Here is a 67093-nt window from a genome sequence, read left to right as displayed (position 1 = left end):
GGGATAGGCTCCACGTTCCCCGTGACCCTGAAAAGGAGTAAGTGGTAGAAGATGGATGGATGGAACAACTTCTGTTTTTAGATTATATATAATTTTAGAAAATTGTTGTTGTCACAACTGCTCAATCAGTGAACCTCCAAATTTATCCTCTAACCATGCAAATTTCCTCCAATTAGGTAATTAATCAAATAAAGTGAACAAATAAGCAGCGGCTTCTGTTTCAATGTTATGCATTACTCACCTTGTTAATCCATAAAGTATGACTCATGCAATAACAAGACATTACAGTTATTGTATAACAGAACTCTGGATAATGTAATTCAATTTGGCATAAGTGACATTTTTAGAATTAGATTTATTTCGTTAAAATATCAAGTTTAGGCGACTGAGGCATTCAGTGCACTGAGATGCAGTCTCTTGTGAGATTTAACACCAAATTATAGTAAGCTTTATCTTGTGACTGGCAGAGACATTACTGTTGACGTTCATTAAGCCACATGGGGTTGACATAAATGTTACATTTAAACAAGCCATAGGCTAGCCACAATATCCTCACAGACAGCAAAATATTAGACAAGTTGTTCATGGGAATTAAAATCTAATATTATTGTATTTCATTATCCCCAATTTCCTCTCTCTCTCTCTCTCTCTCTCTCTCTCTCTCTCTCTCTCTCTCTCTCTCTCTCTCTCTCTTTCTCTGTAAAATTATGGTGCAAGGAAAAGTCAATAAACTTATCCCTTTAAAATGATATGAAAATGCCCAAAGAACTAGCTGTATGTTTTGGAGATATTGCACTTTCACCATGTAGGAAATGTGTTATGATTTCACAGGGATCATTACCAGATTGGCTGTACAGCTCAACGTAAGGCTACAGTCCCTGTAACTAGAGACAGACAGTTTTAAGTTTAAGATATAGTTTTAAGATATAAAAGCACTTTTAATATAGCAGCGAAATCTTGGACAAATATGATTGAGTTTATTCACATAAGGGAAAGTTTTTAAAAGTTTTTTTTTAGTATTTTAGTCTCTGGTCAAAAAAAAAATGGCCTAAAATCTACTACTGTGCTTGTGTGGCATTTTAGTTTTTGGTCCAAAGGCGAAATGGCTGTAAACATTCAGCCTCACTATAGCTGAGATTTAGATATTTTCTGTCAGTTAGTTTTGGGTGAGTTTATCGTTTCCATTCCATGGTGATATGTGGACCAGATGAAGTAGTAAGTGTGGACCATCACTCAGCCATTACTAAGTTGGATGGAAGCTGAAAGTTAATCTGTCTCTAAACGTTCGCCACAGTGCCATATGTAGTATTGAAAGTTTAGCAAAGCTCACGTTAACACAAATGAGTGTGGCTAGATTTTAGATTTTGCCAATCAGACGAGGTCTTGAGGGAAGACTTTAAATACATACAAATATCAGAGGAACATCCCTGCAGTTTCTTCCACGGCTTATTATAGCAAAGAAACAATGTATCTCTCAATTTATTGTTAGTGATTATAAAACATGACTAACCAGTGCACCATGTAAAGCACCTGATGCCTTGAGTCTTAACAACATATGCACTGCAAATGGCTCACTTATATCAGCCATTTTCCAAAAATCACTGAAAATTGCATTTTTTTTTAATTGGAAAAAATCTCCAAAAATCACAGCTGGAGAATTCTAGAAGTTAGTTGCATCTTGCGGTCAGAAAGTCTCCAAAATTACAATCCGAAGTCAGGATTTCAAGAAAAAAAGCTTCTACTGTAATCCAAAAACAAACCCAAGCGTCTTCAGTTTGCCAGACACTATGGGAACTTCAAATGGGATCGGGTTCTATGGTCAGATGAAACCAAAATACAGCTTTTTGGCAATAAACACTATAGAAAAGTTTCTTTGATCAGACTATGATTTAAATTTGTTTATTATGTAATCCATCAGGTCCAATCAGAAGTTAGAATAATCAGAGTGATAAGAAATGTTATAATCCATCAAAGATCTCATAATGACTTTGAAATGTATTTCAATCATGTAGAAAGTGATTTAAACCAGCAAAAAGTTATCCAATACCAACTGGGCCTGTGTGAAAATGTATTTGTGCCTGTAGTTACTAATTCACCAAACTGCATTCATAATGGGGTTCAGCTGGATTAGATGCAACCAGGTCTGATTACTGCAAACCCTGTTCAATCAAATCAACACTTAAATTGAACTTTTTCAACAGCATGAGTTGGATAAAAGGTCTTACTCAGTTACACACTTTGCCAAAATTGAAAGAAATTTGAGAAATGATGAGAAAGAAGGTTGAAATACATCAGTCGCTGTTCATGACTTAACTATCAAACAGACACTGGGCAAAAATGGGATCTGTGGAAGAGTGGTACGGCTAACCGATCAAGCAGTTTGTCAATGCAAGGCATTAGGTAAGTGGCGAATTTAGACACTGCGTTGACTTTTCTAAAGTCCACACAAACCGGGACCATCCCGTCGGTCTTGGGAACCAAAACCACCGGGCTGCTCCAGTCAAAGTCAGAGTTTGTCTCGAACTACATTTTTTGGGGGGTTCAGGCAGCCAATGGGGCGGCTCTATCCGTTTGCCTTACTTCAGAGTCGACATCCCCAGCTCGCCGTGTGACCTCAAAGGGCCCTTGCCACTTCACAAGTAATTTAGAGCTCGATGTGGTTAGCAAAATGAGCACTTTATCTCCCGGCGTGAACTCTCGTAGCAGAACACCCTTGTTATACAGCCGGGATTGACGTTCTTGAGCCTGTAGCAAATTCTCCTGTGTTATGTGGCTTAAGGTGTGGAGTTTTGCTCTCAGCTAAAGAACGTACTAAATTTCATTTTTACTGTTTGAAGTTCCCTCCTCCCAATTTTCCCGAATGATATCAAGCATGCCACATGGCTTGCGTCCATACAATAATTTGAATGGGAAAAACCCTGTGGAGGTTTGCGGGACCTCTCGTACTGCAAATAACATGGGTTCTAACTACATATCCCAATTTTGCGCATCATCGTGAACAAACTTACGTATCATGTTTTTAAGCATTTGATTAAAGCATTCAACCAGCCCATTCGTCTGCAGATGATAAACTCTGGTGCAAATTGGTTTAATCCCCAACAACTTGTTGTTACGAACCCGGTCTATGTCGGGCTGCAACATACAAGGAGAAAAAATAAATAAATAAAGAAAAAGGGTTGGCGAGACCAAGATTGCGTTTGTTTTTTTTATTCTCCAAACGGAGCACCTTTTATATACACAGTGGTTTAAATCTTCAGAAGCCGACCACGCCAAAATAACAAACAAAATTCCCTCTAACTTTACCAAATAAAACTAACTAAACTACAAGGAAAGAAAACAAAAATACACCGTCTTCCCTCACTCCCTGGCTAACCCAAAAACAGGAGAAAAGATGAATCAACACAAATGGTGCCGACTTCCTACTAACCACTCTTAACTGTGCACTATTTACAAAGGTGACTATTAGTGTGTTAAATAACAAAATATTATATATATATATATATATATATATATATATATATATATATATATATATATATATATATATATATATATATATATATATATATGTGTGTGTGTGTAATGGTATGACGTGAATCGTAATGTGACAGAGCATAAACAAAGTCAAAAACAGGCATAAGGTCATACACAGGTGAAATGCACTTGTCTCTACACACAACACAAATCGCAATGATCTGCCCTGGGATGAAGTCTGACTTGCATAGTGTTTGTGACATAAATGATGTGTCCTCATCAGTCAGGATCTCTTTTGGCCTCTGCAAAATTACAAATAACACTTGAACAAAATGGAATGTAGAGGCCTGCTAGACTTTGGATGGCAATGGATGTGAAAGCTGGGGAATGAACTGCACTGAGAGGAAAAAATGGCCTTGTGGAGAGAATAAGGAGATAGCAGAGGAAACTCAACTCCAACTCAAATATGGTTTGGCATTGACATGCAATGTGGTATGTGGGATCTTTCCTAGTTTGTAGGACAAATTTGGCTCCATGACCAAATTCCATTAAAGGTCAGGGAAATTGTTCAGAGGGTCTTCCACCGAGCCAAGGGAAATTGTCTTTGGCTGCCCATTTTAAGATCCTGTGCTACAGAATCATTGCGAAAAGGCTGGCATTGGGTCTAGAAGTGCCAGAGACTACCAACTGCTGCTCGGCTGCTTCAGTGTATGGCTGTTCTTTGCATTTGCCTTGGCCATGATTGCTTTGCTGTATTGGATATGATTTCTTTGCTGTGCTGTTGTTGTTTTGTTGTATTGGACCATGGTCTTGTTCACCATGCTTGCACCCAGTTGCATCCATCAGCGATTACATTTGTGTCATTAGACTTTGGCTTTGCTATTCTCCCATATTAGCCCTTTGGACTATATCAGGGGAAGGCGCATTACTAATGCACTGGTGGTGAGCTTGTGCCCATTATCTAACACAGAAGTGAGTTAATCCTTTGTCAGCATTACTAACACACTGTTGGTGAGCTGAGCTTGTGCCCATTATCTAACATACTAAGGTTTAGCAGCTTAGCAGTGTCTTTTCTTTGTCGAGACTCTTTTTTTCCTTCACATCCATAATATTTCTATTTCCTTTCTTTTTTTCTTTTCTTCTATTCCTTCTTCAATTACAATATTTTTGATCAAATTTTTATCTGACCCAGAAGAAAACAGAAAAAGGACCATTTGTTTTACTGTTCCGCCAGCTGTGGTTCTTTAATGTTAATTAATGTTCTGGTTATTTCAGAGATGATACCTGGTCAGTATCCTGGCTAACATAGAGTGATGCATTCTGCAGTGCCTATAAGGTCAGTAGTATTGTGTGATTTGCATGTCTTGCTGTAGTCAGTGATCCTTAGAGATTTGGAATTTGGCATTGCCATTCTCCAGAATGCATACGAGAATTCACTTTTCTGCTTGTCTTCTTTCATTTCATGGAAGACTTGGGACTGGGAAGCCATACAGCTGTTAACAATTTTTACCCTTCTGGGTCAATCCAATAAATCCCCTGGTTTCCTCAGTCAGCCATTTCACGACAGCTAGAAGCATGAAATATACTCACGGTATTCATGAAGTGATGAAGGAGATGAACTAAATGTGTAGTAAGTCTAAAGTTAGAATTACTATCACCAGCGGTTGCATAAACAAACTATATCCTCAAGTTCTCAACAATAAGATAGTGCGAAAGAGGATGATGATGCAGGGACCATTTATAGGCTACTCACGTGGTTTGAATCAAACCATGTGGAACTACTTTAGCCAGAATGTGAAAAGGTAGTCAAAACAAAGGGATGGAACAAGTAAAATGAGAGAGATCAGAATGGAGATGCCACAATTGGAGAGAGAAAAAGAGCCTGAGAGAGTGTGTGTCAAGCCAAAAGTGAAGCCATGAAAAGCCAAACCTTGTGTTGTTTTTGTTTTGGGGAACAGTAATTGAGTCAATCCAAATCTAACATAGTTTGTTAACCTACCATAACATATAACAGCATAATATTTAGAATTTTGGATTTAGAAAGAGATGTCATATACTGTACAAGCATACACACACGACACAAACATGTGCACACATGTGACTTAATGCTCTTTTTTGCATTCAGTCACAGAGGTATTTCTATTTCTTCATTGGTTGTGCATCATATAGTCTCAGTGGAGGCTAAGCCCTTCAAGGGTTAAACTCTAGAATTGTTCTGGTTGTTACTTCTCTCATTTCACATATATAAAACATCAGAGTCTCTGACTTCCAGCAAAAGCAAATTTATCACAGCAAATACAATGCCAAGTCTGATAGATATTGAGGTCAGGATATGTAAGGAATAATTGGTGATGGGCCTTTGAATTATTAGAAATAACGCACACCCCAAGGTGGTAATGTGTCCATGTCGTGGAGAGAGAAAGAGAGAGAGAGAGAGATCTCAGGTGTGTGGGGGTTTTTTTTCTTTCATTTTATGCCAATCATTTATCTTCCGATAGTTCAGTTAACTTGGCAAAATGATATAGAACTGTAATGAGTTCAAGACCTGATTGGAACTACTTTAGCTGTGCATTTACAGAAAATAATTGCTCACCTCAGAATGTCTGTCAGCCAGTCAGAATCGAGAATTTAACAGCGCTGGTACAAGTCCAAATAATTATACGTTCAAATAATTTAATTCTATCTGTGATCTGTAACTCAAACTGGCACCTTACATACAGAGTTGCTCTGAACCTGTAATTGGTTAATAAGCTAATTTGTGCAGAGACAACACTGTAACTCATTTGTCTTTGGTTTTACTTTATTTCAATCAGTGTATACAAGAGTCAAATTAGCCAAAAACCTGTAGCATAATTAGCAATCATTATTTGCTGTAACCGAAAGAAATTCTTTATTCAAAAGTATATGCAAATAGATTTCATAGCTATATTTCAGACCTCAATGTGTTTGTGAGCCTGAATCTGCATTGCTGAAGTTTATCCAGCTGTAGTTTATCCAGAAATAACTGTATAAATTAATCAGACTCATTTTTCATTCCGTATGATCCCAAACTTTAGGACAAACGTTGTCTACTTACTCCTGTCTACACTCCATAATTTATATGGCTGCTGTTTTTCTACATTCTATCCATCATCTTCAAAAGAAAAAATAGGGATTAAAATACTGCTGTTACATGTCTGTGGATTATGCCAGCTGCTCAAGTTTTGTATCGACTTGCTGAACTTGATATAACTTCTCCCTGCAGAGTTGCTAAAGTGAAGCCCATACATAGAGTGAAGTCATGTGAATTCACCTTATGCTTTCTGGCAGTCAGGTTTTCATTTAATATCTGTTGATACTTAATAGAGTCCCTGATGTCATGTATCCTAACAAAATGTCCAGGTCTTCTGGCAGAAAAACAGCCCCAAAACATTAAAGAGCCACCACTATATTTAACCGTGGGCATGAGGTACTTCTCCATATGGCTACCTCGCTGTGTGCGCCAAAACCACCTCTGGTGTTTATTGCCAAAAATGTCTGGGTTACACATGCAACCCTGTTCCCTGAGAAGGGAACGCAACGTTGCGTGAGCTTCACGCTGTGGAAACGAGTATACCCACTCCATCAAACTGAGGGTATGGCCTGTCACAGAGACTTCATCAATAGGGGCGTGGCTGGCCGAAATGGCAGCCACATAGACCATAATTGTAGAAGGAGCCAACCTTGCTGAGAAATGTTCCTGTAAGTACTCCAGGACTGTAGCCATTGTGCAGTTTACTGAGTCTCACTGACGGTGCTAGTGTGGAGAGACCGGAATACATGAGCTGATGCCCCTCAGGGGCCAGACTCACAGTTTCCATAGTTCTGGCTGAGGGTGCTAAATCAACCCTCTGGCTTGAGATAATAGATCCCTGCGAATGGGAATCCCCCAGGGAGTGCCGTCCAGCAGAGATATTATCACCAAGAACCATATACAAGCTGGCCAATAAGGACAAACTGTAATACCTAATGAATGTGTGTGGTGTAGACCACCATGCTGCAGCACACATATCCTGTAAAGGTACCCCATAGATAAAGCCTTTGAGGAGGTGGAATGAGCCCCTATGCACAGAGATGTAGCAAGACCACCATTCAGAGAACTTTTCCACGTCAGGAAAACTTAAGGGAACAGATATACCTCAGAGCATGGCAGGTAGAGTCTCCTACAGTGTTAATGCTTAAAAAAACATTAATCTTCAACCTTTTTAAATCAGTATGTTGTTAGAGTTAAGTGATGTGAGCGTCTGCCGTAAAAGTCCCAGTGAGTTAGTTGTTAATATACAACCCCAATCCCGAAAAAGTTGGGACAGTAAGGAAACTTAAAAAAAAAAAAAAAAAAAAAAAAAAAAAAAAAAAAAAAGCCCAAACAAAAAGTTATTAGAATTTTCAATTCACCCTGTACTAAACTGAACATACATTATTAACACATTATTTGATGGTTTACTTTTTGAAAATATACACTCATTTCAAATCTAATGACTGCAACACACAAAAAGGTCGGGACATTCGACTGTTTACCACTGTGTAACGTCACCTTTTCTTTTAATAACACTTACTAAGAGTTTGGACGCTGAAGACACCAGTTGGTTAAGTTTAGCAAGCGGAATTTTCCCCCATTCATCCATTATGCATTTCTTCAGCTGCGCAACTGTACGGAGCCTTTGCTGCTTTATTTTGCGCTTCATAATGCACCACACATTCTCACTGGGAGACAGGTCAGGACTGCAGGCAGGCCAGGCTAGCACCCGCACTCTCTGATTACGCAACCATGCGCTTGTAATCCGGGAAGAATGTGGTCTGGCGCTGTTCTGCTCTGGATGGCAGCATATGTTGTTCCAAATGTGTACATATATTTCTGCATTAATGGTTCCCTCACAGATGTGCAAGTTACCCATGCCATGGGCACTGACACACCTCCATACCATGACAGACACTGGCTTTTGGATCTGATGCTGATAACACCTTGGATGGTCCATTTCCTCTTTGTTTAAATGCAAGTCAAAGTATATTTACAAATCACTCCTCTTTGTTTTTATTAGCATTTTCCATACTATCCCAGCTTTTTTGGAATTGCAGTGTAGTTTGCCACTGTAAATTTACAGAATCACACTAGCTGAACAAGAGATCCTACATGAAATAATATTATGCTTGTATGATATGTCAGTGCTAATTAAATAAGTGCTAATTAAAGGAAGTAAGTAAGAGTATTTAATGGAATTGCCTGCAATGGTTTGCATCTTACAGTACCTGTGGCACCGCTTGTGTGCTGCATATCTCATTCACCCCACCCATAATCAATGCAAAATATAAAATGGAATCAATGTACACAGGCCATCTCTCTCAACTCTTCTCTGTGTTTGTTGATAAGCACATCACGGTCCCTGTTATCTACTGATTTATGCAAAGCTGTTGAATAAGCAATTTTACGAGGGTCATTTCCATTTAAAGTGACATTGTTAGAATGCAATAAATCAAACTCTAGAGTGGGAGAATGTCACTTAAAAGGATGATATAATAAAGCAGAATACTCAAGGAAGGCCCAGAGACCACAAACAAGTAGAGAGTCTTTGAATAATAAGTGAACCACAATGGAATTTGTTTGCATTTTCCAGTGTGTGTAGAATTAATGAGATTTTCAGTTGTGTTAGGGGTAATGATATAGCTGTGGGCCTCTCACTGTAGCATGACATATGGTTTCTTTAAGTGTATGTTAAAGACACATTGACCCTGGAGTGTCCTGTGGTGTATTCATAATGAAATGAAATGCTTATAAACTCAAAATACTTTGAAAGCACTCTTCTTCTGGGCACTGTGAAGACACACAGTAATCAGTAATGTAAAGAATTTTATTTTTTTTAGCTTTATAGGATTGATTTCACTGCAGTTCTCATGGCTGATGTAATCAAAGGTTATTTAATAATCCTTACATACACTACCAATTTTAAGAGTTTGCAGAAAACCATCACTGTCTACACCTTAAAGTGTTATAACTTTAATTAAATCATTCATTCTTCAGTAAAATTAATCTTAACTGTGGTGAAGTGTAAATTTCACTGAAATAGGGTTTGTTTTTATGAAGCATGTGATTATAGCAGGGGCTAAACACTAAAAATTCACTTATATTATACAAGATTGCCTATTTGGGGGCTGCACATCTTTCACGGTTTGATCGGTAGTGACATAAACAGATTATAATAGCTACAAGTCATATAGTTAGGGGTCAAAGATTGTTTTAGAGAAGGTTTTTACATGACAATTGGGGATGTTGAATTTGACAGTTAATGTAAAAAGTAAATAACTTGCATCCTGCTCATGTTAAGTCTTCAGTTTGAGTGTTTGCAAAGCTAATGGTGTATTTTTTCCATCAAGTATAAAATGAGTCCAAGGAGTCTCAGGAATGAAGTATTCCTTTTAAGAACAACTGCTTTTACAGGACCCTTTAAGTAAAAAGCATTTCAGTTCGCAATGACCCTACAAATCTCTGGTACCTTTAAATCACCCTGTGTAAGGAATATCACTCCAGTATAGTCAGAATGTTGCACCACTTAAAACTGGCTTAAGACCACCTCACCCAACATCACGGCCTGACATTACTAATGCTCTTGTGGCTGAATGAACACAAATCCCCACAGCCACACTCCAAAATCTAGTAGAAAGCCTTCCCAGAAGAGTGGAGGTTATTATAACAGCAAAGGGATGGATGTGATGATCAGGTGTCCGCAAACCTTTGCAGTATAGTGTTATGATGATAGCATTTTTTTTTACCCAAGAATCCATTTATATATATATATATATATATATATATATTTATATATATATATATATATATATATATATATATATATATATATATATATATATATATATATTTATATTATAACTTCAATAATAGACATTATCAAAATGCCATTGGAATGTTTGTCAAATGCTATAGATTACATTACTGCTACCTCATGCACTGGGACATGATTTTACTTTATCAAATATTTTCTTGTCTTATGTGTTACTTTACTGCTTTCTGTCATTCACTTTCTCACTGTGACTCCTTTGGCATGTAGCTCGGTTCCATGATGGTATTATTATTCATCATCTGGTGGCCAGATTATCTATAAAGCAAAGCAGAAAAAAAAAATCATCAAGAACTACGCTCAGATTTTAAAACAGATGTGTTATAAATAGCACATTATGTGTTCATTTTAACACAATCAGTGTGTTAGTACATTTTTACACATGCTGTGTGTTAGTACATTTACCACACACTGTGTGTTAGTACATTTACCACACAAAGATGTATTAAAAAATGAACGCAAAAATAACAGATGTGTTGTTTATGCTTTGTTCCCCTACAATTATCCTAAAACACTATTTGTTTGCATGCTAAAATTCTACTAAAAATGCTCATGAAATGCACAAACAATTGCATGAAATTCAGATGACTTTTATTGAAAACATTAAAACACTTGACAGATGTAATATTTGTAGTTGATGCATCTTGTTGCAAATCTCTCGGCCATTTGGGACGACAAGAGTCCCACTCCCTTCTATATAAAAAGCTGTAAAAGAGTGTTAGTTAGTTGTTATCTACAAAATATAAACAATTGCCTTTGGGCTTTAACTGAGAAACTACGTTACAGAATCCCAAATTGTGTAATTTTGGAAATGTGACCACTCTCCTGATTAACAAATGGTGCTGCAGACTCACCAGGAAAATCTAGCTAATTTGCGAATATTTATTTTCCTGCCTTTAGTACCTCACTGCCAATTTTTTTTTCACAACCTAATTAAGTCAACCAACATTACAGAGATAGTGGAAAGCATTACAACCTACTGTAACCCCATGCTCTCTTTTTGTCATGTTGTGAAGAACTTTTGGCCTCAAAATTACTGAGCTAGCTAAGTTCTGTTAGCCACTGACTGTCTGCACCTATTACCCAGCATTAACATTCACCGAATACATGAAGAAACCCATACTCCTAATGCTAATTACTACAGCTTGCCTTGTCCAAAACACTTGCTAAATGTAAGTAACGTTAACCCACTCTCTGTATTGCATCATGGTGAATAACTGTAATGCTAGGTTATTGTTAACTTTCAAAAAGGGAATGGGATTGTCTGACTTTACCGCAAGCTGTAAGCCAAAGTAATGTTCGTTACTCAAGTAAGCGTAAGCTCAATAAGCATCTAGGTTAGCATCACTCATCCCTACTGTGATTGGTGACAGCATCCAGCTAGCTTAATACAACTCAGACCCTCAGATAAGATGTAGACCCAGAGAATTATAGAATAACCTCGGTCTATATTTCACAGCCAACATAAACATTACACTAGTAGTATAACACCAGCACTGAGGAAGCAGTAAACGATATTCACTTTTGAAGCCGTAGCGATAGGTAAAGTTAATTATCACTTGCTGAGTTACTGTTTTCCATTGAGTACATTTTCGAGAGCTCCCTGCCTAAACATCACAAACTTGGCCAGGCATTTTCAGCAACATTAACGCTAAATAGTTCTGAATGCTAACTTACCTGTGGTCATTTGGTTTCCTCGCCTCAGGACTCCGACTCCGCTGTCACAATCAAACAGTCAAAGCAACAAACATTCACTTTGAGGCGAGTTTATATTTGAATGATGACATCAGCAGCGCAGTTCGCAAAGTGATGGGACAATAATTTAACACATGTTATGTTGGTCAATCATGTGAATTTTTTCCCATTTTTTAAACACATTTACTGAATAATTTAACACGTGTTGAAACAGTAATAACAAAAAGTGTGTAGGATATTAACACATCAGATATAAATATTCTGAAAAGTTTTTTAAGGTCATTTTCTGCCGATTTTCTTGCAGTGTTTTTGAATCTAGTCTTTTTGAAGGTGACTCTAAGAAAGTTCAGTGATTCTTCAATATCCCATGCTTCAGTGAGATGAGATCCTAAACTTGACCTTAATGCAAATGACCGTTAATGCTGTTCAATTATTGTGACGGAAAAGCAACTTGGATGCTGAAAAAGAGACATATTTTCTCAGGTGCACCAACAGCATAAATCAATCGACCCAACTTGATTTGTGTAAACATTCCAGGGTGGTGGAGGTGGTATAATGGTGTGGGGAATGTTTTCTTGGAACACTTTGGGCCTGTTAATACCAATCCAATCAATCATCACTTGAATTCCACAGCCTATTTGATAATTGTTGTTGACCATGTGCAGCCCTACATGGCTACAATTTACCTTCCAACGGCTAGTTCCAGCATGATAATGCACCATATCACAAAGCAAAAGTCATCTCAAACTGGCTTCATGAACATGACAATGAGTTCAGTGTTCTTCAGTGGCCTTCCCAGTCACCAGATTTGAATCAAATAGAACACCTTTGGGATGCGGTAGAACTGGAGAGTCACAGCATAAAAGTGCACCTGAAAAATCTTCAGGAATTGTGATGCAATCATATTAAGATGGACCAGAATCTCAAAGGAATGTTTCCAACATCTTGTGGAATTCATGCCACGAAGCTTTGAGACTGTTTTGGGAGCAAAGTGAAGTCCTACCCAGTATTGGTACAGTGTTCCTAATAAAGTGTTTAGTGAGTGTATAGCTCAAGAAGCCCTTTGAAATGGAAGTAGTGATATTGTTGCATAAAGGACTCCATTTGATGTTCTGCACATCTTCTACACACCTTCATGGGTAGATTAAAGATATCTGGAAATAATATTGTCCTAGGAGAAATGTAATCGTAGATAGCTTCTATTTGACATTTAACTAGTAAATACTGAATTGAAGATACAAGAAATTTATATTGTACTGGTTGTTTTTTCCATGGTGAGATTTTGGATAAAATGGTCATGCCTGGTTAAGATTTGATCTCTGCTTTGTATCTCAGGCAGTAATGAGATATTTGGCTGATACGTTATGATAAAATTTTTCCTTTTGTGTTCACATTATATTTTGGTTGAGTTTGTTTAATGATATAATTGATGTTTATATTTAGGTTTCAATAGTGCTGATCTGGGAATGTTCTGTGTTAGTATGTGTTACAGGGTCCAGCTCTTAGGTCTGCAGTGCTTCAAGTTAAATTAATACAGTATATCATCATCATCTATAGGGTTAAACCCTATATTAAAGGGTTATTAAAGTCCTAATCTTTGAATGGGCTTAATTTCATTATGTGTGGTAGCTGGTGCACACTACTGCAGAATCATTTGACTGAATTGAATTGCACAGAATTGCAATACTACCCAATTAACACACTAAATGGTTGAGTACAGTTTACTATGCTTTTCCTATGCTGCCCTCATGTGGATGTCAGTACAGACTCACTTACTTTACCAAAATCCTTTATCTGTTAGGAGTAAAACACTTAAGCACTCCATTATAAAATCAAAACAGAAACAAACAGGAGATAGCTCTAAGACTTCATTGTCATTCTTGCAAAAAGAATACTGCCACTTTTTAATACTCCCCCCCCACCCCACCCCCCGGAAAAAAAAATGTGTGTGTGGTTTAACAATTTAACAATTAAAACATTTATATGCCACGACTTCATTAAGGTTATGTGCTGTTTATGTCACAGACTTTTTAGTGGCAATATGTGTCAACATTGTCTCAACTTTTCTATTTCTTAGTAGCAGAGAGTTCTTTCTGTGTTGGTTCCTGATGTACTCATCAGTGTATGCTTTGGCAGACACTCTCTGTCTCTGTCTTGCTCTGTCTCTCCCTCATACTCTCTCTCTCTCTCTCTCTCTCTCTCTCTCTCTCTCTCTCTCTGTGTGTGTGTGTGTGTGTGTGTGTGTGTGTGTGTGTGTGTGTGTGTGCGCGCGTGTGTGTGTGCCAATGCATCTGTGCATAGACAGCCTCTGTGTGATCTGTCTGTCTATCTTTGCTGTCTGATTTCCCACAGCTTTCCACTATTCATCAAGAATTTTTGCTGTGTTGACTTTGTATTGATTTGGATACAAATGCAACACCAGTTAGTGGTGACTTCAGTTTTGGAGCTGGCAACTTAGTACAAAATCGAAGAATAAGCAATATCAGTGACAGCCATATAAATAACATTAATTTGAAAATCCTTTTAATGCACTTTCAAGAAAGAATATGAATACAAGTCATTACAACCCACTGCTAAAAATATGTAAATGATTGCATTATGTCACCAAATGTAATATGCACTTGTGTGGTGTAGTTCTGCAATACTTCACTGGGGTAGATTGACAAGCTTGGTTTTATAGTGTGCATGTGGTATTTTTGTCCATATGTTTTGGGGGGGTTTTTTTCCGAAAGGGCACAGCACTGCCAACACTCTGCCCTGTTTCTACACATGGCAAGCGAAGAGAGAACTGACGTGTGCTTGCGAACACTGGCGGCTCTAAATCTGCTAGCATCAGAAACTTTTTAATCTGGCAAGAGTGTCTAACTGCAGTCAAGTCCAGCTTGCCACCTGTTTGGCTCTATTGAGCAGTATAGAGCAGCACAATTTTCACTTCATTTGATTCAACTTAATGCAGCTTTTTTTCTCGCCTTTTTTAAATTAACACAACAACTGACGTATGTTATATTAATGCCACTGTGACGCCTTTAATATAATTTTTATTGTTGGGTTATGGACATTTATATCATTAAATCCCTGCTGTACTACTTCTACATACCTACCTTCCACCTATGATTCCTTACACAGACCCAATGAATGTATAAAATGTGTATCTGTGTGCATGTATATACTGTACGTACAGTCCCCTCTGAAACTATTGGAACATCAAGGCCAATTCATTTGTTTTTTGCTGTAGACTGAAGTATTTGTGAGATTTGTGTTTGAGATCAAAAGATGAATATGGAAAGAGAGTTTAGATTCAAGATTGTTATTTGTCACATACACTATTACATACAATGTACATATTGTATATATAAATGTGTAACTTGTAGTGAAATGAAAACCTGGCCTACTCCTCTTTAGACTGTGCATTAAATACAAAATTAAAATGAAAAAAGATCAGCATGAATTCAAATAATAATAATAAAAAAATAAGATAAGAGATAAGAAATATGCAATATTTGTACAGGAATGTGCAAAACGGGATGTACAAAATATGCAGTATGTTACATGTAGTAATGATGCAAAGTGCAGTGTGTGGAGTGTCAGTAGTCTTTATGGAGTCCTAAGGGATCTATGTGGTGGACATAGCGGTGTTGAGGAGTCTGATGGCCTGAGGGATTAAGCTCCTCCTGAGTCTCTCAGTTTTAGCCATCAGACTAAGGAAGTGCTTGCCTGATTGCAGCAGGCTGAACAGACAGTTACTGGGGTTGGTGGGGTCCTTGATGATTTTAGCAGCTCTTGTGTGTACTACATTGTCTGGTGTAGATGTCATGCAGAGAGGGGTGAGCAGACCCGGAGGTGCACACAGCTACAGATGTGGCTATTAAAAATGCGAGTCGAAGGAAAGATTTCATGTAGTATCACGCGGAATCACGCTAATGCTGCGGGCACAGGAAATACAGGACCAGTAGGGGGCAGTCATGTTTCATTTCAGTAAACACAGCTTGCTAGTAGATACAGTAGTTCTGCTTAGACATATACTGTATACACATGTATTCTTTTACCAACCAAATGGTGCTGTTTCTTGTACTGTAGTCCATGATCTGCTTGTGCTTGGCCCATAGATCTTTGAACCTCTATCAAACCGTTTTGCAACAAGCAGCAGAGCACATTAAAGATTGTCGAGCCTGAAAAATTGGAATGTGTGGTCGGTTAGATTAAAGAAAAAATATTACATATGGTTTACATAAAATATTAGGTTTCTCATCAACACACGATAAACCTAATTTAAATAAATTTCTAATTACAAGCGTGAGCGTGGTCGAGTCACGTAGCGTATAGGAAACTACACGTGTCATGCTGGTCTCCCATGTCCATGGAGATGTCAGGGAGATCCCTGTCACTGAGGTCCTGGTCTCTTACTCGGCTGGGCAATGGTCACTGCTCATCTGGCTAATCCCTGAGCTCCCAGTACCACTGCTGCTCAGGCAGGACTGGCCTGCGTCCCTCGCACCGCTAGCCATTGACAGCACAAGAAGAAGAGGCCAGACGCCACCACAGCCCGGGTCTGGCCAGCCTACAGGGCCCAAGATGAAGGGGATGCCACCGGACGACCCTCCACAGGTGAGACACACCCACCTTCCATCCCTGTCTCCTCTGTGTTCCACCAGGTTGCTCGGGAAGGGAACCTCAGGTGTGAGCAAAAGGAGGATGCATGACTGAGACACTGCTGGAGCCGGGTGCATCTGATTGCATCTCCTTGCAGCCTACTTCCTAGTGTCTAACAGGCTTCTATATTCAGGACATACTGTAGAGGCCAACCCTTTGATCTCCTGATCATGCCATGCCCCAGAACCTGGCCCCTGATCCACCTGGTCCACAGCCACCCCCTCCAGGGCCACCTCGGGGTCCACAACACCCTGGCAAAGCCCACACCCCTTATCCCACTTCCTATTGTTGGCGTACTCTTCAAGTCTGCCTGGGGTCATGAGTACATCTTAGTGATCCTTGATTATGCTATCAGGTAACCCGAGCCAGTCCAGCTGTGGAAAGCTTCCTAGGACATTGTAACAGACTAAGGTATGCCTTTCATCTCTAAATTAATGAGTGATCTCTGTTGGCTGTTGCAGGTGAAACACCTTCAGACCTCCATCTAACACCCCCAGACAGACAGCCTGATGGAGTGCTTCAATCAAACCCTCAAGCGGATGCTCCGACGAGTGGTGGAGGAAGAAGGCTGAAGCTGGGACTTCCTCCTTCCCTCCACTCTCTTTGCTGTCTGGGAGATGCCTCAAGTTTCTTCAGGATTCACACCCACTGAACTACTCTTTGGCTGGTGACTTCAAGGACTGTTTGATGTGGTATGCAAAGTTTGGGAGGAGCAACCCACTCTGTTCCGCTCCTTGTTGGAGTACGTGTAGGAGATGCAGGAATGGATCAGCCGGGTCATTTCAATCATCCATGAGCACATGGAGGCGTCGCTGCGAGAACAGTAGTGGGCCTATAACTGACTAGCCCAGCCCTGGGAATTCCAACCAGGTGACCAGGTGCTCCTGTTACTCCTGAACGCCTCGGCTGGTGCCTGCTAAAACCACAGAGGAAGAATTTGGAGGCGGTGAAAGGGTATCTCCAACCCACATCAAAAAAACAGGTACGTGAATTTTTGGGGATGGCAGGATACTGCCAGAAATTTTTCAGGGACCATGACTTCTGACTTCTCTTCATCATCCATAAGGACGTGTTTGAGACAGGGCTTGGAGCCGTCCTGTCACAGCCCTTTGGCAGGGAAGAGCATCCAGTCCTCTACGTCAGCAGAAAACTCACCCCTGTTGAAAAGAAATATGCCACCATGGAATAAGAAGCCCTTGCCATCAAGTGGGCCAATGAGGAGCTCCTGTATTACCTTGCTGGATGCCACTTCACCCTGGTCACCAATCCCACCCCTCTACAATGGATGGCCCGGGTGAAAGACATGAATGCCAGGGTAAACCGGTGGCTTCATTATCTGCAGGACTTCTCTTTCCAGGTCCAACACCGAGCGGGAGCCCAACACGGAAGTGCCGATGGCCTTTCCAGGAGACATGCCCTTTGGGCCCAACTCTCGCCGGCTGTGGGCACGGAGCTGAGTGGGGGGTACTGGGATGGCAGGCCTGCAACCCACACACATAAAGACTGTGCTCCTCACTCAACTGCCGGCCGTGTGCCTAACGGGCATTGCCATTTCAGCACCCTGTTTGTTTTGCACAGCAACAGAGCATGTGGTTGCGAGGTGGGTCATCAGAAACACACACGGTTGGCAGCCAATGAGTGGAGCACCTTCTTTTCACCAGACAGCCAACTATAGAAGGGAGCAGCAGGGACAGAGAGGAGGAGTTTGTTCTCTGAATGCATGAATATTGACGCCTGTCTCACTTTGCCCTCCAGATGGTGACGCCAACAGCAGAGAAGAAGCTTCCCGGCTGCGCTGCACCCCTCGCCGGCACACTTGGCCTGCTCCACGCCCCCTGGGTCCCGTCTCGCTGCTGCTCCAACCTACTCATCAGGGCCCCCACCGGGAAGACAGCGATCACCAATGCCGCTCCCCTCATCTCCACACCCTCACCCCTGCACTTGATCCTAAATAAAAGAGCACCTTATTTTCCACTTACGCCGCCTCCAGTGTGTCTGTGTTCAGCCTGTCACAGCCTAGAGTGGCCACAAAGGTTATGTAATGGCCTAGTCAAAGCCTGGATTTGAATCCCACTGAAATGTTGTGAAACGGGCAGAAAATGCAAGAAAATCTTCAAACATCTTGCAACTGAATGAATATTACATGGAGAAGAGGTAAAGAAAAATTCCATCAAGTTGATGTCAGAGCCTGATGGACAATTACACAAAACACCTACAAGAAGTTATTTCTGCTAAAGGGGCCAATACTATACATCTATTGATATTGAACTGATCAAAGATGATCATGTTTGCTTGTCCAAACGTGTCAAAAAAAAGCCAACAATTTCCATGGGGTGTATTAATTTTTTCACATGACTGTAGGTTGCAACTGAATATTCTTTGAATACAAGGAATATAATTGTACTTTGTCTAAGAAACTTCATACACACTTTCTAATGGACTTCTGAGCCTCCGGTGCCACTTAATGGGTCTTTCTTTGATATTAAGTCAAGCCTCGTGTGATAGCTAAAGTAAGTCTGGAAACAATTTTTAAGTTCTGAGTCACAGCTGTGGAATACACCAGTAAGGTCACTGCTTTTGGTGTGGTTACTTGACTGACTTTCCTCCTGATTCCAGGATATTTTGTTTTCCTAAGAGTGTAATTTTCAGCAGGTTGTCTCAGTCTAATAGGTTGTTTTTGATGGATCACTGGAGTAGAGATTTAAACAATAGAGTTTGCTTGCACAGATTTTAATTAGAAAAATAGGGTAAAGAAAATAACAACTTCACTTTTTGTATTTAAGGCAAAGTTTTATAAAACATAATGTATTACAATATTCGGTATGAACCACATATGATAAACATATGTGAACATGGTCAGTTTAAGTGATTTCCCATTCTTTTGATACTACTGAATGGAATTATTATTCAGTAGCTATTTTAATGATTGTGTTATTTCCATAATTGAACCAAATACAGTCATTTGTATGCACTACCAGGTATGCACAGCCACTGTGGATCTGTGGATGGTTTCTGGAATGTAGCCAGTGTGTTTACTGTAAGCTATGAAGCCTAAGGCGGTAGACTGGTTAACATACACTGGCTGAGCATCTAAAGTGTTTCCTCTTTCTTCACTGAGAGAGGGATTTTTGTAAACCTGCAGCAATTTCAAACAGAAAAAACAGTTCTTCATAAAAACAAACAAAAACAAACAAAAAAAAACCCACTTTAAATAGCATATGCCTCTGTCTTCATCAGCAACTCTATGGCTAAACTTTGAAAAGCTTTTTCACTTTACACACACTCCCCTCTCTCTCACACGCTCTCTCTCTCTCTCTCTCTCTCTCTCTCTCTCTCTCTCTCTCTCTCTCGCTTGCACGCTCACTCATTCATGGCATGTGTGTAGCAATATGTGTGTGTGTGTGTGTGTGTGTGTGTGTGTGTGTGTGTGTGTGTGTGTGTGTGTGTGTGTATGTGTGCCTCGTTGTCATTCTAGAGTATGCAGTTTCAGTGCATTTCCTTGCTAAGGACACTCCTCCTCAGATTTAGTCCTGCTGCAGCAGAGTAGTTGTGTCTAGTAAACCAATCACAGCAAGCTGTGTGGACCAGCACACACATGCACACACGCACTCACACTCCCCTATGCACGGCTGCACTTATGGAACATTATCCTATCATACTACTTTCCATCTGCATCCTGTTCCCAGGTAAGACAGAGCAAATATGTAGCTGTGTGTGACCTGGGATATGTCTGTGATTATAAACAAGTCTGAAGAGAGAATGTGTTATGATGGAGAGTTAATCAAAACAATTTGCATGTGAGATGGGGTTGGTAGGGTAATATGGTAATATGGGAATTTCTAATATGTGAACTATTGAAGCATATGGCTTGTCAGAAAAAATCTATCTAGTGTTGTCAAGAGGTTAAATTACAACGTTCCAACGAATTGATCCTCTACTGGGTGAAGTACACTTTTATCTGCTGATCGGTAGATGGCTTGTCATTTGGTGGCATGTTTACAATGTGAGTCAAAAGGTGACCAACACCTGAAGATTTTTGAGTTTTTTTTTCTTATTTAATTTTTATAACCAAAAGTTTACCAAAGACCTTACAGGTATTTGTATTTCTGGACTTACTAACTGGCCGCTCTCAGATCCTAATAGGATGCTTAATAAAGGGCAGGTGTACTGGGCGGGTAAACAAGTTAAGACTATAGATAAGTCTCAGACACTGCAAATATGCTGCATGCTCTATAAGTGCCTAATAAGACTTATCAAAATCTAGTCTTTTTTCATTAGATTCATACTGTTTCACTGAATTAGAAGTCAGACATTTCCCTTTCATTCTCTATTCTTCCCTTTTCCATATTTCCTAATTTTAGAGTATTAAAAATTAACCCATTCAATGTTTTAACCCATTCAACCCATTAAATGTTTTAAGAACATTTTACTAGTAGTGTAGTTTAAAAAGTGTTGCAAATACAGCAGAGGTTTCCTACACTTTCAGGTGCCTCATGGCCATATCTGATATTGTGTTAAAAAAAAAAAAAAATATTTGACCTATAGTAAATGAATCAAATTTGCTGTTAGAGAGGATGTGTTAGCTGTTATACTCTCATGGAGGAACATTCACAGTAAAGGTCAGTACTCCATATTCCAAAGATAGACAAACAGACAGTTGGGGCATCAAACATCAGAACTTTCTGTATGGATAAAGCTTGGTGGTATTTCTATTAGAAGTTTCCCAAAGTTCAGCACATAGTTTTAACACTTCTTAAAAGAGGCATATGGAGTCTTGGACAGACCCATGTCCAAAGAGCAGATGAAGCTAATGAAGACAAAGAAGAAAGAGAGGGAAACAGAGAGAGTGAAAAAAGACAGCATGATACCAGATGGGGAATCATCTTGACCAGTTTACCTTTTTTTTTTTTTGTCAGAATATGGGCTGGTCCATCTATATACAGAATTCACAGCTTCCTGTTGGGGAAATGAAATATAAAGAGCAGTTTGAAATAATTAGCATAATATGGTATTTCTGCCTCACTTGGCAGCAGTAGAGAAGTCTTCCTGTACTCATTTCACTGACCTCTGCAGATAAACTATTAAATTTAAACCAGATGTCATTGAATCGCTGAATCAGATACTGGGTAAGAGGACTATGGATATTAGGATATGAAAGATAAAATCCAATTGCAGTTCAGGATGTTTATACCTGCTACACTTCTGTTCAGAATAATATAGATACAAATTCCAAACTTTTTTTTTTTACAACCATTAAATTTTGAGCTATATGCCTGGATTCCTATTCTATGTAATATTTTGTTTGTTGAAGTATGAAAATTGTGGGAAGCATCTTTCTAATCCAAGTCCTTACAGTGAAGAAGATTATATTACTGAGCATATTATTTTGTCTCTTTTAAGGGAGCAGAAACTGCTTCAGTATTGACACAAAGAAAGCCCAGATCATCCAAGGACCAAAAGAAACACAGTTCGGCTACACAGTGCAGCAACACGAGGCACTTGGTCAGAAATGGTAAAACTTTTTTTTTCATTCAGTAATATGTCTAGCAAAATTATGTAGTGGTGAAAAATATTCAGTTTTCAAAAACAGTCAATTGTTGTACTAATATACTTTAACTAGACAGTAACATCTTTCAATTGTCCAGATTTGTGATAGATGTTGCAGGTTTCAATGGATACAGAAAGGACTGATATTTATATTAATGACATAAGATTTCTAAGTTAAACAACGAGAGGTGTCATTTGATTTGTTAAGAAAGCAGGGAAAGCAATATTGTGAATTTCAAGAACAAAATTTGTTTTATGGCAGAAACTTTATGGCGATTTTTGATATATTACATCTCATTCAGTAATGGTTTATTTATTGCAAAGCTCTCAGAAAGAAAAGCTCTACGAAAGCTCCATAGCACTGAACAGTTAAACACACATCCCAGTCATATATATCTCAGAGCAGATTTTGATTTGTATTTATTCCCAAATGCTGTCTCCTGGCAAAGAATCTGAGTTCTGCTTTGCCAGAGAGCTCTGAGCAAATAATCATGCCTGATAATTCATGCCTGATTTCATTCAAAGCATTTCACATCAGTAAAGTGAGTCATAGAGTCCAGGTAAGGTGAAATAAACAATAAAAACTCAAGACACTTTACATGTGGTGTATATACAAATATTTATTTCAGACTAGGAAAATCAGTTAAATCACGCTCAGGTAAAAAGAATGCAAAATGTAGTTTCTCATTCATTCCACATGGTGTTTTATTGGAGCCATCAATTTCAGTTCATCTGGATCCAAAATGAACATCTCAAACCAGGCCTCACAAATTGAGGGTCTAAAAGACAGGTATGGATTCATTTTAGATCGTGCAATAAAATGCTGCTCATGTTTTTGCTTTTTATGAAAATAAAAGTTCACTGGGAGCATGGTGGCTTAGTGGTTAGCACTTTTTCTTTGCACCTCCAGGGCTGGGGGTTCGAATCCTACCTCAACCCAAGCTTTCATGTTCTCCTTCTGCTCGTCCTAGTACTCTGGTTTCCTCCCCCAGTCCAAAAGACATGCATTGTAGACGCTGATTGTCATTTCCAAATTGTCTGTGATGACTGAATGTGTTTTATTTATTAGCTGAAGCCTTTAAACATAAATGGTTTGCCTCAAGCCCTGCGTCACAGCTTTGAGGTTGGGCGTTTGAATTCTACCTCCGCCCTGTGTGCATGGTGTTTGCATGTTCTCCCCGTGCTCTAGGGGAGCACATTTCCTTCAGGCACTCCGGTCCCCCCCCCGACCAAAGACATGTGTTGTAGGTTGATTGGCATTTCCAAATTGTCCGTGGTGTGTGAATGTGTGTGTGTGTGTGTGTGTGTGCGTGTGCGTGTGTGTGTGTGTGTGTGTGTGTGTGTGTGTGTGTGTGTGTGTGTGTGTGTGTGTGTGTGTGTGTGTGTGAAATTGTGCCAAGCAGTGGGTTGGCACCACATCCAGGGTGTCCCCTGCCCTGTGCCCCATGTTCCCTGGGATAGGCTCCAGGCTCCCCTGTGACCTTGTGTAGGATAAGCAGTATGAAAAATGGATGGATGAATTGATTACTTCAATTATCATGACTTAGCTTAGCTTATCTATGTATCAAAAACTAAATGTGTATTCTTAAATCTGTTCAGTTTACAGACACATATTAATATGTCTAATTATTATATAAACCCAAAAGTCACAAATAAGGTACATGTTAATATTTGTGGATTATTTCTACACATCGTATTGTATATGTATTTGTTTGTTTGTTTATTTCCAAGCCCTTTTTGTCTTTGACCCTTGTGCAAAATCATTTGTTTTAATCTTTTTGGGGGGTTTTTTGGTCAAAGGGCTCTAAGTTCTTCATTGTTTTGTTGCCATAGATTACCATTTAAAACTATTATCTTTGAGTCAGCTCCATATGTGCATCATAAAACCCTGCAGACAACACTTAGTGTGTAACTCAATTAAGGTAACTCCACACAACTCAAGCTGGCCACCTACTTCCTGTTTTCAAGTGTGAGCTTTTTCAGTCCTGATGGTTAACTTGCATTCCTTTTGGAATACAAAATGTTTTGTCCTTTGAAGTTTGCAGGTAAATAAATGGAAAGTATTTGCACTTGTCTAGCAACCTGTCTGCTTGGTTCATGGAGCACTAGTGGCTTCTGGAAAGTATGTGTTGTGGTTTGTTTTTCCCAAGAGTCCCACTGTGCATCCCATCATAGTTTAACTTAACACAGTGGCAGAAAGCAAACCTCCTGGCATGTGACGCTTCAGGAATGTAAGTGAATCCACAGCAGCACACCAGAGTCAGGAATTTTGTAGTATGTAAGAGTCTAAAAAATCTCAGTAGTCCAGTATCACCACATATGGTATTATGATTAGTGACGTTTTTGGTTCCCTATGATTCAGGGATAAAAAAAAAAGTTATGAGCAGTGATACATTTTCCAGGAAATAAGTCTCTGTTGAATGGTGCCAAGAAATTCATGATTTAATCATCATTTTTCCTAATTATGTATTATTATTTGGCACAAGATTGCTAACATACATGCTGGAAATCATTAGTTATTAGACTTTTTAGTTCCAGGTCTCCAGTTAAGAGAATTTAGGGAACGTTCATTGTAATCTGTGAGGAATAATTTAGTAAAGTTGAGGAGTCAATAAAACTTTACATTTAATTGGTTTAAAGTATTGAATTTTACATAAAGTTTGAATCACTACAGATACAGTTTTCATCAGAACTTAAGCAACTCTTTGAATAAATAAAACCATAATATGATATTCACTGTGTACAGTATTTTATAGTAAAGAAAACAAGTGAATAAATTTGTCATGGCATATGTGTTTTACTCTGTCTTGTTGTAGGCTCCTTGTGGGAGCGCCATTTGAGAAGAATGGTGAAAATGAGACCGGTGATGTGTACAAGTGCCCACTGTATAGCTCAACTAAGACAAACTGTTCACGCCTCAACTTGGGTATTATCTGGATTCCTGATGGAAGATTCATTTTACACCAATAAAAAAAAAAAAATGACTTCTTATTGAACAGCTCTGTTTTCATTGAAATTAAAGTTATTACCTATTTTTTCCCCCTTAAGGAGGCACAACTCTAAAAAATGTATTTGAACACAAGGACAAAATGAGACTAGGGATGTCCCTAACCTCCAACCCAAAAGATAACAGTTTTATGGTAAGTGTGATTTTCATAATAATACTTGTCAGAAGCCCTGTTCTTATGATCATAATGCAATCATAAAAATTGGGAACAAAATCACAGCATTGGAGTCTGTAGGTGTAGCAGATAGGCATGGTGAATGTTTGTTATTTTTGTGACCATCAGTGTAGGCATTACCCTAGTCAAAAGCAATTTCCTTGTAAAAAGGGGTTGGGTTGGAATGAATACATTAACAAGAGGTGTATTTACACTAGGTGATATCCAGTTATGATCAACTCCTTTCTTTTAAAAAGCTCAGTGATACACTTAAACACTAGGTGTGTGGCAGTGCACATTTAGTTGCCAAAATATATTAGTCGATTAGATTTTGCATCTGCCATAAGAAAGACAAGAAAGATGGATCAAATGGGTTGAAAAATCCCATTGTTCTGGCAAACTTTGGATGTCACACCCTCTGTTTTTACTATTTCTGGTCACAAAAATAGCAGCTAATCATAAATGGGAAAAAATTATGCATCTAACCACGTAAATGTAAACCAGTGTTAAAGCACGAAATTACACTTGCACCTGCATGTACATAGAGCTCTGAATCTTCTGACTTTTAGAACAATTTTTTGGACTGGCACAAAGGTCTGTACTTTTGTACTTCAGGCTTGCGGTCCATTATGGTCGTACGAATGTGGTACATCCTTATACAGTACAGGAATCTGCTCCAGTGTTGACAGCGCTTTTAACTTTTCACACAGCATTGCACCTGCCTTTCAGAGTAAGAGTTTGTTCATTATTCAGTCAAATATTCAATCACTGAAGGATAGAATTTGAATGTTCATTTTTTTTCCCTATCAGGATGTGAAACATATATGGATATAGTCATAGTGCTGGATGGATCAAATTCTATATACCCCTGGTTTGAGGTGCAGGACTTCCTAATCAACATCCTCCAGAAGTTTTCTATTGGTCCAGGACAGATTCAGGTATGTTTGAAACATAGTCATGTCTGTTGTGCAAACGTTTGTAGCTGGATATAAAGCTTTGTATGGATTGGGATTTGGATATCTAAAATAAAAAGATGTGGTATATAATATTTGTATGATGTATTTATTATTTGTATAATAATTAAAGACAGACAGACGGACAGATCGACAGCCCGATATCTCAGATAGATAGATAGATAGATAGATAGATAGATAGATAGATAGATAGACTAGTCCAGTAAGTCTAGTGAAATTGTCATTAGACTCAGGTCTGTAGACGTATAGGCCTTTCGGGGCTCTCTTTTCTTGTAATAAACCTCATTTTATGACAGACCTAGTTAATCAGTCCCAGTCCAGAGCCAGACCTTTTGTTTGCCTTTACTCTTCTACAACTGTATTCTGTAATGATTTATTATCTCACTATTGGGTGTCACCTAGAAGAGGATGGGTTCCCTTTTGAGTCTGCTTCCTCTCAAGGTTTCCTATGGTCTCAGGGAGTTTTTCCTTGCCACTGTTGAACTTGGCTTGCTTATTTGGAATCTAAATCTACATCCACATTTCTGTGTCTATTGTTAAAAAGCACTACACAAACAACACTGAATTGAATATTTGCTTTTGCTTTAATGATTTAGGATTTAGCCCATTTAATTCAAATTACCAGTCAAATAGATAACTATAAGAATTCAATAATAAGTGTAATTTATGCTGATATTGGATTTCCACTTTAACAATTTTTTTTTCTCAAAATCATGGACACCTAAGCTATTCTACATGGACACCTGGGGATCCACACTTTGAGAACCATGGCTCTAGGAATTTTATGCCTGGCCTTTCCTGCTCCACTTTCTCCCTCAACAGGTTGGAGTGGTGCAGTATGGAGAGAGAGTGGTTCATGAGTTCCACCTGGATGACTTCCACACAGTTGATGAAGTGGTGAGTGCAGCACAGAATATTAACCAACGTGGAGGAGAGGAGACTCGCACAGCACTTGGGATCAGCGTTGCACGGTATACCGAAAGCAGACCAGTTTTTTTTTTAATGTCTATTTTTTATTGAAAACATTATAAATGTCTTGTCTACAGTCATTCTGTGATATTCAGTTGTAGTTATTATTTCACTATTCAGAGTCTGGTTTTGAAATTCTTGAAATTACAAATGTAGGTTTGTTTAATTACAGAAATTGTGTATGGAACGTGGAATAAATTATTTTCTAATGTCAATTGTAGTTCCCAGGCATTTAAGCGTGGAGGGCGTCCAGATGCCAAGAAAGTGATGATTGTGATAACTGATGGAGAATCACATGATAGCCCTGACCTAAAAGAAGCTGTTGAAGACAGTGAAAAAGACAATATCACTCTGTATGGAATCGCTGTGAGTCTGCTTTACCTTTACCATCCATTTGCTACTCAATTAATATTAATTTCCCACCAAATATATCAAGGGTCCTTTAATGTATAGTCACTTAATTGTTAATATGCTTGCTTTATCATTAGCCAATAAGTATGTTGGTATTTGCTGACAAGTAACAATTATGTTACAAACTCACATAGGAGGGGAGTTGATGACATCAATGTTTAGCTAGCTGACTTTGAGCTAATCCTGGATAGTTTTTTTGCTCATTACCTGATATATCAAATTCACTAGAGCACTCTGAAAATTGTCGGACAATTTTATGACTAATTTCTGCAGAGAGAATATTGCATTCTATTGTATTTTGCCTCTAGAGCATCATATTGCAATGTGCTGCTTGCTGAAGCCATTCCATCAATGTAGGTGTACTGTAGGCACAAACATCTCCTTTAGCAATGCATTCTTCAATCATTATCATTGTTTGCCTGAACAACAACATTTGGTAGTATATTACTTACCCAATAATCCTTACAAGCTACAAAATATAGATAAAGGAGAAACAAAAATAAAACCATAGCAAATACATACTTTTTGTGTGATATTTTAAGAATCTGTCTTGTTCTCCTCTTCACATTGTTAGAATTGCAACGAAATAATATTAAAGAAAATATTGCCTAGCCTAGGATCTCTAACTGAGATTTTTTTATAAGATTTTCTGCAGAGGTACTGTTTCAGGATGGTCCATACATGGTCCATGAGGCTAATACAAAGTGATACCGCCATGTTGTACCAATTCTTCCAAAGGTGATCTCAAAAAAGGCAAGAGGATGCACGTTTAGTTTTTCTCATTTGAGTGTCCCAGCTTAGCCTGCACAGACTGTCACTGAAAAGTAGAGAAAGGTTGGTGCTACCCCACCACTTATCACAGCAACCTTGTGAAAGCATTCAAGTTACCATCACATGGGTGCTCCAAAGGGAAGCCCACAAACGGCTCAAGAAGAGAGAGAGGGAACATGTTAACCAGAGGTGGAGGTCCAGTCACCCCACTGTGCATCCCCACCCACTCACTGTAATAAGATATACCAGGAAGTACATCTTCTGCCGAGACCATGCAAATCTCACAATCTCTTACTTTTTAAGACCCACCCAGTCCATAGTCCACGGCTACTGAACAAACCTGACCAAACCATTCCCAAACTATTGTTGCTGCTCCTTCATATTGACCAAGGACTGAACCATTTGGAAGAGGGACTGTAATGCCCACTTGACATGGTTTCCAAGTAGCTACCAGGTTTAGGCACCAGTGTAACAGGATGTCTCTCAGGGAACACTTTCCAGCAATTTTGCCATTTTTCAGCTTGGCTTTGGCGCTTCTCTCTTCATGGCCACACGGACACACTGTTCTGGGAGAGATATAGATAAATTGAGCGATCACGTAAATATATGTAGGACAATGAGGCTCAGGTATGCTACATTAGTCGTTATCTCTCTAGCTCATCCCAAACATATATCTTCTAGTGCAGAACCACACTAAACCACACCCCCACCTGCATACAGTGGGAAATTTGCATGTACATGGCATACACCAGCTCACATATGTCATCACATCCCAACTTTAGGCATCAAAGAAGTCAATCGTATTTATTTATAGAGCACATTTAAAAACAACCAAGGTTGACCATGGTGAAAGTCCTTGGTGAAAGGCAGTCATTCAGAAAAGACAGATTAACAGCAAGTCAATATAGTCAATGTAAATTCATGTATAATGGAGGTTTTTTTTCCACCTTGCTGAATAAGTAAGGCATTTCTCTGATTTAGTGGAAAGCTAGTGAACAATGGTTTCTCACTGCAAAGTTATTTTAGCTAAAGAGATGACTATAGTCAGTGGTGAGTGCATAACTAGTTGCAATGTCAGTGCATAGTCACTGCTGATGGGCATTCACAGTGAGACCTACCTGGTAGACAGTAGCTATACAACTGGCTGTTGTTGAAAGAAAGCAGTTTTGATCTTTTACATAATACTCAGTAAATGTGACGTGTTGATTACAGTTTAATTACAATGGTAGCAGACTATTTGTTATCCTCAAAGTTATGAATACTCAGACTGCTTCCCAAAACATATAATACCTAGTGTGTTGAATTCTTGTTAAATGGACACTCACAGCTGTGAGATTCATCTGCATAGTGACAAAGGACACAGCCAACCCACATTTTGAAATGTTCTGCTGTGAGTAGTTTGTAATAAAAAAAAAAAAAATTCTACAAGACAGCACAAAATTCCAAACTCTTATATCCAAAAGTTCAACCACACTCGGCAGTTTTCTCTCTGGCTTTTGAAGGAGTAGTCAATTGATTTAAAGTCTTCATCCGTCTATCCATCCATCCATTTTCTATAATGCTTATCCTTCAGCCTATCCCAGGGAGCATCGGGTACAAGGCGGGGTACACCCTGGACAGGGTGCCAATCCATTGCAGGGTACAATCACATACAAATTCATACACCCATTCATACACTACGGACACTTTGGACATGCCAAACAGCCTACCATGTATCTCTTTGGGCTGGGGGAGGAAACCGGATTAACCGGAGGAAACCCCTGCAGCATGGGGAGAACAGGCAAACTCCACACACATGCTAAACATTAAGCCACCGTTCACCCAGATTTCACCATAATATCATTTCTTAATATTATGTCTTCTCCTTCTGCATTAAGTTCTCAGAACATCCTCTAACTTCACAGAAACTCAAGAGACAGAATGACCACCTTTATTAATATTTTATATGTCTTCAGTTACATCACTTTCTGCATTGGTCCAGTGCATGTCTTTTGAGGATATTACTTGCCCTGAAATATTCTCTCCTATATGTCCATCAGTATTTATAGATTTCACTGATCTGTGCCAAGTTCTGGCCTTTATGGTTAATGATGGTGATTACATATTGTCTAGATACTTTCTGCACAGTACAATCACTCCTGCAGCATAGAGGTAATCTTTCAGAACTAAATTTACTGTGTAGTTAACCGGTCTTATCTGATATATCTTGGTTACAATGGTATTTCCTGAGGCTGTGGATGAGGATCAAGTTCCATGATGGTGTCCTCAGGTGCTTGGCTACTACAATCGACGTGGGATCAACCCTGAAGCGTTCTTGAGAGAGATCAAATTCATTGCCACTGACCCTGAGGAGCATTTCTTCAGTGTGACAGATGAATCTGCTCTGAAGGACATTGTGGATGCCCTGGGAGAGAAGATCTTCAGCCTAGAGGGTAACTTTTAGTTAAATCAGTCTACAGTGTAAACGTTTATATGCTTTTAATCTGCTATGAAGGTTTAGAATGTTTACAATGAATCGTTTGTGCTATGCTTTTCTTCTGCATGTATCAATGGACATAACAACAGATCACACACTATTACCTTAGTCCAAAGTTAATGAATGAAATATCTTATATCAGAGTAGTATCATAATAATCTACCATGACTTCATAGGTACAAGTCAGAATGGAACTGCCTTTGGACTACAGATGTCACAGGCAGGTTTTTCCTTACACATCGTGGAGGTAAGTTTGAACCCTTGATCAGGAGCCCTACTTTAAATTAATCCATATATGATTAACTAATTAATAGCATAGTTTTATAATAGTTTTGAATTGTCCCACATGATTTCCAAATCATTTTTATAGAGGGAATCTACAGTGTATGTAAATGAGGTGCAAAATTTAGTAAAGGAATGAAATATGATTTTCTAATATCGTATGTTTTTCTAAGCTGGGTCATCTCAGTTATTAGTATGTGGCAGTGGTGGCTGAGTGCTGAAGGCTTTGGGCTACTGGTCAAAACTGGTCTATGTAAATAGATCCCAGAATGCTTGAGGATAGCAGGTGTGTATGTAAACAGCGATTGCAAATAAGAGATAAAGGGAATATGCCAGGAAGTAAAATTGCTGGTTTGTTTCATATTTATAGTATAAAGATCAGTCATTCGAAAAAAAAAAATCTTTTCAAAATGTCCTGGACATAAATTTGATTTTTGAAACAAAGAAACAAAATATGTTAATTAGATCAACTGAAAAGTCTTCTTGAAGAAGAAAAAAATCCATAGGGACTTTTTGTCCTATTCTCAGTTGCTTCATATAATGTTATGAAGTTGCTATGATGTTGCTCTGTAGCAGGTGAGTCTCTCTTCAGAGCAGGCAAATGCATTTTCCTGGAAAAAATAACATGTGAGAAATAACACATGGTCATACCTCACATTGTTGGATTTCTGGTGCTACTCTGCACAGTGGCATTTTGAGCGTCAACACAATGTAATGGAAATATTTTTTCTCTCTCTTTCTCTCTCTCTCTCTCTCTCTCTCTCTCTCTCTCTCTCTCTCTCTCTCTCTCTCTCACTCACTCACTGACTTTGAAAGGAAAAGCATTCCACATATGGTTTTGTTGAAGTCAGGCTCCTTGAATAAGGGACATGAAAACAAAGACACTCGCGTGTCATCGGGTTTTCTGTGCGTAATTATACATGTGAATATAAAAGAAGGGTTTCGTTTTGTTTGCTTGTGACCTATGAAATGTTAAATAACAACACCTTCATATATTTTATTAGAAATAAAGGCATTATCTTTCAAACTTGGTACAAATAAAAGACAATTGTAGGAAAATAAATTTGAGATTCTGGTTTAATAGCTTGGCTTCGTAGCACAGACGTGGAATATTAAATCTCTCCATTGTTTACCTTCAAGTGCCAAACACTCTAGTCTGTGAGATGCGAACAGATTACATTTGCAGATCTAGTCCCCTTTTAGCAGAGGTTATTTTCCCCTTCACATATAATTTTTCAGTTATTTCCCATTTGCTCCTATTTTCCCCAGTGTGAAAGGTGAAAAAAAAAATCTTTCCTTTTGCTTGCTGTTTGAATGCGGGTGGTCTTTGGTTCAGACTCAAGCACTTCAAGGATACAAGTTCAGGATCCTCCTGAGGCACAGAAGATGATGTTTCATCTTGATGCATTTCATGACTCTGTACAAATAGTTGAGCATGACATGTAATGCTTAAGATCAATCATGGAAATAAGGTTGAAATCCTTTCCTATTTCTAATATTTAGAAATTTTAGGTATAAGTATGAATTCTGAGTGTGTTTTAGGTCTTTTGGAGACTGTGTAATGATTGATGAGGATTATGATATGATTACGACTGACTTTTTGTCATTGGTTATTCCTTTTCTCAGTCAGTATCAGTTAGTCTAACCAACCTTTCCTTCATATTCTTCTTTGAATCAGTTTTGCTTATAAAAATATACCATGCTGTTACTATTTTAACAATCCATATAAATTTTTTCTCAGTTGTATCACAGGCACAAATAGATGCCCATTAATCATAATAGAACCATAAAAGGTACTGAGAGCAGCCTGTATCATAGAACTGATATCACAGAGGGAGTTTGCTCTGCAAATGTGCTGTGGCAGTCAGTCAAAGTGTCCACGTCGACGGTCTATGAAAGAATAGTTGGCTAATGTGTGAGCTGGGAGCCTTTGCATAGCTCTCAATATTTCTTGAAGGCTGTAGTGCTGACTCTAGTGTCTAGTGCAGAAGGTTTTAAATTCACATGTGAATTCAATCCAAAATTATTTTATGTAGGAATTCATCGGAGTGGAAAATCTTTGTGTAATACAATTAAGTTTGGGTTAAGTGCTAGGTTACTGGGGGTGATGCACTGCTGACTTTCTGGCACGAACACACACACACACACACACACACACATATTAGTTAAACCTATATAACTTTGCTAGCGTGCAGTACAGCACTTAGGTAACTGCAAAAGCCATTACAGTCACGCAGACCTGTGAAAGAAGTATATATTACTCTAAACTATTTCCGTTTTCATGGGTATCTGTTTTGCTTTTATGAGGCAAGATATTTTGCCATTACAAATAGGTTATGTAAGAGAGAACAGCCAGTGCCGAGCCTGTTGAAGTGGACGATTCACTCCCAGTCTCAGCCTCAGTATTGCACCTTTCATGTCACTTTTTATGGTGTATGTTTAAACTTTAGTTTACACTCAAAGTTACATATAGACCAATAGGTCATATATAGGCCTTGGCCAGCAAGGATTTTTTTAATGTTTGTGCTTTAACGATAAATGTTTGCCTTTTATGCACCAAAATAAATAACATTTAACAGAAATATGTTCATTGAATAAACTGCTTAAATAAATTAGTGAAGTTTCTACAATAACCTGGAGTTATGTGTCCATAGGATGGTATTCTGGTGGGTGCTGTAGGGGCTTATGAGTGGAATGGCGCTGTCCTCAAACAAACACCAAATGGCAAGGTGATTCCTCCCAAGTCCTCGTACCTCAAAGAGTTTCCCGAGGAGCTGAAGAACCATGGAGCTTACCTGGGTGAGAGATAGAAGCTACGTACATGTTATTCAGCTGTACAGGTGGATGGGGGACACCTGAAATAAATCTCCATTGAACTAAGCTTTATTTAAAAATCAGGTTTTCATTCAAATGCAGCTTATGGATGTACGGATGTAGCGTTCGAACAATTTGGATCGATGCACCAACAATTTAAATGAATCAAGGCAGCAATCATAAATTAATAATTATACATTAGATAATTATCATTATACATCTATTATTTATTATAGTTGATTATAAAATGTAAAATAATAATAAACCAAATCAAATTAAAAATATAATATTAAATTTTAAACAATTCATATTTTTAAACTGATGTGTAAATAATTTAATAAGCTAGTGAGGTGATTTGGTCCTAACTCTGATACTTAATATAGTCCTACAGCACATCCTCATCATTTGCAAATTAACAGTAGGATTAACAGTAGGCCTACCCCAGATTCTGGAAAACTTGGTCACATATTAGCCGGATGCTACTAAATTGAATCGTCTTCTACCATATTGTAGCAGATTCAGTGGTATTGTCAAATATCAAACTGTTCCCTTAAGAATCAAAATCATATTGTATTGTGTGGAAGCCTTAGTTTTACACCTATACTTAAACTAATCTAACCGATATCAATGCTTTTCATATCCAAGCTACCAAGGAACTTCACTCCACCATCCCCTTTATTTATTTATTACCACAGATTGGATTAAGAAACCCAACGAAATACATTCCTTCCATCAGAGAATTGATCTCCCGAACATGAAGTGAATGTTTTGTGTGTTTGTGCGACTCTAGGTTATGTGGTGTCCTCAATAGTATCAGCTCATTATGGCCAGCTGTATGTGGCAGGGGCTCCTCGGTATAACCACACAGGCAAAGTGATCATCTTCACCCTTACCAACACAGGCAACCTCACCATACTGCACTCTCTAACAGGACAACAGGTGAATGTACCTATGCTTTGTTCACTCTTTCAGTATACCTTGCTCTCTATTTTCATGTTTCTCCATCATGAATATACAGTATGTTTATATATAATGATTATTCATATTTCTAATGTCTTCTGCCTAGTCCTCCATCTTCATTCAATCCACAGCTGTGTACATCAATTTGTAGACTTTCCACATTGTCCGTAGTGTGTGAATGGGTGTGCAATTGTGCCCTGCAATGGGTTGGCACCCCATCCAGGGTGTCTCCCTACCTGTGCCCCCAAGCTCCCTGTGATACTGTAGGCTCCAGGCTCCCTGTGACCCTGTGTAGGATAAGCAGTATGGAAAATGGATGGATGGATAAACATATGGTCTTGATTGGAGGTTGCTACATGTTCTTTGAAGCTCGTAATTGTTGGCCTGCACACTTAGCACAAAGTAGCGTGGATTTGACCAAAAACACACATCGAGATATTGAAGGAATTAGTCAAAATGCCATAAATACTTTATTGTTTATACTCAGATGTATATGCAGGGTAATTAATCATCCGTATTGCGCCATGATAGCCAAGCAGGCCTGCTTTTTTTCTTTCCTTCTTTTTTAATAGCCCCTAAACTGAGTAGGCTGAAAGTTATTAGTGTACAAGTAATTTAGCTAATCCAAAAACCGAAGCTTTAAGGCATGACACTGGTAGGAATATAAACTGTGTATTGGAACATTTCTGTTCTCACTCATTCTTCATTTGCCACAGATGGACATTGAGCTCTGTATCCAAGGTTACTGTGGTATCGTGGTATCATTAGCAATAGCAGTGTTGATTGGAGGAGCAATTGAGGTTCTTAAAGGAGCGCATATTTATAAATGGAAGACATTGTGTGACAGTCTAGACTCAAGTCCAGATGGGAGCTGATGCTACAGAACATGTGCGGCTCATCTGTGTGTGTGTGTGTGTGTGTGTGTGTGTGTGTGTGTGTGTGTGTGTGTGTGTGTGTGTGTGTGTGTGTGTGTGTGTGTGTGTGTGTGTGTGTGTGTGTGTGTGTAAGTAGGTGATCTCAGACAGACCATGGTCTTGGGTGTCTTTGTTGTATCTTACACAGGGGAATTGATGTGTGCTGGAACAAATGATGCGTATATAGATTTAACTTTCATGATTAAGAAAAGAGGAGAGCTTTATTTGAGGTTTATTATCTCAATATAATCCATTCAGCCTGTTTTCTCTTCATGCGCTTTTGCAGATTGGCTCATATTATGGCAGTGAGTTAACTCCACTAGATCAGGATGAGGATGGATTGACTGATCTGCTGCTGGTGGCTGCTCCTATGTACTTCAGCAGAGGCTGGGAAACAGGCAGAGTCTACATCTACAGATTGGACTATCAGGTAAGCATCAGCAAAGCAAAGCAGTGCTATTACAAAACCAAGACTCCTGAACACAGCTTAAATATATTCACATATTATGTCTTCCTCTAAGTACTTTCATTTGTCTTGTTCTTTTTTCTCTATCTGAAGGGAAACGTCAACCTGGAGGGCATTCTTGAGCCATCAGATTGGGCTCGCAACTCTCGTTTTGGCTCAGCCATGTCCTCCGTGCCTGATCTGAATGGTGATGGTCATGGCGAGCTGGTGGTAGGTGCCCCTCTAGAGGATGATCATGGTGGTGCAATCTACCTTTTCTACAGCCAGCACAATGGTATTCTGCCAAAGTATAAGCAGGTAGAACTCAAAGCTGTTATGGGTTGATATTATGTTCATCCACAGTGCTATGAATTTCTCATTTTCTACCTAATTGTTTCTTTTTCTTTATATTTCTGTTTGTCAGAGAATAGCAGCTGCGGACATATCCTCAGGCCTGCAGTATTTTGGTCGTAGTGTCCATGGTGTGATGGACATTAATGGAGATGGACTGATTGATTTGTCTGTAGGTGCTCTCGGTGCTGCCGTCTTACTCTGGTGAGTCGTTGGCTCAAAGAAACTGATAGCTGGAGAAGAAGACAGCCTTGATTGTCCAGTAAATTGAAATTCTTTATCTCATATATCTAAGCTGGGGTCAGACATGACACAGCACCCGTAGAGCAGAGAGAGTTAAGGGTGTTGTTTAAGCTGGGCCAGAAGTAACAGATTGACAGAGCCAGGGGTTGAACTCACAGCTTTATGATCATTAGCCCAGAGCCTTGACCTCCACTGTTTACCACTGCTCGATGTAAGGGCTACAAAGGGTTTTTTTTTCTGTTTTTCTTTACTGCTTGCTTCTGGTTTAACGAGCAGGTCTCGCAGCATGGTCCGTGTGCACCTTGATGTCCACTTTGAGCCATCAAAAATAAACGTGTTCAACAAAGACTGCGTGCGAGGAGGCAAAGAGGTGACCTGCATGGCAGCCAGAGTCTGCATCACCGTAAAGGCACGAACCCCGATGCCAGATACGCAAACTGTGGGTATGTAATCACTGTTACTCATCTTTGTAGAAATATCTTGGAAACACGAGGACAAATTAAATTATTACTGTCTGCTTTAAAGATTTAGCCATAAAGTATAGAAATGATTGCTTGTCTGCTTGTATACAAGTGAGCACAGACAAGAGAGTTGTGTAGTATTTTCCACTGAACTGCAGCTGTGTGAAATCTCCATCAGATGTGTTTGAAGGGTCAGTTTTTTGGATTTTTTTTATAATGGAAAGATTTTCATTTTATTTTAATGTGTTAAGCCACAGAAAACACAGCCATAGAAACCACTGTAAAACAGCGTCTGTCCCTTTTCTCTCCCTCTCACTCCTCATCTGGATCTAATTTCTGAAACTCTCTCTCTCTCTGTCTCCCTCATACACACACACACACACACACACACACACACACACACACACACTTTATCACTTTCTCCAACTCTTTCATATCAGGCTTAACACTTGGCTGGCATTTTCTTAGTCTGGATCAGTGCACAGATTATTTAACCTGTTCCATCATCCATTTTGGAGAAATTGAGTCAGAAGTTTTTCCTTTATTAGATAATATTTTAGTAACAATTTTTTTTTTTTTTTAAATCCCCATTACAATATGGAGAACTCTCTCTTTAGTGGTAGCCATGATATAATAGCATATTCAATCAAATTTATTTATTTATTTATTCACTGTAAATGAATTCTGGAAAAACAGCCCAAACTCTGGCTTTGACAAAAATGTAGTTTTTCTGCCAATAATATCATTTGAAATCCCTATTTTTTAATGAACACATACATATATTTTACCAAAATGATGTTTAAATGTTTTTATTTGGGACTCTTTCTAAACTTTCTGCTTGCAAAGGTCTCATTAGTTAAGGAGCCTGTTTTATTAACGTGGTAGTAAAAATAGTCAGACTGCTTATATGGCTGTAAACTTGCTAGCTAAGTGTGATTTTCTCAAGCAATTAAAGTCTGATCGAGATGTTCACTGCAGAAAAAGTGAAAATATCTTTCATATAATAAATGTATCTGGTATTTCTTATTATAGGATTACAATTAACCAAATATAAGATCATTAAACATAGTTCTAGACATCATTACTCATAGCAAGCTTATAATTATATTCTATTGGCAGATCATTTTCCTTCTTATTCTTCTTCTTCTTTTTTTTCTTTTTTTTTAAATCCTTATCTCCCAATAGAACAAGCAAATTTCAAACTTGGCATGGCATGAAATGGGCTCCGTAATATTATATTTGGTTTATTGCGATCTTATAATAGGAAATCCTGGATACATGTGACTATATTCAAGGTATTTCCACTTGCTGATGTAATTTTTTGCATTGTTGCTATAGCAAAATGGACACAAGTCGAATCAATTCAGTTAGTTAATCAGATACTCTCAGACTCGCTGATTGTCTGCAGGGATCCTGCACTATTGCATCGTCAACAGAATAGAGAATAGAGCTTACAATCTCAGTTCAAATGACAAGTTTGAACATTTATGAATGACCTAATAAAAGGTTATTAAGAATAAAGCATTTAGCCAAAAGCACAGTCCTCATGATTATTTCACTGCAGTGCAGTTTGGGCAGTGGAAGCTCAGTCCTTAAGACATTGGATTACTGATTTGAAGGTACACGGTAAAATCCCTAGTGTTGAATTAACACCCGGAGTGTTTATTTGAGTCCAGTTGACTTATATAAACACTGTAGGGTGTGAATTCAACACTGTGGGTGTTAAATCAACACTGGTGATTTTGCTGTGTAGTGAGTTCAAATCCAGGCATTGCCAAGCTGCCACTGCTGGGGCTTTGAGCAAAGACCTTAAATGTAATGCCATAAATATAAAATGGCATTTTCTCATCAATGTAAGAGTGTACAGTGAACAGGCAGGATAATTATGAGGCTTGTTTTTAAATGCTGATGAGATGTGACGAGAAAGATATGAAAGATGCTTATGGTCAAAGTGATGACTCATTTCTCGTTGTAAACTTAAAAATCTTTCAAATTTGTCAGTAATATCGTTTTTCCATAAGTACATTAGGTTATAAATGTACAGGATGTTAAAAAGTCAGGAACCCAATGGGACTATGTTGAGCAATATCCACAAAAATGTGATACAGCTGCTGAGAAAATGCGTAGAGTGTAAGGGTGAACGTGTAGAGCATATGTGGTAAATAATAAATACGAAAGTAAGTATACAGTGGATATAAAAAATAAAAATAAAAAACTTTTCTACCTTTATTGTGAAATTTTAATCTATTAATTAAAGTGAAAAACAATAAGAATCTTGTTAGGGGGAAAAAAGAAGAAAAAAAAGTACAATAACCTGGTTGTGTAAGTATGCACACCCCTAAACTAATGCTTAGTTGAAGCACTTTTAGTTTTTATCACAGCATTCGATCCTTTTGGGTAAGAGTCAGTCAGTTTGGCACATCTGTATGCATATATTTGTAGATATCTATATTGACTTTTGCCATTCTTCCTTGCAAAAGCATTCTAATTCTGTCAAGTTGGCTGGGCATCTCCTGTGCACAGCTCTCTTCAGGTCAATCCACAGATTTTTGATTGGATTTAGGTCTGGACTCTGGCTGGGACATTCCAAAACCTTGGACTTTTGGTGAAGCCATTCCTTTGTTGATCTGGAGCTTTGCTTTAGGTCATTATCATGCTGAAAGGTGAAATTCCTCTTAATTTTAAGTGTTTTAGCAGAAGCCTTAAGGTTTTGTGCCAAAATTGACTGGTATTTGGAGTTATTCATTATTCCTGCCACAATGATTAAAACCCCAGTTCCAGCTGAGGATAAACAGCCCTAAAGGATGATGCTGCCACCACCATGTTTCACTGTCCAGATGGTGTTCTTTTTGTGATGTGCTTTGTTTTTTTGTGACAAACATATCTTTCGGTATCATGGCCAAAACGTTCAACTTTGGTCTCATCAGACCATAAGACCATGTTCATCAGACCATGTTCAGTGAACCATAAACAATTATTGCACGTGACCCTGTGGAACAGTCCTTAAGACACGAACAGTTTACAGGCAGTAAGGAATTAAGGTCACAGTTACAATAAGTTAGGACAGTAAAGAGACCTTTCTACTGACTCTGAAAAACACCAGAAGAAAGATGTCTAGGGTTCCTGCTCACCTGCGTGAACATGCCATAGACCTGCTGCAGGGAGGCATGAGGACTGCAGATGTGTCCAGAGCAATAAACTGCAATGTCTGTAATGTAAGACGCCTAAGACAGTGCTAAAGGGAGACAGGAAGGACAGCTGATCGTCCTTGCAGTGGAAAATTCCATGTAACCGTGTGTCCCCCAGACGCGATCGAGAACTTACAAATGCCTTGGTGGAAGAGTGGAGTAACATCTCACAGTAAGAACTGACCCATCTGGTGCAGTCCATGAGGATGAGATGCACTGTAGTACTTAAAGCAGCTGGAGGACACCAGATACTGACTGTTACTTTTAACAGCAGCTGGAGTCCCTTTATTCAGGGACTCATTATTACAATTATCTTCATCAAATGTCTGTGAAACTTGTTCAGTTTATGTCTCAGTTGTTGAATTTTTTATGTTAATGTACATATTTACATGTTTTAAGAAATTTTCTGGAAATAAAAGCAGTTGAATGTGAGAGGACGTTTATTTTTTTGGCTGAGTATAAATGCACCTGTAGGATATGCTGCAAATTTCGCATATGCATGTTAAACACACCAGTTAACTAAGCAAGAATGTGGTTATTAAGCATTCATTTTATCACATTTGAGTTTCTCTTTGTCTCTCTTTGTCTCTGAAGCTCTTAAACAGAGCTGGGCTTTTGAAGAGAGGCGCTACAGCCCCAGAGCAGTACTGGATTACACTGAAATACAGCCTTCTGCAAATATCACTGTTCTACCAGACACACCGCACTGTGAGCACATTTACTTCCATGTGCATGTGAGTCTGACATCACCTCTTAACTTATATATTCTATTCCCAAAGTTTATCACTTTGTTAATACTAAAAAGGATATCAAATCCATACCAGTCTAGACATATTTATCTTAATACTGTATATTTAGAATTTTTGCAATTTATCATTTATTGCATTACATGATTTAACAGATTTAACAGGTTTGTGTATCAAAGTCTGTGTACTGTGTGTACAGGAAACTGCCGATTACACTCGGCCAGTAGTATTCAATGTGGACGTGGAACTGCAGAACCTTGATGAAGGCCCCGTGCTGGATGATAGTTGGTCCACCTCACTACGTTCAGAGGTGACTCACAGCTAAAATAAGCTTTAAATGGCTAAAGTTACCTAAACATTGTTCATTGCTGGAACGCTATGCTTAATGCAGTGTAAGATTAAAGGTGTTTCTTCTTCACATTTTCCTACCTTAGCTGCCGTTCTGGAATGGATGTGAGGAAGATGATCGATGTGCACCTAACTTGATGCTACAGAGCAGCACTGACCTACTGGACCGTAGGTGTGTTGTTGTGGAACCACACTCAAAGATAAAACTGTTGCACACATATCAGACCTGAAGTAATGTTTTTGTGTGATCTTTCACACACAAGCACATACATTGCGCTGTGCACTGCTCTCCCTGGTAGCCTTGTACTGTATGTGTCTCTGTTTTTGTTTCCAGACAGTTCTGTGCTTGGAGACAGTGTGCTACATGCCCACTGTGTGGCCTGAAGGGGGCGAGGGGGAACACTGAGCGTGTGGTGGAAACCAGCAGGAGAAGAGTGCTGGTGGAGGTTCGACTGGAGAATAGAGGAGAAAATGCCTACAACACACAGCTTCACATTTCTCACTCAGCGAACCTGCACTTCTCCAGCCTGATGGTGAAGGTTTGCTTCCACACACACATGCACAGCATCTCAATCAATCTGACTGAGCTTGATCCGATTGAAATTTTGGTGGTGTAGATCTGAAAAAATGAGGTAAAAAGGAAAAAAATTAGCCATGTAAGCACTTGAATCCGACTAGTTTTCTCAATTGGCTTCAAAAAATACCTTGCGCACATACACAGTGCAGTGGAACGCAACGACAGATGCTCTGCGCTTGCGCAGAAGTTTTGTTCGGAATATATGTAGTGCACATGTAAATTAATCTTTGACTCAGATTACAATGTTTAGGGCACATATAACATAAACAGTACTTTCCGAATTTGCAATTGGACTGAATTCATTCAGATTGACGACAATGGGCGCATGTAAACATACCTATTGTGTGTATCGGTCAGCCGGTCCAACCACATGACTTCAACTACTGCCTTGAAGAGACTGAGGGAGGGATGTTGAGTTAGGAGTATAAAGTGTCATGGTTTGTCATTCAAGGTGACATGCTAGTGTGTCCTGCATTCCAGACTCCTCCTGATGTAGAAATCAAGTGTGAGGCAGCAGAAAGAATAAGTCTCCAGAGGAACTGCAATGTCAGTGCTCCACTGATGAGGTCTCTCGCTCAGGTGAGACAAATGCTGCATCCCACTTACCTCGGAATGTTTGCATGCAACAAGCTAGCCAGCTAACTGCGATGAATAATGTATATTGACGTCCTAAAATCAGTGACCTGTATAATAAATGTTATAGATTTAACAAGCAAACATGTATGTACTGTATGTTGATTGATCTAAAGGAAATACTCATACATACAACATAAATCATTTAATGGTTAAAAAAAACTGCTTCATGCTGTGAGCAGCCATGTTGATTTGATGTTACGTGACGAACTTAGGACTGAGGATACCATCCCAAATTCCTGGGTAGGAATTCCAAGTTCAGGGGCATTTTCTTTCTTTCTTGGAAATTATGAGATACAGCCTTCAGTGTATGCATGATAAACATGCCTGTCACCGGCTCATCCCCACATAGTTCTTGGCTGATGATGTTAAAGGGCCAGGGCTTTGCTAATAATAAAAAGATCTGCAGCAAAAGCTGTAGAACATCAACAAAGATGCAGTCCAGAGAAAACAGTCATTAATCTATTAACCTGTCATCCGTAAATTCCTTGAAAGTATATAATTCTTAGAAAGGTTAACAATTATTTCAGCCAAATTTCCAGTCAGTTTCATCTCTCCAAGTAGACATAAGCTATCTATCTTTCGAAGATTTCATTTATACCTGTGAGGTTTAATTTATCCGCAGTATGGTAGATCAGTAATGTTTTCCTTATTATAATGTTTTCCTTATACTCTGCTTTTCCATATTTTATGTTCAATCTGTTAAGCCTTACTTTGTTCTTGCAGAATTCGTAATAATTTTGGTGCTGTGAGTTTTAATTATATACGTATAATATACCCAATGTATTATTTTCAGAGCCATTAGTGTCAAATTATATAAACCGTGATAGAGGAGACACTTTCCCAAACAGAGTTTCTAACCAGGTCCTCATTTTTACACTCTCTCGGCTTCACACACACCTGTGTCGGGTTCTGTTTCTTTATTTATATATTGGTATCTAAAGGAGCACAAAATTCTGGATCTTCAGGGGGTCCTATGAACCTGTTTATGAAACACGTCATTAAACTGTTTGATAGCGTTGTGTTTTGTGAGTGTGTAAAAGCAAATTATTTTGTCTCATGATTTTAAAAAAACAAAAAGTGCATTACTACTGTATATAGAAGCTTAACAATATAGATTGCTGCTTAATTTACCTTGGGTGTGTATGCATATGTTTGAATGTGCTTCATCCTAGGTGACCTTCCGGTTGGAATTGGAGTTCAGCAGATCAGTCTTTCTGGATTACATGCAAGTTTTGCTAAAGGCCTCCAGGTGAATACAAATATATTATTGTTTTAATAGTGCACTCACACAGTAAACAGAAAAGTCACATCGATCTCCACTTTTCTTAAATGTGTATTTTATCTTATGGGCTCCTGAGTGGCGCAACAGAAAAAGCATTCACCCTATTGACTTGTACAGAGTCATGCAGACACCGTAATACGATTGCCCGATTGAGATTAAGACAATATTCTGATTCCCCAAATTTTGACTCCCACCCCTTATGCCTTTTTTATTTGGAAATGTGTTGCATGTAAACACCTTATTCAGAAAATCCACTCAAAGGAGATATATACGCATGCTCAGTCCGCAAGGAATTGTGGGTGCTAACAGACGCTTAGCTGTAGGGTAGGTATTTAGGAATGGCATACTGTATTTACAACAACCATGTATACAGGGATATTTCAATGCCTCTATGCATATAAACATCGTATTCTGCAACCCGAATGTAGACCTTAAAGGGAATTTGATGTGCATGTAAACATAGTCATTGTCAGGAGTTGTGAGTTCAAATCCTGATGATGCCAAAGCCAGGAGCCAAGGGAGCAAAACTGGCTGTGGGTGGGAGGGGTGAACTCCCTCCCCTGGCAGTGACGCTGGTCATCTGTAAGCTCATGTATAGTATGCAGAACAGGGTATATAGCATTTTCTTCCATGCGCGTTCAAGTTGTCTTGTGATGCGTGAGCAGTAGTTTGAAAAGATGCAGTTTGCTGGGTTGACATGTTTTGGCGGAACATGTGTTAGCCTTCACCCCCTAGTTGGTAATAGGGAGCTAGCTGATGGGTGGGAATTGGCAGGTGACCAAACTTGGACGTTTTAAATGTGTATTTTATCCATCATAAAAGTTTAGCTGTGATAAACAATATTTTTCTTTTTTTCTAGCAATGGTGAAGAAGTGACCCCAGAAGACAACATCAATAATATACATCATCCTTTAAGGCATGAAGCTGATATCCTCTTTACAAGGTAATAAAGCACACATAATACATTCCTATTCGGAACAATAAAGTTGATTGTGTCATGAATATCTCTGTCAGTGTTTCTATATGAAATAAGACAATGTATGAATGGACTTTCTTTTTTTTTTTTAAACAACTGTCTTATGGGTCAGTGATGAAGCACATAACTTACCTATGTTTATGTTCTTATCCTTAGCGTCTTACATTATATATACCTATCTTATACACTACTATACAATACTGTATATTAGGGGTTTTATTAATGTGCTTGTTCTAATAAGTTATCATTTCCGTAGTAAGAGTTGTGTTGTTATTGGAAAATAAAACTCTTTGAGGTTGTAACTGTAATGTTGTTTCATGCCGGGCCGCATCACACCACCCCATCGCTGATTATTTTCCTGTAACAACATGCCCTATCAAGCATGAAGCGATTCATTACCTCTCAGTGATATCATCATGAACAAATGTGCAAAATGTGCAAAGCAGTAATTTTTTCAGTGTGAGTGCAGCAAAGAGAAAGTACACTGTGCACACTTTTATATAAGTACAAACCATATACTAGAAGCTAATCTATGCGGCTCACTGTTTTTTGATTATTATCATGATTATTTTTGACTACTTTTATCATCCAGGGATTCCAGCCCTTTTCGCTTTGAAATTAAATCTGTGCCTAATCTAGGCTATGCAGGTTCTACCTTCAATCTGTCCTATCAGGTAGGAATAACTTCTTCTTCCTTTTGCTGTGAAGTTTCTCGTGTGTTTTTATGCCAACTTCGCAAAAAGATCTCACTCAGTGATACAGTTTTTTAAACCCTTTTTTTTTTTTTTGATGTTACACTGCAGCTCCAGAACCTCGGTCTGTTCCCTGTTACTCACCTGCTCCTCACAGTAGATGTCTTTTCTGTGACTAAAAAGGGCAATCATCTCCTGTACATCTCAGACATAAATGTGGATCAGGTATGGAATAAAAGTTAGTTTTTAAATTATTTGTTTCCAGTCAAATACCTACAGTGCCCTCCACTAACACTGGCACCTTTGGTAAATAGGAACACAAATGAAGACATTATTTAATGAAACCCGGGAGATTTCTCTCCCTTCATTTACAGTCCATGTAAACAAAACTTTCAAGCTCCACAAAGTTCATAAATGCATCGTGAACACAATCCATGTGACTCCAGTGGTTTCATCTCAACATTATGAAGTGATATGAAAAAACTAAAAATTAGTCTTTATTCACAAAATATCTTCACTTCCTCATTCATCTCCGACGCACGTTCACAAGAGAACCACAACGTATACGTGTTGTGTTGACATGAGAGCGGACAAATGCAAGTCTTCCTCTATGTCGAAATCTGCAGCGTCCCTCTTCCTCTGCTGTAAACAGTGCAGCGCTTCCGGGTCCGGTTATATCGAAAGAACGTCCGGACCTGGAAGCACTGCACAGTTTACAGCAGAGGGACGCTGTACACAAACTGAGTCACTTAGAACAATCTATGTGTATAAAAAAATAAAATAAAATAAAAAAGTGTCTGCAGATTTTGACATAGAGGAAGACTTGCATTTTTTTGTCTATGTTTCGTAGCTTGAAAATTTTGGTTACATGGACTGTAAATGGAGGGACAGAAATCTCCCAGGTTTCATTAAAAATGTCTTCATTTGTGTTCCGAAGATGAATGAAAGTCTTACAGGTTTGGAACGACATAAGGATGAGTAATTGATGACAGGATTTTAATTTTTGGGTCAACTATCACTTTAAGTTAATGTGTATGTGCTTTGGTGTTCAGTAATGATTTACAGTGTAAGAGTCAGTGTATTTGTGCTATCTCTAGAACTCTGGCTCTCAGTGTACAGTTCCACGCGTCTCTGTAACAGATGTGCCCTCAGATGAAGACCTCTCGCTCACACCACAGCTGGTAATGATCTGTTTGTTGTATTTGATAAAAAGATCGATTTGATAAAAAGAGCTGAAGAGCTCCTGTCCACACTGACTACTGTTTAGCCAGTGCAAAAATACTTTTAGCAGAGATAAAACTGATCTGAAAAAAAGTGTTTATAATCATTTTAATTAGTAGGCCATAAATCAAAAAGACTAAACTACTTGATTTGTTCCTGTACTGCCTCTTCAGGTCCCAGTGCAATCCCTGTCATTTACACGTCTGTATCCCTATTTATTGTTTACTGAAACAGAATTCGTCGACTGCTGTAGCTTTTTCTGCACAGTGCAAGCTCATACTTCTACCCCAACAAGACATCAGTGTGACTGTGGCAGGATGGCTAAACCTCCACACGCTACAGAAAGTAAGCAGCTGGACTTTAACGCATTGTGGCTCCTTTTCAGAAATTAAATTTGCTCTTTGCTCATTGAGGTTTTAATGTGTTCAGTGTGGTAGATCAAGCCTTAACCCTAATATCATGTTTCTCATTAAACAGTACTCGTTTCTCACAGTGTCTTCTCTCTGCTTGTTGATGATACCGACTGATGATGTCTCTAATTTCATATAAGAAACAACTATTTTGGCTTTTTTTAAAATCAGATAGATCTCATGACAAATAAAATGATGTGTTGCTACTACTAGAATGTAGTAAATTATTAGAAAGTCAGTATAAAGTCAATATAAGGAAAGTTATCTGTCTCATTTTAAAGAATCCGTATGTTTTTCTTGTTTGTTTTGTATGTTGCTTGTGAAATACCAGCTATGTTCCAACATCAACAAAATTATATATAACCGAGACTTCTTTTTGGATGGCACATTTTGTGGCAAGATGTCCTATACCTAATTTAGTTTAGTGTACTTTATGTGCCAGAATGCTATACAGTTTCCCCACCTCGAGAAGGCAACTGCAGTTCGTATGAAATGAAATTACTAGAAGAGCTACCTTTACCACAACTCTCAGAACACGTTTTATCAGCCGGTCTTGGCAGTGTTATATGAAGTCTCTTAGGCTAGTTCACACTACACGACTTTCAACGTCGGCAGATCGCTGTGCTGTTCAGACTACGCGACTTTCTGTCTTGTAATCGGAAGTCTTGAAGTCGTTGTGGTGTTCACATTACATGATTGCCCGGCGACAGGGGGTCACGTACGACACGATCTGACAACGGCTTTGTCATCCGACGACTATCTGGTGTCCAAAGTACGTTTTGTCACGAAAACACATGCGAGAAGTGACACTGATATATGAAGTGAGAAACAGGTGTTGTTTATTTGAAGATGGACATAGGATAGAAACAAGTGGTGCGAGCTGTTTTTTTGCGAGCAGATGATTTGTGCTGAAGAAACCCCCAAAAAGGAAAAGAACAGATTAGCACATGCAGGCAGCAGGGATTGTGTGTGCTATAAAGAGAGTTGGAGAGAGAGTTGGAGGTGCTTCTCAATTTATGGTTTATAGGCCATAGGTTTAGCGGGTTTCTGTTCCTCACTGTGACCTCACCCCATGGTTTGCTCTCTCATTGGCTTTAGCTCGTCGCCGCAATCCTTGCCAGTGACGACACTTTTCACGCCACAGGATGTGGAGTTGTCCGACAGCTCCAGATATTTAGCATACCAAGTATCTGTCTAGCGTCGATAATGCCTCGGTGATGTGTTGCCGAGGCTGTTTGATGCGTCGTTGAATAGTTCACACATAACGATCGACTGCCGATTGGCGAGCGCTGACTGCTCACGATTTGCCTCCGAACAAAGGGTTTTTATCGGCAAGCTCAGTGACTTGCAAATCGGGTTTAAAATCATGTAGTGTGAACTAGGCTTGAATCAAAAATCTTAATTATCATTCCTCTGATTCTTATGTAATATAGTAATGTAAAATATTTTGAGTGCAGCAAATCACTTGAAAGAAAAAGGGTGTGGAAAGCAATCACCCATAAAACCAAACAACACAAAGTATGAGTGGGGGAAAAAAAGTACTTCTGTTTTGCCCAGATAAACTTCAAGGCTTTGGAGTTGGTGATAATGGCAGCCATCGAGTTGAGCCCAAACAGCCCTGTGTTCCTGCATGAGGAAAGACCTACAAGACATGTGAGCACTACAAAATAATTCTATTCACAAACAAACCCTGTAAAGCATTTAATAAACGCCAAGTAATAAAACAATAAGGATGAAAACATATAATAACAGAGAATAAAAGTTTTCATCATATGTGCACATGTATGTCTACTTTCTTGAATAATCTTGAACATGTTTACAATAAAAAGAGAGTTACATTCCCTAACAAGATCGCCTAATAATAATAATAATAATAATAATAATAATAATAATAATAATGGGGGCACGGTGGTTCACACCTCCAGGGTTGGGGGTTCAATTCCCACCGCCACCCTGTGTGTGTGGAGTTTGCATGTTCTCCCTGTGCTTCGGGGGTTTCCCCGAATGCACTGTAGTCTGACTGGCATTTAAAATTTGTCCATAGTGTGTGAATGTGTGTTGGTACTGTGTCCAGGGTATCCCCACCTTGTGCCCCAAGTTCCCTGGGATAGGCAACAGAAATATTGACATGTCCAATAGTTATTTCCCGACTATATATAAATATATATAGATATATATATATGTGTGTGTGTGTGTGTGTGTGTATTCATACATCCATATATGCACATACTGTATATCCAGGATTAAGCATTTATTTTTGTCTTGTCTTGTGTGCAGATAATTCTGGAGATTAGAAAGGATGAAGATTACAGAATTCCCATCTGGATTATAATCGGAAGCACTTTGGGAGGCCTACAGCTTTTGGCTCTGCTGGTACTAGCTCTCTGGAAGGCATGTTACCCTGATTCATTATTATACAACATCCATTATATTGTATCAATCAGGTAAACCTCCTTGTAGAGTAGAATTGATGACTGCAACCCATCTATTGCTTTGCAGTTAGTCAGTCCCCCTTTACCGAGGACTAATATAGTAACTGGTAACCAAATATTTATTAGATTATTTTCACCACACCACATTAACACTGACATAGTAGTGTGTGTTACTCTGGTATGGGTCTATTAGGTACAGCAGCACTGTTGGGGGTTTTAAACACCTCAGTGTTAAATGGATAAGACAGAAATTATAGTCTCTTGGTGTACACCTACAAGGTGCAACAATAATGTCGATTTGTCTAATAAACAGATCAGTAAAATACCCAGTATTTAAAAACTCTATCAGAGCCAGATACACTTGTACCAGTGCAACACTAATGCCAGTCACTGCTGTGTTGAGAATGTTCACCACTCCTATAGGACAGGGTAGAAAATGGCTGACAAATTATTCATAGCAACAGACAGGTAACTGTGTACAAAGTGACCAATATGTTTGTTCCAACTGATAAAAGGTCTAATAATATTTTTAAAAATGTTACCAAAAACTACATAACTATAAGCTATGTGGAAACTGAGTATATATGTACTGCAGCATGGTTGAATGCTTGAATTTGACTGGTCAGTAGGTGTGCATTATTTTCGTATAACAGCAAAGGTCGTAACGAACAATTCATATTAATGCACTAATGTATTGTTGTTTCTATAGTAACGGTTCATACACAGGGCAGAAGCTCCATATAATCAAATAATAAATGGATTTGTTGTGTAAAATGGGTTGTTGTTTAACAAAGTTATTCTTATAACTGATGTAGTGAAGTCCTTTGGTAGGAGACATTAACATTTATGGAAGGAGTATCAGTTGTAAGCACTCTCAGTAGCCGAGAGAGAGAGAGAGAGAGAGAGAGAGAGAGAGAGAGAGGAATCAGCTATAAGCTATAATCACTGTGCTATAATGTATAGGTGACCAATAAGACTCATTATCATTATAACATGGGAGAACTGGAACAACTTGTTTCTCAGATGTTCCACAAGTTTAAATCTAACTACCAGAAACCATTAAAATGCATGGTCTGTTCACTAATAAACATTGTAATTGTTGGCAAATCACTGTGGTCTAAGCAGAACAACACGCTCCAGAACATGCTGTTGCATGCCTTTTGTTTGTATAACAGCAGGGTCTGGACTGTGTTGTTCCTTACTTCAGTGGTCACCAACGCTCTTCCTTGAGATGTTCCTGAAGATCTACCTTCCTGCTGGTTTCATGTCCAACCACAAACTCTACAGCACCTGTTTTAGTTGATCAAGAACTTCTTAAGGCATGATTAGATGGTCAGGTGGACACGATTATGGTTGGAGCTAAAGTCTTCAGGAAGATAGAGCTCCGGGAACAGGGTTGGTGACCACTGCCTTACATCTTAGTCTTTGAAGTCAGTCATAATGGATATGTACACATTAGGGAAAAACTCACAATAGGCTCTGTCTGTTTTTCTGTAGCTGGGATTCTTTCACAGGGAGAGACAACGTGAAAAAGATGAGAAGACCACAGAGCAGCGGTAAAGCCACGGTGTGCTCTTTCTTTCACAAGGCTGTAACTCAGGGATGCTCCAGGAGCATGGGTCCGTCTTCGCAGAACTCCGGCCATCTGACATTCGTCATGCACTGCTGAGCCCTCCCACTTTCTCACAGGACCAAAACGTTTGAATGCAGTAAAGATGCGGATCTCTGACGAGTCGTAACTTATGACCAAATTCTTAAACCTTGCAAGGCCTTGACAATACAAGACAGATCTGTAAGCTATTTTAAGAATACAGAGCTAAAAAGAAATGTGGGATTTGTAAATGTAACAAATGTACAGTACTAGATGGAAGTACAATCAAATGCTTAAAAGATCATTTAGAACGCGTTTTGCATTGTAGTGATCGCACATAATCGCTCAATAGTTGCAGTAGCATAAATTCATGTGGATGCACTTGTACATATAGACTTGAACTAGTAACTAACCAGTGACAAAGACATTTCCTTTTGGAATGAATTATGCCAAGGTAATATAAAATACATTACATATCTGCTTTAATGGAGATGTTCCATTGCACCTTAAAGGAACTTCACTTCCTCCATGGATGCATCTTCTTTACTTCAGGCTGACATTTACCATCTAACGACTGTAAGTGAAGCAGATATCACACTTTTTAATCATACATTTTACATTTAACAGCAACTTTATTTGATACAGCACAAGAAGATAAGGCAATGAGCTACTGTTGGGTAGAATAAAGGCCAACTGTTGGGATAACTGTGTTGTTGGTTCATTTTTTGTTTGTTTGCTGGTGTTATTTTGAAATGGCTTCTTCTTAAATTTACGAAATTAAAAGAATATATCTGCGTGAGAGGCCTGTTGTATATTCTCCTGGAGTTAACACTAAGATGGACAGGTTGATATGTTGGTTTTGACTGAGAAGATATTATATTGGATAATTGAATCATTTGAAATTTGCCTCAGTTTACACCGCTATAGGGAATAAAAGCAGACAGCAACAATCAATGGCTTGCGATGAACATTTATTATGTCATTACGCTAATATTTTACTTAAAAACCAAAGTATGCGTTTCATGTTAAAAACTCAGTCGTTCAAAGCATTTAACAATAACGTAATTAACAAGCAGCTTATCAAATATTAGTCACATCATTGCATCTGCTCTACTTATTAGGCTACGATCTTTCTTAGTACGATTTTAACGGCGCTATTTAAATGCTCTTGTTGTAGTCAGAAAGTCAGTTTACTGCTCATGTGAGCGCTTAGTTATTGGTCACCTAATAAAAAAAGTGGGGGGGGGGTGTCTTTTTTTACACACTTACAATCACAGCAAATGCATGAAGTAGGTTGGCTGTTTATTTTTAGGTCGACCTACACTAACAATTTCAAATAGGCTTATATACTCCTGGGCAAAAATAAAATAAAATAGGCCAAGTCCAAAATGATCTTAATTTTAATGGTCTTAACAACAAATCATTGGTCAGACAATTAACAAGAATTAAACAAAGGCACTCCTGAGACCTCCTGTGGCACCGTGTGCTTGTTTACTTTTACTGCAGTGAACTGTTTGGGAAATTTACTTATGCGGTCTTCAAGTACTCAAAGGGAAAAATCATGATAACGATTAAAACGTTTGATGTCAAATTCGGGCGAACATATTTCTGAGTGTACAAAATTAATATAAAATCAATAAAATAAAAAGGTTAAAACATTTAAAGAAATCAAAGGGAAAAAATATCCCTTACAAAAGTTACTTTATCTACTTGTTTAATTCTTGCTAATTTCCTGACCAATAATTTGTATAAGACCATTAAAAGCTTAATATTTTGCCATTTTGGACTTGGACCATTTTTCTTTTCCCTCCCAGGACTGTACATGAAGGACAAATTTAGTATTATTCCATACTATAGATTCAGGTGTTTTGATTTACATGCCGACCAATATAGTTATTGCAATAGACGGCACCGATCTCATAGCCAGTATCTGGACATCGGAGGGGAAAAAAGGAACGAATTTGAATCTGTAACAAATTTTATACTTAAAATCCGTGGTGCTACCTGAGCAAGGTGAGCACATTTTTAAAATCCAATTTAAGGTGGACTGCATCACATTGCATTCTCCATACATATATGTATAAATCATATGAATGGATGATGTATACAAACAACACACGATATCGTACAGTCTAAGGTGTACCTAATAAAATGGCTATTGAGAACATGAACTGAACACATGACCTCTTGAATCAGACTGTGTAAAGAAGAGATGACAAAACATTTAATGTTGGCTTAATCTCGGTTCATTAGATTAAAAATAAAAATTACAACCTCGTTACAATCACTCGTTCTCAAAGACAGAAAGCAAAGACTCAACATTTAAAGTCAAAGTTTGCAGACTCCGCCTCTTCCTTGCACAGAGATCCACATGCAACATTGCTTCTCAGACTTTAATGAAAAGATCCAAGCACCATCCAGGACAAGGCACAGCAGCACACGGTCATGTAGATATGACTTTACAATGGCATGATGGGAAACAGTGAGAAATGAAAGAACTTAAAAAAAAAAAAAAAAAAAAGTAAAAGAACCCATCAGAGGCACAGCTTAGTGTATTTATTTAAAAAAGAAATTTGTGTACAGCCTGGCAAAGAAAGTTTCAATTTTAGTACACCAATCTGCTAAAGATTCCTTAGAAAATAGATCTTAGGTTTTAAATAATTTTTTAATAAAATATGTTAAAACATAATTAACAAAACCATCCCACGCAAAGTGCAGTCAGTAAAAAGCTGTTCTCTCTGGGGATTTTGTCATTCACATAAAAACGAGTTTCATTTCAGTTCCTTACCCCCAAAATGCACTGAGGAGTTATTTCAATATCGTATGTCGCACCCCATTACTTTGTATGAAGTGAGTGTAAACGATGGCCGGGGTGGGGGATCAGTCTAGATAAATCTGTACATCAGATGCATATGAGTGTGAAGGTCATTTTTAGATCCATGTGACGAGCACTTTTAACTAAGGGGAAGAGAGTTTGTTATTTAAAAAAAAAAAAAAAAAAAAAAAAAAGATCAAGAATAACCAGCACCATCAGATCAGCTAAAAACTTCAAAAACTGAAAGAAATATAATAGATTAATGAAACTCAACAAACTCCTCTAGGCTTTTAGGAATCTGGTTTCGGTAGAGGATGTGATGCTGTCGGACGGCCCGAGCAGCCAGGCACTTTAGACTCATTTTCATCTGCGTTTTCAGTAGGATCTCCGAGACACCCGTAGTGCTCTTCTCCAACGGCGTCTTCTTCTGCTTGTTGGTCATGTCAGTGTGAGCTCCGGCCTCCACTAGACTGATGATGATGGCGTGCAGGGTGAGGAAGTCACTGATGGGCCGATTGTACTGCACGATGAGGTGCAGAGGACTGTTTCCTTCATTATCTACGCAGTTCACCTGTGCGCCACAGTCCAGTAGTATCTTAGTGACTTGCGCATTGGGGAAGCTGCACACGTCGTTCGTGTGGAAATCATCCACTGGAGTGCTGGAGCTGGCGGCCAGGTGGAGCAGCGACGAGCCTTCTCGGGTGCGCGGGTCGAGTCGGATTAGATCGTAAATTTGCTTGTTGATGCGTGCACGGTCCTCGTTGTCGCACTGCGTCTTGGTGGAGATGCACACCAGGTAGAGAAATGTAAAAATGTTTGACTCGTAGCTGTCAGAGCACGCTGGACGCTCAGCCTCGGAGGCCGTTTCCAAGCGCGCCATGCTGCGCCGGATCTCCAAGACACTGCAGCACAACACCTGCTCGACGTCGGGCGCCTGAACTGGCTCCTTCAGGTGTACCATCTGTGAAAAAACTTGTGCAAAGCGCAAGAGGTCCTTGTGCGTGTTACGGTTGCTTCGTTGGCGCAGGTGCAAGGCATGTAGCCACAGCTTAATGCACTGTTCAAACTCCATGTTGTCGGCATACACGGCACCACGGTATATGATGGGATGCGAAACGTCTACGCTGTCCGATCCAAGGATGCGTTCACGGACCATCAGTCCTTCCATGTGTAGCGCATCACGGTCCTGCCTGATGGCCTCCAGATCCTGAGGGGTCCTACACTCCATGCGGCCACCGTAAGCTTCCACGGGTGGTGGGAGCTCTTTGGCAATGACCCTTTCAGGGTTGCGGTAGCGCTCCAGCATGGCCAGATACAAGTAATGGTATGTCTTGAGGATGTCATAATTCTCACGGTCGTTAGCAAAGGAAGCTCCAAGCAGCTCTAACGCTTCGATACGGCTGTGAGAGTCGCAGTCAGCATGCGACAGAAGCAACTCAACAACGTCTGCCTTGCAGCTTTCTGCCGCCATTTTGAGCGGCGTCATGCCGTGGCCGTTCACCACCATGGCTGCCTGACATCGCACCAGCTCCTTCACGATTTCCAGATGGCCAGCCTCGGCGGCGAAGTGCAGCGCCGTGGCGCCGCACTGGGCCTTCGCGTTAGGGTCGGCGTTTTCCTCAAGCAAAAAGCGCACCACGTCTGGGTGTCCCTTATAAGCAGCTATCATCAAGCAGGTATTGTCATACTTATTGGCAATGCTGATGTCGGCGTTATGTTTCACCAGGTAGCGCACGATGTCTAGCCGACCGTCGAAGCAGGCAGCCCTGAGAGGGGTGGAGTTGGTCAGGGTGGTGTGGTTTACGTTGGCGTTGTGAGACACGAGAAGCCGCACGACTTCGAAGTGTCCAGCACCTGCTGCGCACCAGAGCGCCGTGGCTCCGTCGATCACATACCTGGAGAAAAGGGTACAAAGCGAGGAAAGGAATTTGTGATTGTTCATTCTTCAAAGTCAGATTAATTCATCAAGAACTAGCAAATCTGTACATGAGCTATTCGTTTAATATTATGAGATCACAAAAATCCACACCAATAGTTTCCCCAGTTGCGTCCATAGTGTGAGCGGCTGAGAAGGGTCCGCTGTCCTTATATAAGTACAAGAGTGGCCTCTAGAGGCCAAATAAAATCTATCACTGATTTTTTTATTATTATTTTGGATGCCTCACTTTTTATTTGTTATGTGGGGTGTTACTTTGTGGTTCAGTTTGGATTAGGGGCACCCCATATATATATATATATATATATATATATATATATATATATATATATATATATATATATATATATAGATAGATAGATAGATAGATACACACGTGTATATATACACACAGTACATTTTCATGGTACAGGCGGTAATGTTTATTTTTGAAATAAAGCTCAGCAGTATTTTACACTGAGTGTTGTGTTTTCATTCAGTATCAATTTTAAAAACTACCGTTTGATTATAAGGAAGTCGGTACCGCCACAACTTAGTTATCAGTATCGGTATCAGTAAAATCCAGTATCGATCGAATATCGAACATTATAGTGCTCTTACCCGTCAAACCTGACTGTCCCGGTCTGCTCAGTGTCCACTCTGTAGTGGTCCAGAAGGAGCCGGACCACTTTGTCATGGCCGTTCCTTGCTGCTATGATGAGAGGAGTGGAGCGTTGACCAGCCAGCTGGGTTACATAGTCCAACAGGTACCGAGTCTCCGAGGCAGAATGGTTGAGTAAAAGAGCAGCTAGGGTCAGGACTCTGCCTTCACTGGCCGCTTTATAAACGTAGTCTGCCAACGACTCCATTCGGGCCGCCGGTTCTTCTTCCGTCTGCGTGAGTATCTCCCACAGGTCTGACAAAAACGCGGCTCGGCTCCCATTAAAAAGTCAGTCTGAGCTCACAAGCTCATGAGAAACATCCTCATGTGCTCGATTTGACCCATGACTGCATGCTAACTCCTAACGAACCGACACAAATAATAATAATAATAATAATAATAATAATAATAATAATAATAATAATACTGTTAACTAGTCTGAGATGTCAACAAACCTGGCAGGGTTACACTCTCCACACTGAATACTCACAAGCCAAAGCACACATTACAATAAAAATATCCATCACATACACTGCTTCCCTCCGTTTAGAGACTGTATAAGCATTTAGACAGCTAGCTAGCTAACCTTAATGATGTTCTTAGCAAGCTAACTACAGGTGACTCGACACAGGAAGACTTCCTGTTGGTTCTTCCTAAGCTCTCTGCGTATTGACGTATTAACGGTATCGAATTGTGTTCGTGAGTTTTCGCTATAAAAGAAACAAAACCGCAAACACAACACGTACACGCTTAACCTTTAAATTAAACTCCCACAAAGCTAAGCTAGCAGTTTCCGGAGATAGTAGCAGAAAAACTAGTTCTGTTGCTTACTTCCGGTTGCGCTCAAGAAAATATTTCAAAAGAAAAGTTCGAACAAAAGCAGGTACAGAGCCCAATCGTGTGTAAATGTGAAAAAGGACATTTGTAGGAAGATCCCACTTTTTGCTGATGTCTACAGTAATTGCTCACATTTACAAAATGAACCTACAATAAATAATAAGTATATTTAATGACAGTAAAGGTCAGTGTTTAATAATAATTTTAAAAATCTTCATTAAATTAATAAAATAATTTCTTAAAAATTGAGGTTGTTCAATTTAGTTTTATACATGTTCTCATATTTATAGCTATATTTTGTTGTAATGTGACAAGTGATAATCTCAAGGTTTACTGGGTTGTATATGATTCTTATATGACTGTCTTTCATACTGTGGGTTTTAGTGAAGTTTATTGAAAACAAACACCGTCAACAACAAACACGACAATTCCTCTTCAGCATTCAGCAACTCCACGCGAGACGCCATGTTTGTAAGCGTTGCTGTGGTTATTCCGACAAACTACTTCTCTGAGCTATTTCCTTTTGGTTTATATGACGATTACTCGGAGTCGCCCCCTTTCGTTTCAAAGAATATTACAACTGCGAGCGCATCGAGTATAAACGCCTCGTGCGATTGTGGAGGTGCGCGCTGCGGAGCCGGGAGAAAGTATAAACAAGGCTTTAACTACATGAGGATGAAGTTGATGTTCCAGAAGCATCTGGAGCTTTTCTTTTAAGAAATCTGTCCATATTCTTATGCACGTCACACGCTAATTATTAGGATAAAATGTTACGTATATGGATGTTGAGGCACACAGATGGTAGGGTCAGAATTTGGAACCAACAGCATGAATCCATGGACCCAACCTACCTTGTGTCAACAGTCCAGACTGGTGGAGGTGGTTTAATGGTGTAGGGAATGTATTCTTGGGACACTTTGGGCTCATTAATACCAAACAATCATCGCTTGAATGCCACAGAGTATTTGAGTATTGTTGTTGACCATGTGCATCCCTACATGGCCACAATTTACCCATCTATTAAATTCACCATGTCACAAAGCAAAAGTCGTCTCAAACTGGTTTCATGAACATGACATTGAGTTCAGTGTTCTTTAGTGGCCTTCCCAGTCACCGGATCTGAATCCAGTGGATCACCTTTGGGACGTGGTAGAACGGGAGAGTCACAGCATGAAAGTGCACCTGAAAAATCTGCAGGAATTGCATGAAGCAATCATATCAACATGGACCAGAATCTCAAAGGAACGTTTCCAACATCTTGTGGAATCCATGCCATGAAGAATTGAGGCTATTTTGAGAGCAAAGTCAGGCCCTACCCAGTATTAGTATAGCGTTCCTAATAAAGTGTTCAGTGGGTGTATTTCTATGCCTCCTCCACTAGGTGGTGAAATCAGTGGTTCAATGATTGTAGGATTTCTGTGGAATTATCATCGTAAACTGCAGATAAAATGATTAGATTGTAGAATTGATCCAAACAGAGTCAATATAACAGCAAGGTCAAATTTGCAGTGAAAGAACTCAAGTGTCCTGCACAGAACCATGACCTCAACCCCACTGAACACCTTTGGGATGAACTGAATCCCCACAACCACACTCCAAAATCCTTCCCAGAAGAGTGAAGGTTATTATAACAGCAAAAGGTGGACTAAATCTAGAATGGGATGTTCAGAAGCTGATATGGGTGTGATGTTCAGGTGTCCACAAACATTTGGTCGTATAGTATATGTTTTCATTTTCATTTTTATATTACTTCATCACATATTTATTACATTAATCTCACTTATAAACAATGTATTTCTGCCACAGAACTGCTGCTCGCCGTTTGTTTTTTTTTATGTTTGTTTGTCTCACCAATCTGTGAAAAATACTAAAGACTATTGTGCATGAAAATCCCAGTAGATTAGGAATTTATGAAATACTCAAACCAGCCTGTCTGGCACCATCAACATTGCCAAAAAATGTCAAAAGCACTGAGATCACATATTCCCCCACTCCGATGTTTGATGTGAACATTATCTAAAGCTCTTGGCCTGTTCCTGCATGATTTTATGCATTGCTCTGCTGCCAAATGATTGGCTGATTAATTGCGTGAATGAGCAGGTGTATATGTGTTCCTATTAAAGTGGCTGGTAAGTGTATATTTCTAATGTATAACACTTACAACACTATTAACCAAGCTGCATTATTACAACTTTGCTTTCATACAACTGGAGAATCCATGTGGGTTGATTGTGATAACAATTTTAAAATCATACTAGATGGTTTTATGAGCTGAACCAGTCAAAAGACTTAGTCTTTTGACTTAGTATGTTGATGCTATTACATTCCAAGTGTTTGGAATGTAATAGTGTCAACATACCTATTGAAAGGAAAAGATGACATGAATATATCACACTGTTATTAATGCTAAAGTCCTGCATTATATAAGCACAGAACTACCACACTGAAAACAATATGAGAGGACTTTTCTGGCTAGTGCATACATGACTTTTTGTTGGTGTTACCCAACTTGATGTTTTACCCAAAATAAGTTCCAGTGAACTGTTTCTCAGGTCAGAAGGTCAGTATGTTTTCACTGCTGAATAAAATTTCAACATTCTGAATTCACATCGACTTAGCTATGTTTGGACAAAATGAAGCTATTATCCTCAAACAAATAATAAGTAGCCTAACAGTCGCATGCCAGATGTCATTCTTTGAGAATGAGAGTGTGTTTGCCTTTTAAACCACATTCACTGCAAAACAAAGCTTTTAAAAGCATTTTAACAGGTGCCAAGGTAAAGAACAAAATGGCGAGGTGGTTTGTGTATAAAACAGGTGTTACTGAAGCGCTTTAAGCAGTTAACGATCAAAGATGGTGTTTAAATGATTACCGATCTCAGGTGACCTTTCCTCCTCCTGCAATATCTTTCAGCCATGGGTTCCAGATGGTACTACACCTCCTGCATTCGATCAGATCATGATATACACTTTTAACATTTTAGAGACAAGGTCCAAAATGACCTTTCCTTGTATCTATAATGCAGGAGGAGAAGTTCCTAGCCGTCAGTGTGTGAGGCTAGAAGTCCGTAAACAAGTACAGCATTATTCAAGCACAGGCAAAATACAAAAAATAAACGAAAGAAATCCTTTCAATTCCTGAAGCCGATATTCTTAAGCAGCTGATAACTAAGGCTCTAGTTTCACTTGTGAAAACTTACACATCTTAAAACACAATTTTCAGGCCTAATGGTCTGACGGTAAGATAACGGTTTCTCTTTCTCCTGCCTTGTAGTCTTCCTTGAATTTTCCTGGAACCTATACAAACTGATCTTTTTAATTAGGTAGAAGTGGCTAATACCAAAACAGAACAGGAATTAAAACCTCAGAATAAACATACATAAATATAGAAATAAATACAGACAAATGTCAGTATTGCAGTATTAACTGCAATATATTTGTTGTATTTGTATCAAAATACAAAATACCACTTTCAATTGACTGTTCTTTCAAATCAGTAACTAAGAAGTGTGTGTGTGTGTATATATATATATATATATATATATATATATATATATATATATATATATATATATATATATATATATATATACAGTGCATTTCATCCTCATGGACTTCACCAGATTTGTTCTTGATGTGAGATGTTACTCCACTCTTCCACCAAGGCATTTGCAAGTTCTCGATCACATCTGGGGGGACACATGGTTACATTTAATTTTCCACTGCAAGGACGATCAGCTGTCCTTCCTGTCATCCTGTAGCACTGTCTTAGGCATCTTACATTACAGATGAAGGAATCATCACTACAAAAAAAAACCTAGCAAATAGTGTATATATATATATATATATATATATATATATATATATATATATATATATATATATATATATATATATATATATATATATTATACTACAATACTACCAAATTGAATTGGTTACTACAAATATCATATATGGATATTAAATATAGTCTTTTTTTATATTAAATATCACATACATCAGCTGATCAAAGACTGAACTGAAAGCACCTTGTGTATCCTCTAATATCCTGTCACAAAGTCATAAACAATCATAATGTTTAAGAATTTTGACCAATAAATGTTATGAAAGCCCTACACTCTAGTTGGCAAAGGAAAGCAAAGTCAGGATACAGTACAAGCGTAATACTGACTAGTTGAAGGATAGGATTTTCCATAGAAATGTTTATCGGTGTAGTAGAGCCATAACTCTTTTTAATTATGTAAGCAGTAATTATCTACTTGATACTGAGTACACACATAATTCTTCTTGTCACTTATAAACACTGTCAAGGTGGAAGTTTGTACTATCCTCGTCTCTTTCAGCAAGCCTTCCCCCATAAACGATAACATGTGGATCTCTGAGCGGAAATGTGGCACAGCTGTAGCTGTGGAAACTTAAACAACTGTTATCCCAACAAGAGAATAAGAACTCTGCACTTTGACAGCAATCCAAATGACATTTCCCATGATTGCATGTCTAACCTGGTACATGATGAATCCTTTTTCACGTTATATTATACAGCATAAATATAAAGAATAATTTTTGGATATGTAAAAAGGAACATTTAGTTTTCCACCTAAAGTTAAGTATAATAATATTTGATAACCTGAATATACTCCATCATCACATCACCTGTCCCCATTGGAATTATGGGACTGAATCATGTCCAGTGTTTTTAAAAAAATATATACAAATAATGTGGTATTTTTAATGTAGTATTTGAAAACAGCATTTTGGACATCCTAATCTTCCTTACAATATTGTCTCACTTTTTAAAATAGAAGTAATCAAACTTTAGCAAAACACAACTATTAACATCACTAAACCAAAGCCAATTGTATCCTTTAAGTAGTAGAAGATGAGGTCACAGATCAACAAGCTAACACACACACACACACACACACACATATATATATATATATATATATATATATATATATATATATATATATATATATATATATATATATATATATATGTTAGCTTGTTGACCTGTGACCTCATCTCATCTTCACACACCATGGACAATTTAGAGATGTCAATCAGCCTAAAATGCATGTCTTTGATCTGGGGAAAGAGGCCGGAGTACCCGGAGGAACCTAGTCGTCGTCCCCCCCCCCGCCCCCCCGCCCCCCCACCCATTTGTGAAGCAAATGTGCTAACCATTAATTCACCATGCCCCCCAGTCAAAAGTGTGTCAAAGCCAAATGAGACAAATAACTGGATTTAGAACAAAACAACCATAATGTTACAATTTAAAAAAAAAAAAAAAAAAACACTACAGAAACTGCTGCATTTCAATGGAACAAAAAAAAAAAAAAAAAAAAAAACGGCTTGTATGATTATTTTAAGCTTCAGATTTCTTGGTATTTTTTTCATATCTAGTTGACTAGAAACATCAGCTGGCAACATTCTCAAAGGCACAAGGACAGCGGGTGTGCAGTATTTGGAACAGTATTTTGGAACAGTATAAGTGAACAGTGATGATCAGAAAAAAATCACTTCATATTTTTCTTTCTTGTATATGAAATTCTGTGCTATGGTGATCAACTGGTGCCCCATCCATGGTGTAAAAATGAATTAATATTTTTGCACTTATTGAAGAAATTGTGTGTGTGTGTGTGTGTGTGTGTGTGTGTGTGTGTGTGTGTGTGTGTGTGTGTGTGTAAAAACAACATTACAGTCACCTCAGTTATCACCATGATTTATAGAAACAACCAACAACTCTTTACATGCTTGTAGATCCAGATGTGAGTGTAAACAATATATGGAGGGAATGGGGCAGGAAAGAAAATTACCCTTTTTTTTCAAAGACTAATCATTTTAATACTTTTGCTTCACCTTTTTTTATGGTTATTACTTACACAATCTGAAGACAAAAACGAAGTCTAATAGACAGCACGCTACTAATCAAGCACTAACTCTTATAATAGGCATTACATTACAATCCTGATAGTATAAACAATATTAATACACACAGAGACACACACATACAGAATAACACCTTTACTGATAAGTACCTGTCAGGAAGGTACTTGGTTAAATCATTCACGAAGCGTGGGATCTTTTAGGGAATGAACACTTGTTGGCAGTTTGTCTGTGAAGGTCAGAATCAGAATCAGGATCTGTTTGTAAAATGTCAGAAGACATGTTTTCTGAATTTTCAAAATGTTTAAGATGTTTATGATTCATGACAGAAGACTAGTTTAGGGTAAAAATAATTCAGTTCAACCTTTTATTAGTGTACATTTGTATAGTAGTATGTGTTGTTTTGATGTATCTGCTAACAATAATCCAAAGTCCATGGACCATATTCTACCGTTCATACCTTAATTCATCATCCTTACTGTAGCCATCCCTCATTAAAAAGGTTCTCATCTGGCATGTTTTTGCTGTGTATGTCTGTTTAAACAATAAAACCTATTATGTCAATGTACACTCTAGCATTCAGTCCATTAAAACCACAGCTCTGTGGAAAATGTTAATTAGATGGAATAACAACTTTGCGAAAGCCTTTAGTAACCACGATTTAATCGAGTTTATGGAAAAACCAAACATCGCCTCGATAAGATAAGACTTTATTACTCACATTACAATCAGAAGCCTAGTCAGAGTGTGTACATTCATTTCCTTTGGGGCATAACCGACAGATTATTAAGAGCATATGTACACTTTTATGACACAAGGCAGAAGCTTAAAAACTGAAGAACATGCTGTATTTCACAGACAAAAAAGAGAAATTAATAAAAATGTAGGTCTGTTTTAAATGGTAAACACTAGGACACGGTTCAGGACATTTACACAACACTGAATATAATTGTTCGCCAAATTGAATTAGTAAACGTTTCTTTCGAATACGAATGTGATGTAAAGGATGCCTGTGAGTTCAAGCATGGGTTTATTAACATTTCACTGTACAATAAAACAGGTTCCGTGCGCACACGTGTGTGTGTGTGTGTGTGTGTGTGTGTGTGTGTGTGTGTGTGTGTGTGTGTACACCACTAGTGAAAATGTACAATATATACATATTTAGTATTTTCAAATAACAGCCAAAAAAGCCAAACTTTTCAGTTCACGTCTACGGTGTTAAAGCAGCAATAAGCAATTTATACAAGTCAGTGTGGACACAAATGCGCATTGCGCGTGTTACTCTGATAAAAAAAAAAATAGACTGAATGCTTTTATGTGTTAATTAAGAGCCTGTGTGTGCTGATTGGCCACACGGGCCTCTTCTCTGGAGGGAGTAGATCTAATTACAATACTGTAAGTGTTAATTCAATACTTTAACACTGCACGTTTGCATGCACAAAGGACGCATTAGCCAAACTGTATGCTTGTAATTTCGATCCTTGTGCATTATTTTACCTTTATGTCACAGCGAGCCATTAACTGTAGGGCTGGTGTCGCACTGAGCATTAAACAGAGACAGTCTGTACTGCTCGCGATCTACTACATTGAGTGGAATCACTGCCTGGCTGTCCTCGCGCTCTCCTTTACCACTACCGGAGAACGGGCGAATCTGGCAGCTGTTCGACATCGACGGAGAGGAAATCCTCCAAAACAAGTCTTTGAGCATTTTCCTAAACTCCCTTCTCGTGAGGCAGTACAAGACCGGATTTAAGCAACTGTTGGCGTGCGCCAGGCAAGACGCCACTGGGAAAATGTACGTCTGGACAAAGTAGTACGCACGGTCAAAGTTCACGACGTCCAGCTTTACCAGGACGCCCCAGAACGTCACGGCTTGGTTTGGCATCCAGCAGATGAAAAACGACAGCACGACGACTGTCACTGACCGAGTGACCCTTGATTTGCGCCTGAGAAGGTTGTTGTTCATGCTGCGGAGACTCAGGAAGCGCAGGAGCAGCACGTAGCAGACGCACACGATCAGCATGGGGAAAACGAAGCCGATTAAAATTTTCTGGAGGTGGTACAAGCCGAGCAAGTGGTTGCTGGGGAAACTTATCAAGCACAGGTTATCACCGAACACTTTCTTTTGCGCGGAGAAGATGATGGTCGGTGTTGTGGCGATCGTGGCGAGGAGCCAAAGCAGCGCGCTGGCCCAGCGGCCCGGGCACGCACAGTGCCGACTGCGGTCCTTCAGTGCCGACGCGACGGCCGAGTAGCGCGTGATGCTCATGGCCGTGAGGAAGAACACGCTCGCGTACATGTTCATCACCGTGACCGATTGCACCACTTTGCACATGATGTGTCCGAACGGCCAGCTGAAATCACGCGCAATTTCCACGGCCCAGAATGGCATGACCAGCACGAACTGGAAGTCGGTAGCCGCCAGGTTCATGATGAACAGGTTGATCGTGGACGGCCTCCTTCCCTGACGGGACCTCATCAGGAAAAACACCAGCACGTTGCCCACCAGACCCAAGGCGCACACAAACGCGTAAATGAGCGAGATCAAGAAGCGCAGCGCCTGAGAGCCGCCCGAAGACCCGGAGTTCTCCTGCCTGGAAAAGTTGGAGAAGTTCGTGTTCACAAAGTCCTCCATCGTCTCCAACCGCGCCAGTCTGTGTACGAGTTACATATCACCATAAAGACTGTAAATAAAAAGTAGGAAAACGAAATAAGTGTGAATACCACGGTTTGGTTATCTTGGAAAACGCATCTGGACATCGCACATCTGGTTTCTTGTCGTGTCCCTCAGCGGCTGCATATTTCAGTCTACAGGTTTCCCCGCGGTCAAGTTGGTTTTATATTGGACAGTTGCTGGATGTTCGGGCTTCTCTCTTTTCTCTCTCTCTCTCTCTCTCTCTCTCTCTCTCTCTCTCTCTTGTGTGGCTGCTGCTTTGTTGCGCGCGACTCTTAACGCGTGCGCGCGCCCGCTACATGCAGCAATCGGTCAAAAATCATTCGGCTCACGCGCGACAGCAGCAGCAGCAGCAGGGGTTGGAGGAGAAAAAGAAAACATTTCCTTTTACTGCAGTTTTCATGTCCCGTGTATAAGCAGAGCTCTGCCTTTCTTATAACCCAGATGTACTTCGACCCTTACTGATTGAGGCGACCCAATAAAGAAACCCGCCCACTGTTTAATCATTGACTTCACTACTTGTCTCTAGTTCAGTTACTATTCTGAAGACCAAAAAAAAAAAAGAAAAAAAAAAAAAAAAAAGGAAAGAAACATTCCTGGAACTGAGTGGCTCTCAAAGTGGGGCCTGTGAGGGTCCACAATGTTTTATTTTTGTTACAGTACTGCAAAATGATCTTATTTTATCTTATTACAACAGCCTTTAGGGTGCATAGTGGTTTAGTGATTAGTACATTTG

General features: G+C 39.0%; 3 protein-coding genes across 4 annotated transcripts; 1 reads left to right on the top strand and 2 right to left on the bottom strand.

The window, feature by feature from the left end:
* The first annotated feature begins 20200 nt into the window (after nt 1–20200).
* On the top strand, nt 20201–52362 carry itga11b (integrin, alpha 11b). 2 transcript variants are annotated; one of them, XM_017486070.3, is made up of 30 exons: nt 20201–20371; nt 22086–22197; nt 25049–25158; nt 25281–25372; nt 26009–26123; nt 26204–26331; nt 27190–27338; nt 27558–27702; nt 30788–30950; nt 31171–31241; nt 33931–34075; nt 34881–35029; nt 36251–36394; nt 36524–36727; nt 36834–36964; nt 37280–37446; nt 41247–41386; nt 41598–41708; nt 41833–41918; nt 42081–42279; nt 42804–42902; nt 44132–44208; nt 45101–45184; nt 45810–45891; nt 46021–46134; nt 47007–47090; nt 47365–47475; nt 49098–49193; nt 49818–49931; nt 51470–52362. In XM_017486070.3, exons 1-30 carry the CDS (start codon nt 20281–20283, stop codon nt 51530–51532), a joined length of 3576 nt encoding a protein of 1191 aa, XP_017341559.1. In that variant the 5' UTR covers nt 20201–20280; the 3' UTR covers nt 51533–52362. The 2 variants fall into 2 exon arrangements, with proteins under 2 accessions (XP_017341559.1, XP_017341558.1); XM_017486069.3 differs by having other exon boundaries at nt 20202–20371; nt 42081–42285.
* A 1403-nt stretch (nt 52363–53765) lies between these two features.
* Nucleotides 53766–57838, bottom strand: fem1b (fem-1 homolog b). Its single transcript, XM_053685741.1, has 3 exons — nt 57410–57838; nt 56915–57315; nt 53766–56273 (listed from the first exon to the last, which is right to left on the bottom strand). The coding sequence occupies exons 2-3, from the start codon at nt 57160–57162 to the stop codon at nt 54638–54640; spliced, it is 1884 nt and encodes a 627-aa protein (XP_053541716.1). The 5' UTR covers nt 57163–57315; nt 57410–57838; the 3' UTR covers nt 53766–54637.
* A 6539-nt stretch (nt 57839–64377) lies between these two features.
* On the bottom strand, nt 64378–66810 carry rxfp3.3b (relaxin family peptide receptor 3.3b). Its single transcript, XM_017484617.3, has one exon. It carries the CDS (start codon nt 66316–66318, stop codon nt 65188–65190), a length of 1131 nt encoding a protein of 376 aa, XP_017340106.1. The 5' UTR covers nt 66319–66810; the 3' UTR covers nt 64378–65187.
* Nucleotides 66811–67093: the final 283 nt, after the last annotated feature.

Source organism: Ictalurus punctatus, chromosome 14 (assembly GCF_001660625.3).
Source record: "Ictalurus punctatus breed USDA103 chromosome 14, Coco_2.0, whole genome shotgun sequence".
Taxonomy (NCBI): domain Eukaryota; kingdom Metazoa; phylum Chordata; class Actinopteri; order Siluriformes; family Ictaluridae; genus Ictalurus; species Ictalurus punctatus.
This window is presented reverse-complemented; position numbering and strand designations above follow the sequence as displayed.

Coding starts and splice junctions, on each gene's coding strand:
- itga11b (XM_017486069.3), top strand. CDS start 20,281: ATGCACACACGCACTCACACTCCCCTATGCACGGCTGCACTTATGGAA. Junction 26,124..26,203: donor CATTGCACCTGCCTTTCAGA/GTAAGAGTTTGT, acceptor TTTCCCTATCAG/GATGTGAAACATATATGGAT. Junction 44,209..45,100: donor GTTTTGCTAAAGGCCTCCAG/GTGAATACAAAT, acceptor CTTTTTTTCTAG/CAATGGTGAAGAAGTGACCC.
- fem1b (XM_053685741.1), bottom strand. CDS start 57,162: ATGGAGTCGTTGGCAGACTACGTTTATAAAGCGGCCAGTGAAGGCAGA. Junction 56,274..56,914: donor GGGACAGTCAGGTTTGACGG/GTAAGAGCACTA, acceptor CCTTTTCTCCAG/GTATGTGATCGACGGAGCCA.
- rxfp3.3b (XM_017484617.3), bottom strand. CDS start 66,318: ATGGAGGACTTTGTGAACACGAACTTCTCCAACTTTTCCAGGCAGGAG.